The sequence below is a fragment of the Emys orbicularis genome, chromosome 1 (genome assembly GCF_028017835.1).
Source record: "Emys orbicularis isolate rEmyOrb1 chromosome 1, rEmyOrb1.hap1, whole genome shotgun sequence".
In the NCBI taxonomy this organism is placed as follows: Eukaryota; Metazoa; Chordata; order Testudines; family Emydidae; genus Emys; species Emys orbicularis.
Window position 1 is genome coordinate 173820076 of NC_088683.1, and position 72089 is coordinate 173892164.

General features: G+C 45.5%; 1 protein-coding gene across 1 annotated transcript; it reads left to right on the forward strand.

Annotated features, from left to right (window-relative positions):
- The first annotated feature begins 9595 nt into the window (after positions 1-9595).
- LOC135891652 (OX-2 membrane glycoprotein-like) lies at positions 9596-42122 on the forward strand. Its single transcript, XM_065419271.1, has 8 exons — positions 9596-9734; positions 11426-11484; positions 24730-24747; positions 28407-28488; positions 30514-30840; positions 31553-31825; positions 39202-39312; positions 41950-42122. The coding sequence occupies exons 1-8, from the start codon at positions 9596-9598 to the stop codon at positions 42120-42122; spliced, it is 1182 nt and encodes a 393-aa protein (XP_065275343.1).
- Positions 42123-72089: the final 29967 nt, after the last annotated feature.

The window sequence follows — 72089 nt, forward strand, 5'->3', positions numbered from 1 at the left end:
AGTCGATGGCAATGTTGAAGAGGATTGCAGACATGACACACCCCTGACGTACTCCTGTTTTGACTTCAAAACTGAGCTCACTGTGATCAACACTGCATGTAAAGTTGAAATGGAATCTTTTGATGATGTTGATTATACGGAAAGGAATTCCATATTCCTGCAGAATGCGCCATATGCTGGTCCTCTGAATGCTATCAAAAGCCTTCTCAAAGTCTATGAAATTTATGTAGCGTTTCCGTTGCCACTCTAAGTACTGTTCTATTATGTTTCGTAGAGTGAAGATCTCGTCTGGGCATCCATGCCCTTTCCGAAAACCAGCTTGCTCTTTTATGAGAACGCTATATATGCCTCTGACTATGATCTTACACCATACTTTGCTTGGCACAGATAAAAGTGTGATACCACATCAGTTATTACAATCACTGAGAGTTCCTTTCTTTGGTATCCTGTCTATAACCCCATTGGTCCACTCGTCTGGCACTTTTTCCCTTTCCCAGACTGACGTAAATAGAGGGGCCAGGATAGATGCTGCTAATTTAGGATTTACCTTGAACAATTCTGCATTCAAGTTATCCTTGCCAGGAGCTTTCCCATTTTTTAAGGATTTGATGGTTTGAATGATCTCTTCCTTAGTTGGGGTGTCTGTGTTGATATCAAGATCTTCTGCCTCCTGGATGTTTGCTTCCTCTTTAGGTGGCTCCCTGTTCAACAATTCTTTGAAATGCTCTGTCCAGCACATTTCTTGTTCTTTTTCGGTTGTTAGTAGGTGGCCTTGTTTGTTCCTGATGACAGTGTTTGTTGGTGTCTGCCATTTACCACTGATAAGCCGTGTCATTTTGTAGACGGTTCCTTGTTCACCACAATCAGCTGCATCCTCTGCTTGTGTTGCTAGATTATCAATATAATGCTGTTTGTCCACTCTCACAAGGCATTTGACCTCCTGGTGTGACTTGCTACACTGCTTGTGGTATTTGTCTTTTAGCTTCTGGGATTTTGTGTCTAAAACTTTTTTCTTCTGGGCTCATCTGGTTTCTATGGTGTTCCATGTGCTGGGTGTAATCCACTTCTTCCTTCCTTTTCTGCCTGTAGCCTAGACAGGCTTCACTGCTCTGTTTATAAATTGCTGTTACGTTGTCCCACTTCTTGTAGATCTCCTCATCTGCATTCCGCTCCTCTTCTTCAAGGTCTGCAAGTGCTTGAAACCTGTTCTTTAACTGCAAAACAAAGGCTTTCTGTATTTCAAGGGACTTTAGCTTATCAATATCATAACATCTATGTCCCTTGTTTGGTGAACTCACACTTCTGTTTTAGCTTGATGGAGGCTGTCACAAGGTGGTAGTCACTTCCAACGTCTGCACCCCTTCTCACTTTCACATCTGTCAGTGAGCATCGCCATTTGCCATTGATCATGATATGGTAAATCTGGTTCTTATCTCTGCCATTTAGAGAACACCATGTCAGCTTGTGAATTTCATGATGTTCCAATAGGGTTCCGTCAATGACTAGGTCATTCATATTACAGAAATCAACAAGCCTCTCTCTGTTTTCATTCATGGTGCCACACCCATGTCTTCCTATTGCTCTGTCGTTGTTTGTGTTGCCCTTAACGTCCTTGGCATTCAGGTCACCCATGACGATAGTTAGGTTGTGGCATGGTACTCTCTCTAACTCTACCTGTAGTGTAAGGTAGAATTTGTCCTTTACTACTTCATCACTGTCATTTGTCAGAGCATAGCACTGAATCAGGGTGATATGTTGTTTCCCTTTCAGTCGGGCTCTCATAAGTCTGCTGCTGATGGATTTCCATTCAAGCAGGGAATGCTCCACTCCCTTCTTCAAAAGGATGGCAACATCCTCATGGTGTTGTCCATTATCACGTCCAGAAAACAACAACGTTTCTCCAGAGGCTGTTGTTAATCTTCCTGATCCCGTCCATCTGCTCTCGCTGACACCCAGGACGTGTAAGCTGTAGCGTCTCATCTCTGCTGTGACCTGAGCTAGCTTTCCTGTTTTGTACATTGTCCGTAAGTTCCAAAAACCAAGTTTGGTTTTTGTCTTGGTGTTGAGCACTTTAGTCTTCATGCCAGTGGCTTCCTTTCGGCTTTCACCACTGGCAGTCATACGGGTCATTGACTCCTGATGGCCATCACACACAGTAATGGTCGATTTCTCCGTTGCTGTTTCCGTAAAATATGTTGTTTTTTACGGGACAGGGTTGTTAGCCCCATGCCTAACCCCCAACCTGGAGGACCAGGTTGCAAGGCGTCCCCAGCTATTCTGGGGCCCTACGCAGGCCTCCATGGGGAGGGCAGAGGCTGGCCCCAGGCCTCTGCGGTGGGGTGGGATGGGGCTGGCTTGGGGGGACAGGGGGAAACCGACCCCCAGCACTCACCAACGGCGTGGCTGGGGCTGGGTCGCTGCACTTCCCACCGCCGGTGAGTGCAGGCCTGGCCCTGCTACAGTCCTCAGGGGAGTGGGGGTGGGGCTGGAGCAGAGCAGGGGTGGGAAGAGGCGGGGGTGGGGCGGTGAAGGGAGCGGAGCAGGGCGGGGGCTTTGGGGAAGGGGTAGAGTGGTGGTGGGGCTGGGGCAGAGCAGGGGTGGGAAGAGGAGGGGCCGGGGCAGAGCAGGGGTGGGGGCCATGGGGAAGAGGCGGGGCAGGGGCTGGAGCAATATGCAGCTGCGCTGGGCACCAGGAAATTTTTGTGCCTCAAATTTCCTGGTGCCCTATGCAGCTGCGTACTTTGCATATGGGTAGGGACGGCCCTGCCAGGGTGTCTGCTTTGTCTGGTCCCTCCCCCACAGACCAATCTGACACGGTTGAACCTACCAGGAGCAAAAAGCTCCCGCCGACACAAACTCCGGGGATCATTAGAACACGCAAGCTGTCCCGCCACGACAAGGCACTGACACCAGAGGACAGAGAAATGTAAGTACAATATTTATATTCCCATAGATTTATTTTATAATTATATGGTAAAAATGAGAAAGTAAACATTTTTTTTAGAAATAGTTTGCAGTGACACTTCTGTATTTTTACGTCTGATTTTATAAGCAAGTAGTTTTGAAGTGAGGTGAAACTTGGAGTATGCAAGACAAATCAGACTCCTGAAAGGGGTACAGTAGTCTGGACAGGTTGAGAGCCACTGATCTAGTACAGTCCTCGGCACTGAGGCAGGACTAAGTATTATCTAGATCAGGGGTAGGCAACCTATGGCATACGTGCCAAAGGTGGCACGCGAGCTGATTTTCAGTGGCACTTACACTGCCTGGGTCCTGGCCACCAGTCCTGGGGGCTTCGCTGCTGACCTGGGGTACCGGCCACCGGCCCCCTACCAGCAGGGGTTCTGTACACCGGCCCCGCTCAGCCCGCTACCGGCCCTGGGTCCTGGCCACCGGTCTGGGGGCTCTGCTGCCGGCCTGGGGTCCCGGCTGCTGGCCTGGGGCTCTGCAGCTGCCCCCAGCTGTGGCCCACTGGCCCCAGCGTGGGCAGTGAGGGGTGCAGACAGGGGCAAGAGGGGGTGCTGAGCTTAAAAATTGTTCCAGCACCACTGTACTGGGATATTTTAAGTCCTGATTTGCTGCTTACATCACTATCACGCCACGTGGAACAGCACACTGCGTTTGACGTTGAGATTAGAATGTACATGCAAGAACTGGAATCAGAATTTTCTGACAGATTTCAAGATTTCCAGTCATTTGGCCCAATGCTTTCTTTTCTAATTAAACCTGAAAAGTTCAACAAAAGCGACTTGGATTTGTCTGTATTTCAGTGGATGGGTGTTGAAGATTTTGAAATGCAGCTCATTCAGTTAAAAAGCTCAGAATTATGGGCATCAAAGTTTGGAGCTCTGCGGAGTGCACTTGAAGCTACCGAGAGAGATCATGGGGCCTCTATTCTGACCTGCTGGACGTCCCTGCCAGTGAAATTTAAGTGTTCGAAGAAAATTGTGTTTGCAATGGTTTCAGCATTTGGATCCACATACCTGTGTGAACAGGTATCTTCACACATGAAATCTGTCCTCTGTCCCTCTCAGAGCCGGTTAACAACTGATCATTCAGAAGCCTGTGTGCAGCTTAAAATATCCGAATATGTGCCAGATATTGCAAAACTCAGCAAGGAAAATCAAGGGAAAGGATCACACTAAACTGATGAGATCTGCATTTTAATTTAATTTTAAATCAAGCTTCTTAAACATATTAAAAACCTTATTTACTTTACATACAACAATAGTTTAGTTATATCAGGGGTCGGCAACGTTCGGCACGCGGCTCGCCAGGGTAAGCACCCTAGCGGGTCGGGCCAGTTTATTTACCTGCTGATGCGGCTGGTTCGGCCGATCGCGACCCCCACTGGCCGCGGTTCGCCGTCCCGGGCCAATGGGGGCGGCGAGAAGCCGCGGCCAGCACATCCCTCGGCCCACGCCGCTTCCCGCTGCCCCCATTAGACCGGGACGGCGAACTGCGGTGGGTGGGGGCCGCGATCAGCCGAACCTGCCGCGTCAGCAGGTAAATAAACTGGCCCGGCCCGCTAGGGTGCTTACCCTGGCGAGCCGCGTGCCGAACGTTGCCGACCCCTGAGTTATATATTATAGACTCATAGAAAGAGACCTTCTAAAAACATATTACTGGCATGCAAAACCTTAAATTAGAATGAATAAATGAAGACTCGGCACACAACTTCTGAAAGGTTGCTGACCCCTGATCTAGACCATCCCTGACAGGCATTTGTCTAACCTCTTCCTAAAAATCTCAAATGACAGAGATTCCACAACCTCAATGGGTAATATGTTCCAGTGCTTAACTATCCTTACAGTTAGGAAGTTTTTCCTAATGTCCATCCTGAATCTTCCTAGCTCAAATTTAACCCCATTACTTCTTTTCCTGTCCTTGATGGATAAGGTGAACAATTTATTATCCTCCTCTTTATGACAACCTTTTACGTACTTGAAGACGGCTATCATGTCCCCCCTCAGTCTTCTCTTCTCCAGACTAAACAAATCAATTTTTCTTTCAATTTTTGCTAGTCATAGCAGTAGCACAAGTGGCACCTTGTCAATTTCTTGGTGCCTTTTTAATTTTTACTCATCCAGAGGGAACAGGGGGAGCGATCAAAAAAAGGTGCCACCCGCTGTGGCACTTTTACTCACCCGGCAGCGCTCCGGGTCTTCGGCAGCACTTCGGCAGCAGGACCTTCACTCGCTCCGCGGGTATTCGGCGGCATTTCGGCGGCGGGTCCTTCAGTGCTGCCGAAGACACCTGGAGCGAGTGGCTGCCGAAGACCCGGAGCGCCGCCGGGTGAGTAAAAGTGCCACCAGGTGAGTAAAAGCGCCGCAACGGGTGGCGCCTTTTTTTGATCGCTCCCCCTGTTCCCTCCACCTGGCTACGCCACTGACTCACAGGTCATGTTTTCTAGACCTTTAATCATTTTTTTGTTGCTCTCCTCTGGACTTTCTTCAGTTTGTCCACATCTTTTGTAAAGAGCAATGCCGAGAACAGGACAGCGCTTGAAAAGAAATGCTTTACCTTTGTCAGCCACAGTCAATCGCTCCTTTTAGCTAGCAGCATTTCAGTTATTTGGTTTATAGTTGATTTGCTCTCCTCACTTTCTGTGGTCCGACAGGAAATCTGTGTAGGCTGCATTCAAAGTATTGATGGGTTTTGAGATGAGCATATAAAATATTAATTTCCCATGGATTTCTGTTGGCTCTGTAGGCCACTATCTTTTCCCCATAAGCCCAGCTGAGTCACTTCAGGATCTGTAAATCTTCACCTCTCTGATCATCTGCCTTTGTTCTCTCTCTGAGACCAAATTCCAATTTAAAGCGGTTAGCTTAATAGCAAAATGTAAATTCAAGAGCTGGCCAGCAGAATTTCCCTCCTGTGGAAAAATTTCACCATTTTGAAAAAAATGGTTTGCCCCAAATTGGACAAAAGGTTTAAAAATATATATATATATTCAAGGGAGAACTGGAATGGGCCTTTTCATGTTGTTCCCTGGGCTTTCCAGGCAGCTGCTTCCCCTGGCTTGCTCACAACTTCCCATGATCCCTGGCAAGTGGCTCCCCAACCTGTCAGCTCCCAACTTCCTGGGCAACTGCCCTTCCAGACTGCCTGAGTCTTCCCTGTCATCTTCACAACAGATCACGTTCTGCACTGATACAGCCCAGAGATCATTTCTCTAATGCTCCAGGACCTCAGGGGACATTTCAGATTTTTTGGGAGGGAGGGGGGCAACTTTAACTGTGATTCCAGAAGCTACTTAGGCACCTGAAAACTCTAGTTTTTTTGGCATATAACTTAGAAATTAGCTGACAGAAGCACTGTATCTAATTCTTATATAAAGAAAGAAAAAAATATATATACAAACACCAGTTAAAGCCATATTTTAATTTTATATGTAAATTTTAGAACAACCAGGAGATAATACAGCAGGATATTCCCAATTCCAAGTCTTGAAAGAACATAAGAACAGCCATACTGGTTCAGATCAAAGGTCCATCTAACCCAGTATCCTGTCTTCTGACCGTAGCCAATGCCAAGTGCTTCAGAGAGATTGAACAGAACGGGTAATCATCAAGTGATCCACCTCCCTGTTGTCCACTCCCAGCTTCTGGCAAACAGAGGCTAGTAGGGACACTGTCACACTCAGTCCTGGCTAATAGCCATTGATGAACCTATCCTTCGTGAACTTATCTAGTTCTTTTTTAATGCTATTATAGTTTTGTCCTTCACAACATCCCCTGGCAATGAGTTCCACTGTGAAGAAGTACTTCCTTTTGTTTGTTTTAGACCTGCTACCTATTCATTTCTTCCCCTAGTTATTGTGTTATGTGAAGAAGTAAATAACATTTCCTTATTCACTTTCTGCATGCCAGCCAATATTTTATAGACCTCGATCAAATCCCCCCTTAGTCGCCTCTTTTCCAAGCTGAACAGTCTGTCTTTTTAATCTCTCCTCATATGGAAGCTGTTCCATACCCTTAATCATTCTTGTTGCCCATCTCTGTACCTTTTCCAATTCCAATATTTTTATTTTTTTAGTTGGGGTGGCCAGATCTACACACAGTATTCAAGATGTGGGTGTACCATGGATTTATATAGCGGCATTATGATTTTCTGTCTTATCTATCCCTTTCCTAATGGTTCCTAACGTTCTGTCAGCTTTTTGACTGCTGCTTCACATTAAGCAGATGTTTTCAGAGAACTATCCACAGTGACTCCAAGATCTCTTTCTTAAGTGGTAACAGTTAATTTAGACCCCATCATTTTGTATGTATAGCTGGGATTATATTTTCCAATATACATTACTTTGCATTTAATTTCCTATATCAGTTTGAGCCTTAACGCAAGAACTAATAACTTTTACCGGTAAATAAAATTCATGCAGAATATTTGCTCACTATCATTGTCCTTTCCAAATCACACCAATCACTTTCAAACACCCACATATAAATTAAAATAAAAAAGTATTACTGTGACCGGGGTCCCAATGGAGAGCCAGCGTGGTCACTCAATTAGGGTGAACTGCAAAGACTGGGGCAGACAATCCCCATAAAGCTGGTGGATATTCCAGTGCTTAGATTTACCAAGCCAGCATAAAACAGCTTCTTTATTACCTTACTGGTTACTCAGAAGTCCAAACAACACTGTTCCCTTAAAGTGATCCAGTCTTGGGCCTCCATCTAGGTACCCACGTCAAATATGATGAAAATTTCTGTAAATCTTATTTCATCACATAAAAGAATAGGTTCTACCAATCCCAAAGGATCGGACACATTACCTCCCAGGTTTATGAATGTTTCAGATCTTACCCAAATACATGCTACAGCCAATTCTTATTTAATAAATTTTAGTTTAGTTAAAAACAAAAGAGAGACTATGGGTAAAAGATCATTATACACACAGACATGAGTTCAATTCATTGAGGTTCAGATTCATAGCAGAGATGCTGAGCTTTGTAGTTGCAAAAAGTTCCTTTAGAATTCAATTCATAGGTCACAGTCCAATGTCCAAATCTCATATTCAGGGTGCACCAGCATAACTGGGACCTCAGGCTTGCAACTCAAACTTCCCCTGATGAAGTCTAAGCAGATCTGAGATGACAGAATCAGGACCCAAGGATTTTTTTATACAATTTCATGTCCTCTTTGACAAGTTGGGATTTCCTCGGGGAACAAAAGGTAATTAGGATGACTTTGAAGGAGGTCCATCACTGGTACTTAGCTATACGAATTAACAGACGGCCATTTGCTTGTTCCACTACCATTCACAGTACATTTCAAAGAGAGATGAATACCGAGATGTCCCGTGTTTACAATTCATTTAAACGATAGGATCTTCTTTGGACCTCTGAATGATCAGAATACAGCATAGACAGGGACTGTTGATTACATTGTTGACCCTACTCATACATATGTAAATACACAAAAACACAAACATTATCTCCCCACATGTCTTTTGAGGTTATTTATTTTGCAGGATGTGTAACCCTTTCTAGCCATGCGTCACAATTATGTTTTGGAAAATATAAGCAAGCAAATATAGGCCGTCTTAATTTGTATAACCCATTAAAAAGTTACGAAGTCTTAAAGTAGTTGAGTTCCCCCTCAGACGTTCTTCTAAAACATGGACTAACTAACAAATTAGAGAAGGAATTTGTTTTCGCACTAGCTTTAAAAAAAGGAAAGACCAAAAGCTTTTAAAGTGATAATTGGAAAGAAAATATTACAATAAATTGGCCAACATGGGTTTCCTATCAGCTCTAAGACACCTGAAGGTGTATTTCCAGTAGATAAAAATGTTATTTTTTTTCCTATGGCAATGTGTTTTCTTTTCCTATTAAGTTATTTGGTAATTAGAAATGAAGTCTTAAACATTATAATCTATTTATACAGTGCATTTGATATTTCTTCAGCACAAATGAAAACACGCTCCAGTTCAAGGTACTAAAGGTGTAAAGATTCAAAAGATAAAAATGAATTTAAAAATTGAACTTGTATTTACAAATGACTAATCTAAAAGCCTGTTTTAGCCTCTGGAAACTGGAAGGGCGGAAAAGTGTGTTGGGTCACTACAAAAACTAATTTCCCCCTACTGTTACTCACACCTTCTTGTCAGCTGTTTGAAATGGGCCACCCTGATCACATTGGCCTCATTACCAGTACAAAAGCGATTTCTCCTCGCTTGGTATTCTACTGTTGAGAATAGCCCACTTCCACTTTAATTGAATTGTCTTGTTAGCACTGATCCCCCACTTGGTAAGGCAACTCCCATCTTTTCATGTACTGTGTGTATATACCTGCCTACTGTATTTTCCACTCCATGCAGCTGATGAAGTGGGTTTTAGTCCACGAAAGCTTATGCCCAAATACATTTGTTAGTCTCAAATATTAAGGAAGTTAGTAAAGAGACCTGTTCTAAGGCTGTAACAACCTGGTAGGATGAAGAGCACTCCAGGAATTATGTGTTTGTTTTTTAAAAAGGCCCAGGCCAAGGGTACATTGACTAGATCAAGAAAGAAAACATGTTTATTTTTTGATTGAAAAGCAGAGATATGTACAATAGCTTCCTCTGATTTCCATCAGGAGCAACTGAAATGTATAAGGGAAGCACTGTCTGTTACACTGAAAATAAAACTGATCAGCTTTGTGAGAGAGACTTAAGGAGATCAGCAGTCCTCAGGTTTCTTCTCTCCACAAAGGCGAGCCACAAACTGCTCTCATCCTGTCAGCTGGGTAAGGAGGAGTTATTTACTCACATGGAGTGCTTTGAGTGCACCTCTGTTCCCCACAGAGGCGGATTTAAAGTAAAACACAGGGTGCCCTGGCATGGGGCCCCTCAACGACGGGGGGCCCAGGGCCAGGCAGCTGCGGGGGCAGAAGCTTGGTCCTGCCGGCTCCTGCTGCAGGCTCTGCCCCCACCGGCATCCAAGCTCCCCACTTCCCCGCCTCATCCCCCGAGTGTTACAAGTTCCTGCCCCTCCTGCTCCCTCCCAGTGCTGCCCCCACCACCGAACAGCTGTTTGCCGGCACTTAACTTGCTCCAGGAGGGAAGGGGAGGAGCAGGGCCCCAGGGCACTCAGGGGAGGAGGTGGAGAAGAGGCGGGGGTGGAGCCTTGAGAAAGAGGGTGGAATCGGGGTAGGACGGAGCAAAGGCGGGGCCCCTGCACTCCCCCTACACATACCCCCCTGATGTGAGCCTCTCAGGGCAGGGGGCTGGGGTGGAGCAGGGATCACCCCCACGATCCCAGTCCACACCCCCCTGCCCTGACTCCTGCACCCCCCTCACACACCCTCAGCCCCCTGCCCTCCCTGACTCCTGCACCCCCCCACACATAACCAGCCCCCCTACACCCCATGCCCTGACTCCTGCATGCACACACATCCCCACCCCTCACACCAAATGGGAGCTCCTGCACCCCCCTCCCACATTCCCACCTGCACCCCTCACACCAAACGGGAGCTGCCCCAGGTAAGCACTCCACACCCCAACCTCCTGCCCCAACCCTGAGCTCCTCCTGCATCCTAACTCCTGGCCAGACCCTGCACCCCAACCCCTCAGCCCCCTCCTGCACCCTAACTCCCTCCCAGACCCTGCACCCCCAGCCCTGAGCCCCCTCGTGTACCCTAAACCTCGGCCAGACCCTGCACCCTAACTTCCTCCCAGACCCTGCACCCTCAGCCCTGAGCCCCCTCCTGCACCCTAAGTCCTGGCCAGACCCTGCACCCCAACATTTTTTTACATTTTTTTTTATAAAGCGCTCTTATCCAATAGTTAGCTAATGGTACAAACAATATTTGGAAAGATCATTAAGTGGTCCGCCGAGACCCTCAGCAATTTTCAAGTGGTCTGTGGAAAAATAAGTTAGACTACAAAAACAATCAAGGTACCTCACTTTATTTTCATTTACTTCCTATTACATATAGGAGGAGGATGAAGGGAAAAAAGAAAGAAAAACAGGGGTGGGGGGGGATAAGGGAGAATGTTCTTTTTCTTGGCTGGGTCCCAAGGAGGGGCCCCAAAAATGAAGCTGAGCACAGGGCCCCACTAACTCTAAATCCGCCACTGGTTCCCCGGGCTGCTAGCACTGCTTCTGGCTGGGAGGGCTGGCAGGGGGGCTTCTAATGGGGCACAGGCTCTCAGCTGCCCAGCTGGTGGGGGCATTGGGACCCTCACTAGACTCACTCTGCAGACAGCAATGCAGACAGCTCTCCCTCTCCTTCTCCCAGCCACAGAGCAGCAGCCCACACAGCTGGAAAACTTACATTTCCCACACCCTGGAGGCCAGAGGAAGGCGCGGGGGGAGGGCGGAGAGCGGGAGATCTGTTGTTCCAGCTCCGTAGGGACAGTCCTGTCGGCCTTCGGGGTCCTCCTGCGAGACCGTGGAGCAACAGTTCATTTTCCTGTGTGCACTCTCGGCTGGCAGAGACTCACGCTGTGGACCTGGAAGTTCCGTTTCCAAAGCCCTGTTCTTCCCAAAGAGAAGTCGAGGAGGAGGAAAACCAAGGAGCAGTAATCCGATCTCACTGAGGGTAAGGAGGCTGAAATAACAGGTATAGATTCTCCTCAAAGAAGGGCTAATCTGCGCCTGGAATCTCCTCAAAGAGCACTAATAATATTATAGTCTGCACATGTCCTTTTGCATCTGTGGCTTGGGTGGAGAGGGGAGGGGAAGCCGGTGACTGATGTGTATGAAAAACATAAGGTTAAAAAGGTGTTTGACAACTGTTTAAAAACAGCCTAAGGTGGTCTAAGCACCCTGGATGAAAACCAGTCTAGCTAGCAGGATATAGATATGAAACGGAGCAACTCATACAGTTTTTAGAGGTAGACAATATAAAGTATCTGTGTAACTTTATTTGTATCAGAGATTAAATGGAAGCATCTGATTTTTGCAGGGTAAGGTCTGGTGAGTTGTTAGCACCCTTCAGAGTATTAATTTGAGCAACCTATCTGGCACTCTTAGAACAGCTACCTAGATAGTCCTTTAAAACGGCTCTCTTTGCTCTTGATTTGTTGTAAATGTAACACAGTGTATAAAACAATTTTGCACATACAATTTATGAGAACTGCGTGGTAATACTAGTATAGATTTTTTTCTTAATTAACAGAAGGCCAGCTCCTCAGCTGATATATTTTGACATTTACTCTACTGAAGTCAAGGGTGTTACACCCACTTATACCCGCTGTGGGTCTGTCCCATTTTTTCCCCCCGGGGGTTGATTAGAGGTGGTCGATTTGATTGCATCTTATTTAGCTCACAAAGAGAAAATACCAGGGGTACTTAGCCTAAGGGAGAAAGCAATAACAAGAACCAAAGGCTGGATGCTGAAGCCAGACACATTCAAATAAAGCACAGGTTTTAAACCAGGTTTTTAACCACTGGAACAAACTACCAAGGGCAGTGGTAGATGCTTTGTCTTCAAATCAAGACCAGATACTTTACTATAAGATAAGTTTGAGCCAAACACAAGTTATTGGGTTCAATACAGGGGTAACTGGCAGAAATTTAATAGCCTGTGATATACAGGCGGTCAGACTAGAACAGGGGTAGGCAACCTATGGCATGCTTGCCGAAGGCAGCACATGAGCTGATTTTCAGTGGCACTCACGCTGCCTGGGTCCTGGCCACTGGTCAAGGGGCCTCTGCATTTTAATTTAATTTTAAATTAAGCTTCTTAAACATTTTAAAAACCTTATTTACTTTACATACAACAATAGTTTAGTTATATATTATAGACTTCTAGAAAGAGACCTTCTAAAAACATTAAAATATATTACTGGCACGCGAAACCTTAAATTAGAGTGAATAAATGAAGACTCGGCACACCACTTCTGAAAGGTTGCTGATCCCTGGACTAGAATGATGTGATGGTCCCTTCTGGCCTTAAACTCTTTAAATCTATAATTGAGTAATAAAATAAATAAATATAAAAAAATCCCACAAATAACACAACTTGCTGTGCATTTTTTTTAATAGTGATCTTTCAAAGAACAATAGATTTTATTTTAACTTCAGTTAATGACACACCAATTTGCATGCTTCTGAAAATTGGTGGGATTGAAATCAGTTACAATTGTAATTTGTACATGTTGTGATAATTCCATCTGTCCATCAGAATTTGTTACTAGAAGAGGTAGGGGGATGGGGAGAAGCTGTTGTAAGCCAATATATGTATCCATATCTAGCAAGTATATATTTGTATAATGATCTTTTATTTAATGGTGACCTAAATGGGGAAAGGAAAAGCATTTGCTGCTTTTTGATGTAAAGAAGACATGGAGAATGAGAGAGTGGATGCGGGATAGGGAAAGCTGAGCTTCTGTTTGCTTTATTTTTTAACTTTGGAAGTATCGGGAATAGAAAGTCTGGCTTTGCTGCAAGACTTGTCAGAGGTCTCAGAATCATTTCAGTGGGAGGTAATCAGTCTAGAACAAATAAGTCTTTTCAGAGAAGTGTTTCTCAGTTCTTCAAGTTAAATGGATGTTTTCAAGAAAAAACAACAAACAAGAATTTTAAACCTACTGAATGATTTAATAGAAATGTTTATGATCAGATTTCTTCCTCTCTGTATTTGTGAAGTCATAATTATGCCAATTTCTCAGTTGCCATAGTGTCTTCTAGGACACAAGACCAGAAGTTTCTAATATAGAAAGCTATACAGCAGGGAAAAAAGCCACCCAAACTTGTTTTTGAGAAGAATAGGAAATCACCAACGTCAATTTTATATATCAAACAAGGTTAAATCAATTTTTTTACACTTTTCATGTCCTCTATTAAACAAGGACCCAAACTATGCAGAGCAGTGGTTTGCAACTTTTTTTCATTTGCAGATCCCAAAAAATTTTTGAATGGAGGTGCAGACTCCTTTGGAAATCTTAGGCCTTGTCTACACTACGAGAGTACTTCGATTTTAGTTAATTCGACTATGTGGAATCGATATTACAAAGTCGAACGTGTGTGTCCACACTAAGGACAGTAATTCGACTTTGTGAGACTTGGTGAGTCCACACTAACGGGGCAAGCGTCGACATTGGAAGCGGTGCACTGTGGGCAGCTATCCCACAGTTCCCGCAGTCCCCGCTGCCCATTGGAATTCTGGGTCGAGCCCCAAATGCCTTCTGGGTAAAAAAATGTGTCGAGGGTGCTTTTGGGCACCTGTCGTCATCCGTCCGTCACTCCCGCCCTCCCTCCCTCCCTCCCTGAAAGCGCCGGCGGGAAATCAGTTCGCGCGCTTTTCTGATTACTGACAGCGTGGACGCCACAGCAGTGCGAGCATGGATCCCGCTGCGACCATCGCTGCAGTTGTGGCAGTTCTCAACGCCTCGCAGCTTCTCATCCACCTGTACCAGAGGCAGCTGCAGATAAATCATGAGAGGAGGCTACGGCACCACCGTGACGGCATGAAGTCGGACACTAGCTCCGACCTCTCAGAGATCATGAGACCCAGCGCCCAGGACATCTCGCTGTCACTGGGTCTTGTGGATACTGTTGAACGGCGATTCTGGGCCCGTGAAACAAGCACGGAATGGTGGGACCGCATAGTGCTGCAGGTCTGGGATGAATCCCAGTGGCTGCGCAACTTTCGCATGCGGAAGGGGACTTTCCTCGAACTGTGTGAGTTGCTGTCCCCTGCCCTGAAGCGAAAGGACACCCGGATGCGGGCAGCCCTGACTGTCCAGAAGCGAGTTGCCATAGCCCTCTGGAAGCTCGCAACGCCAGACAGCTACCGGTCCGTCGCTAACCACTTTGGTGTGGGCAAGTCTACCGTGGGGGTTGCTGTCATGCAAGTAGCCAAGGCAATCGTCAAGCTACTGCTATCTAAGGTAGTGACCCTGGGAAACGTGGAGCTCATCATAGATGGCTTTGCCGAGATGGGATTCCCAAACTGCGGTGGGGCTATAGATGGGACTCACATCCCTATCCTGGGACCGGACCACCAGGCCAGCCAGTACATCAACCGAAAGGGATACTTTTCCATGGTGCTGCAAGCACTGGTGGACCATCGGGGACGTTTTACTAATATCAACGTTGGATGGCCTGGCAAGGTTCATGACGCTAGGGTTTTCAGGAACTCTGGTCTGTTTAGACGGCTGCAGGAAGGTCTTTACTTCCCGGACCACAAAGTAACTGTTGGGGATGTGGAGATGCCTACAGTCATCCTCGGGGACCCTGCATACCCGCTAATGCCCTGGCTCATGAAGCCCTACACTGGCGCACTGGACTCAGGGAAAGAACTATTCAACTACCGGCTCAGCAAGTGCAGAATGGTGGTGGAGTGTGCTTTTGGCCGTCTCAAGGGGAGATGGAGAAGCCTACTCATTCGCTGTGATCTCAGCGAGACCAATATCCCCATTGTGATAGCTGCTTGCTGTGTGCTCCACAATTTGTGTGAGAGCAAGGGGGAGACCTTTATGGCGGGGTGGGAGGTTGAGGCAAATAGCCTGGCTTCTGATTACGCCCAGCCAGACAGCCGGGCGATTAGAAGATCCCAGCGGGACGCGCTGTGCATCAGGGAGGCTTTGAAAGCCAGGTTCCTGACTGAGCAGGGTCTCCAGTGACTGTTTACTTTGTGGACACAGATGCTGAACCTGCCCCCGTTTCTTTACCCAGTTACTGTTGACTATCCTTCCAAGTTACATACCCCCTTCCCCACCTTCCCAACAAATAAAATCTGTTCTGTTTTGTTAATGAACAAGGTTCTCTTTCTTACTGTTTTCGCGGGAATGTTTTAAACCGGGGACGCAGACTGTGGCGGGGGGCGGGTTTAGTGTTCTGATGCAAATGATGCTTCTAAACTCCGGGAATGACAGGCTCCGCAGTGCTGGATTGGTTGTTTCAACGCAGCCTGCCAGCAGTCCTGGGCGGGAATGCGTGTATGTGTCGGCCAAGTGACTTTCTGGCAGGGGGCGGAGGGTAACAGACCCCCTGCTGCGTGGCTCTGTGATCCAGGATAAGGACCGCGGCAAAAGATCTCTAACTGCCCTCCCCCGCCACAAAGTCACAGATCAACCCCCTCGCACCCCAGAACATGAAAACTGCCTCCCAGACTGACCAGGGTAACTGGTGACTGCACTGTGTATGTGTCCTGATGCTGGACCTGCCCCCGCCTCTGTAGCCTGCTACAGGTGACTGTCCTGTCCAAGTAACAAACCCCTTCCCCCCCTTCAGACAGAATCCCCTCTAAAAGACACTCTCGGAAACAGTACTTAACAGAAACAGATGTTTTATTATGAACCGCAGATGAAAAGGGGGGGGAGGAAACTTGGACGTGGGCTAGTGTGAGATGGGTAGGAAAGGACTTTTCAAACTTTGTGGAACGAGAGCCTTCCAGTGCTGCAGCAGTGTGCAGGGGCCGACTGAAAGTTTTAACGGCCCTTGCCGCCCCTCCTTCTTTGTACTTTTGGTGAGGGGGGTGTGGGACTTGGTGGCGGGGGAGGGCGGTTAGAGATAGACAGCAGCAGGGCTCTGTCCTCCTGCCTCCGGTCTTGCAGAACATCCACTAGGCGCCGGAGCGTCTCCGTTTGCTCCCTCATTAGTCCAAGCAGGGTTTGAGTAGCCTGCTGGTCCTCCTGGCGCCACCTCTCCTCCCGTTCCATGACTGCTCTGTGCATTTGTGACAAGTTCTCCCTCCACTGTGTCGTCTGGGCTGCCTGCTCTCGTGAGCAGTCCATAAGTTCATAAAACATGTCTTCACGCGTCCTTCTCTTCCTTCTCCTAATCTGCGCTAGCCTCTGGGAGTGTGATGCCAGGCTGGGTTGGGAGACAGTCGCAGATGTGTCTGTGGGAATGGGAGAAAGGGAGTGAATTCCTGAGACAGATAAATGAAGTTGCTAACAAAGAACATAGTCTTTCTCTGTGAACAACACCATGCACTGGACCTTTCACATGCGCACTCAGGACAAGGTCGAATTTTCGGCCCTCGCCTTCAGTGCCTGGGGTCTTGCAGTTGCGATCAGAGAAGCATTGCAGGACACCTCTACTTCTGTTGCAGGAAAGCATGGTAAGCCGTAGACTTGTGGCAGCTTAAAAATGTAATAGTAGCACTGGGCTCCTTTCGCACTGAATGCAAGGCCACTCTCTGCTGGCAGCAATCAGGGAAGCATGAGCTCTGCCCCTGTCCCACCACCTCGCGGCTGTCCCCGGGAAAGCTCCCTGTATGCTGCCCCTCTGCCGCCTCCACCGCGTGGCTGCAAAGCAGTCCCAATACTAACATTCCCCTCCCTAATTTAAAGCAGGGCGTCATGTGTGATATTACTCTGCTGAGGATCTCGGAGACCGAGAGGGGAAGGATGCTTCGGGAGACCATGCAGAGGCCAGGGCCGTATGCCGCCATGCTGTGCCGTGCCATGATCCCGGACTACCTAATGGACTCATGGCGTGGGAACGTGTGTTACCATGGTGGACCGAACAAGATCGCCCTGCCGCGGAACCTGATGCGCATGCTTGAGCGGTACCTCCAGGAGAGCTATGCCGAGCTATCCCAGGAGGACTCTCTGTCCATTCCCGGGCACATTGACCGTCTTTTCCTTTAAGTGCAGCATAAGGGACTACAGAGTGGAGCGTCCTGTGGTGGCCTAATCATGAATACCCGGACATTATTTGATTTTCTATACATAGTTAGGACTAAATAGTTGACTAAGCCAAATAAATCATGAACACCAAATTGCTAATATAGTTAATATTCCTGTTTTGTTATAAATAAAAGTTTCTATGTTTAAATGAGTGAATGAAAAGCCCATTCTTAACAATATAAATATTCCAGTTATGTTAAAATTAAATGTTTAGATGTTTAAAGCACTCACTGCTTGATCCTTCCCCTGATTCGGTGTCCGGGGTAAGGGCTGTGGACGGTTGGTAGGGGATCTCGGTAAGGGTGATGAAGAGCTCCTGGCTGTCGGGGAAATCAGCGGTGCAAGCGCTGTCGACTGCCTCGTCCTCCTCATCTCCTTCCTCATCTTCCCCGTCAGCTAACATTTCCGACGAGGAACCGGCCGTGGACAATATCCCATTCTCGGAGTCCACGGTCACTGGTGGGGTAGTGGTGGCGGCCGCACCTAGGATGGAATGCAGTGCCTCGTAGAAACGTGATGTGTGGGGCTGGGATCCGGAGCGTCGGTTTGCCTCTTTGGTTTTTTGGTAGCCTTGTCTCAGCTCCTTGATTTTCACGCGGCACTGCGTTGCATCCCGGCTGTATCCTCTCTCTGCCATGGCTTTAGAGATCTTCTCGTAGATCTTTGCATTCCTTCTTTTGGAGCGCAGCTCTGAAAGCACGGACTCATCGCCCCACACAGCGATGAGATCCAAGACTTCCCGATCAGTCCATGCTGGGGCCCTCTTTCTATTAGATTGCACGGCCATCTCTGCTGGAGAGCTCTGCATCGTTGCCAGTGCTGCTGAGCTCTCCACGCTGTCCAAACAGAAAATGAGATTCAAACTGCCCAGACAGGAAAAGGAATTCAAATTTTCCCGGGGCTTTTCCTGTGTGGCTGGTCAGAGCATCCGAGCTCGAAGTGCTGTCCAGAGCGTCAACAGAGTGGTGCACTGTGGGATAGCTCCCGGAGCTATTACCGTCGATTTCCATCCACACCTAGCCTAATTCGATATTGCCATTTCGAATTTAGTGCTACTCCTCTCGTTTTCGAGGAGTACAGAAGTCAAATTTAAAAGAGCTCTATGTCGAACTAAATAGCTTCGTGGTGTGGACGGGTGCAGGGTTAATTCGATGTAACGGCGCTAAATTTGATATAAACTCCTAGTGTAGACCAGGCCTTAGACATAGTCTACGGAGCTCCAGGGGTCCACGGACCACCAGGTTGAAAACCACTGTTCTATGGTAAGGACATTCTTTCACAGACCCATTACAAACAGTCTGTGGACCCCCCAGGGTCCCTGGACCACAGGTTGAAAACCACTGAAGTAGAGAGATCATAAACTACTAGCAGGAGTCCTAGGGTGGGCCAAAGACAGGACGTACCAGGCACTGGGACACAGTGGGGAGCAGCAGTAAGATTTAGAGATTGGAGTACTAGGACCAGAGCACTATCCCCCAGCTGCATGGAGCAAGAGCTCTAGGGATGACTTCCTCCCAGAGTAACGTCCAAAAGTACCCCCACTTCCAATCTGTTGGGAGGAACAGGAATTGTGCTTCACTCATCTCAGCTGCCTGCTGACATCAGCAGAACCTTTATTCCTGAGTGAACTGTAGTAACCATCACTAACCCTGTGCATTTCCTCTCTGTATCAAATGGCACATAGTGCCTAATTCCTGTGCAAATACATAAGCAGGAGACAGCGCTAGAAATTTCTTTACCCCACACTACCCCCATTCCTCTTGCAGAGGAGCAGAGGCCAGTCACAACCGCAACCCCTACAATCCCCATGATTAACACCATTAGTAACATTACCAGCCACAGAAAAGACAGGGCATGACATTAAAACACAATCACTAGTACTTTATTCTGACCACAACTTTATTGGCATGCTTACATGCCTATGTGACATCATATATCTAAGGCACTTATCTCTGTCGTACAGAAATACTCACACAATATGCAATTCTTCTTCTAGCCATTACCCTCAACACGGTTGGGTGTGCACTCTTTCAAATATCCATCAGTTGATTATGGCTGAATTATGGTTGGATTATGATCCACCAGTTGAATGTGGATGGTATTTGCTGTTTGGCAAATTCCTTATTCAGTTGTGTCATTGCTGGTAGATTCTAGTTTTATGGTTTTATTCCATGTGATGGAAAACCTTGGTCTAAGTTCAACCCTGGTATAACTGTTCTTCTCCATAGAGTTACATCAGGGATGAATTTAGCTCATTTGAAGCATAAAGACAGATTGTTCAAATCTGTATCCATCTGACTTAGCTGTGTTTATTTTAAAACTTGTATTTATTTTATATTGTGAGCTACGGCCTATGGCTAAAAGGCTATATTAATTAACCAGTAACTGATAGATTGTTCATTACTGTGTGTGTCTGTGCGCTACCATTTCCTCTAAAGATTTATTTGGGAAATGGAAAGAAGTTCTGTTTTTAAATTGCAGTCGCCCCCCCAAGAACAGAAGTGATAACAGGACACAGGAAATAACTTGCAATTAACTCTGTTTTCCAGTGCTTTCCTTGAATCTTGCTGAAAGCTCATAACTCTGAGTATTTACTTTCTTCACAGAAATTGTTCTCAGAAACAGTCAGTCGGTTTGGCTGATGTTGGTAATCCTTGCTGCACACTAGGAATATTGAAAAAGCAGTTTGGTTACTCTTGATTTCAGTTTAAATAACTAAAAGACACCTAACCAGGGCTCTAGGCACCATAACATACCACTTCATACAATTAAATCTCAGCAGCACTTGTTCAGGAAGCCAGCCAGCCTACTAGCCACACACACAAAAACTTCTTTTCTGCCCCTTCATCATTCTAGGAAGCGTACCTTCAGCCCTCTTCATGTCTGGTGAAAGAAATATCTTTTGTAGCATGCTTGGAAGGTTACCAAATTTCAGTCTATTTTAGGCAGAGGAATGAAGCAAGTTCCAGAATCCTAGCACCCTCATAGAGAATGTCCTGCTAGCTGGCACCTCCATTTTTTAGTGAAGGGAATCCAGTTGGAGTGCCGCTGTGGCATAGGAGCTGACTTTTTTATTTTTCTCCACTGCCCTGAGGCCCCATCCCCACTCTGCCCCCTCCCATGAAACCCCACCCTCACTCCGCCTTTTCCCACCCCCCTTCTGCCCTCCACTTGCTGCTCTCTGCGCTCCCCCAAGCCCCTCCAGGCACCAAACAGCTGATTGGCAGCCCCACCAAACAACTGATCTGTGGTGCTGGTGCAGTGCTGCTGAACATTTGTGGTTGGTGGGTGCTGAGTACCCACTATTTTTTTTTCTGTGGGTGCTTCAGCCCCGGAGCACCCATGGTGTTGGCACCTATGCCCTGCGAGACAACGGATGTGGCAGTATGATTCAGGGTGCAAGAGGTGATCCTTCAGCTAGTCCAGGTCCAGGCCATTTAGGTCTTTAGTAGTCATAACCAACACCTTAAATTCCACCCAGAAACCAACAGGCAGCCAGTGCAGATCCCAGAGACCTGGTGACATGTTCTCAGTGAAATAACTGCCTTAATAAAAAAGCAGCGACATTCTGCACCAGCTTCAGCATCTGAATGGTTTTAAGGTGTAGCCCCACAGAGTGCGTAGCACCAGTCTAATCTTGAGGTAACAAAAGCATGGGTAACAGTGGTACGGCCCACATCCATTGGGAAAGGTTGCAACTGTCTAGCCAGACGCAGATGATAAAAATCTGACTGAATTATTACTGTAATATAATCATAACACAGGAGTTGGAAGTGTCTAAAATCGCCCCCAAGTTGTGAATCCGACTAGCTAGGGCTGGTCAAAAATTTTATATCAACAGTGATTTTCATTGGAAAATTGCAATTTTGACAAAATAAAATTGTTTCACAAAAAGTGGTTGTTTCCTGTGGAAAACTTCCATTTTTTAATGAAATATTGAACACATGAAAACAAAAATGTTCCAATTTAAAGTGGCACCACCATGCTTTATGGGAGTGCTGATTTGGGTGCTTTATGCTTCTCTCTTTTCTATTGCCAGGGCTATCATGATGCACCTTGATCAACTATGTTGTACCCTCTCCCTTCACCAAGAGGTAGCAAGTGGTGCATCATGGAAAATGTAGTCCAACCACAGAGGCCAGTCCCTAGAAGAGAACAGGAGCATAAGTCACCCAAACTACAATTCCTATAAGGAACTGCAATGCCATTTTTTCAATAGAAATGTTTGTTTCAGCTGAAATACTTCATTTTTTAGTATTTTGCCAAAATGTTGAAATTTTTCCCAAGGGGTGAGGGGGGGAAGCTATTTTCTCACCAGCTCTTCTGGTAACTACTACTAGTTATTCCTAGCAGCTAACTGGACTGCTATTACCCCCACCATTTCCTCTGATTCCCCTAACTGACCAGCCTCACTTCAGTCTTGTTTGGGTTGAGCTTCAGCCAGCTCACTCTCATATATACCCCAGTCTCATTTAGACACTGGCTGAAGTCCTGAGTTGCATCATCTGGGTCTGACGAGGTGGAGTCATAGAGCTGGGTGCTTTCAGTGTACTGAAAACACTGTACTCCATGCCTTCTTGATGACCTCCTTAACACCCCCCTATACATTTTGAACAGGGGGGATGATGGAATGGCACCATGCGACACCCCATCTCTGACTCTCTGAGAAGAGGAATGATTGCCCACATCTATCCATTGTGAACTCTGAGAGAAAAAAACAAAGACACTGAAGAGCAACCCCTTCCACTCCTGTTGGGGTCACTAGGTGAGTTGTCAACCCTTGTGATCAACCAGGCAGCTGATGTATCTAATAATACTAGTGTGGACACCTGATCTTCATCCATTGCTAGGAAGAGATCATCCACCAGCACAGTCTCTGTGCCAAAGCAAGGTCCACACCAGATTGACAAGAGTCAAAGAGATCTAGGGCATCTAGTTACTGAGAGTTGTTTTTCCACAACCTTCTCCACAATCTACCCAAAAAGAGGTGATATGATCCTGATAGATGATTGGCAAGATAGTCAACATCAAATTATGACTTCTTGAGCAAAGGTTGCACTTATGTTTCCTTCAAAGCAATCAACTCCCTGCCCCCTCTCTCTGAGAGGCATTAACAATCTCCACAAGCAACAGATCCAGCGTTTCTCCACTGGTCTTCACCAGCCAGGAAGCACATGGATCTAAAACACAGGTTGTGGGATAAAGCTCTTTCAACATTTCAGTCCGTACCTCAGTGTTACGTTCCCCTGGTGTTAGCTGGACCAGTGATCTGCTAGGTCACTCCAATCCTTGACTCTGGGAGCCAGCCTTACCCTGCTCTGCTGTGAGAACCCCCACTCCTGGGCTGTTCACGCACAGCCTCTAGCATGTAAGCTGCTTGGATTGTGCAACTGAATGACACTAGCCAATATCTCCGGTGCCAGACACAACCCGGGGGAGGGGAGGGATAGCTCAGTGGTTTGAGCATTGTCCTGCTAAACCCAGGGTTGTGAGTTCAATCCTTGAGGGGGCCACTTGGGGATCTGGGGCAAAATCAGTACTTGGTCCTGCTAGTGAAGGCAGGGGGCTGGACTTGATGACCTTTCAAGGTCCCTTCCAGTTCTAGGAGATGGGATATCTCCATTAATTAACCCTAGGAACCTCCATCTTGCAGTGTCCAGTTATGCCCGCTGGACGCTGCAAGCTTATATGAGTTTGTCAATTTAACAAAGAAATTGATATGTACCAGGCTTGTTATCCCAAGGGGAGTCTCTGACACGCTTCAAACCAAGCAAACTGCTTTGGGTGGAATAAACAAATAAATGTATTAACCTACAAAAGATAGATTTTAAGTGATTATAAGTCAAAGCACCACAAGTCAGATTTGGTCAAATGAAATAAAAGCAAAACACATTCTAAGCTGATCTTAACACTTTTAGTGCCCTTACAAACTTAGGTGCTTCTCACCACAGACTGGCTGGTTGCCCTTCAGCCAGGCTCTCCCCTTTGATCAGCGCTTAAGTCCCTTGGTGGTGGTGTCTGTAGATGGAGGTGGAAGAGAGAGGAAGAGCATCACAAACATCTTTCCCTTTTATCATGTCCTTTTTTCCCTCTTGGCTTTGCCCCCACACTTCCAGGCCAGGTGAGCATTACCTCATCGTAGTCCCTGACTGACCAAGGGAAGGGGGGTGACTCACTCAAGAGTCCAACAGATCCTTTGTTGCTGCCTAGGCCAGTGTTCTTTGTTCCTGTGAGGTGGGGAGGGGTTTGTCCCATACGTGCCCTGATGAGGTGTGAACTGCCCCTCTGTTCCTGGAGAGTTTTGCTTGGGCTTGTTTTAAGCCATGAGGACACATTTTCAGCCTCATAACTATATGCATGAAATTACAATCTATAACATTACTATAACAACAATGCTCAGTGCATCATGAGCCTTCCGAAGACACCCGACATGACAAACTTTGCATTGGACACAACACAATCAGATTATAAGGATAAACATGGGGGTGCAGGGTGTTCCCCCGAGATACAGAGTGTCACACTCAGTGAGCATTACCAGCTGAAGATCTAGCAAACAAGACTAGGACCTTGTTCCCTCAAGACCTTGCTTGGTCACCATGGAAACAGAGAGCCCATCTCTAAGTTGACCAATCTTGTCCATACAATAACAAATAGTTTTCTCACAGTAAGAGGAACCCAGCTAGCTACTAAGATGAGACTATTAGAATTTATCAGACACTCTGTCGTCCAAAACAAATGTGCTGTCTGAGATTTTGAAGATGCTATGTTGGAGGAAAATACAAAGGATTTTGTTTTCTTTCTCTTCTGAATGTGGCAGATTATCTGTCAACCAAAGTGATCTGTGAGAAACAAGACAGTGAAGAGTGTGCCTAGGGATGGAGGATAAAAAGTATTATAGGATATGTCAATACTCTAATAAGGGGTCCCAGAGCCCGAACTCCAGCCCAAGCCCAGATCTCTACACTGCAATCTTATAGCCCCACAACCCTAGCCCTGTGAGTCTGAGTCAGCTGACACAAGCCAGCCACAGGTGTTTTATTGCAGTGTAGACATACCCTTAATGTTCTACTAAACCACCCAGGCAGTGGTCTGTCTGTGGAATACAATTCTCACTCAGAGTGTTCTGGAATATTTCTGGCTACATTAATTTCTGAGGGCAGACCATCAAAACAGGTCCTTTGCCCCAAAAGGAAAGATGAGCCCCAACCTCAAAGTGCAGGGGGTAATGGTTGATCTGTGACATGGGTTTAAGTGAAGTTACCTAGCCTCCAATCCCGATCCAAAAACCAGGTCCAAACTGTGATCAGCTGTCTCAGTTGAACCAATAAATGCCTGATCCATCAAAGGCCATGGTCCTCTTGGCACCCAGGAAATCCTAAACTGCCTTAGAAGATTTAAAATCTGCATGCAGATTGAAGTCACTGAGAACAACTGGATCAAATGCCACCATAGTGAGGAATGTTATTACTAAGTGACTTGGCAGTGCAGCAAGGCAAGCTGAATTTAACCAGGAACTAGATGTTTTACATCATCTCCTTACAAATGCATCATTGACTATATGCATTAAATGATTTATTAAATAGAATGCATGTGTTTGGAGAGTACCCTGATGGGCAGGTATTATTATTAACGATAATAATAAATAGTGGCTTATGGGTTTTTTTGTTGTTAAGCCCTAAGGGCTGATTGCGTGGCAGCAGGACTCTGGGTTCAAGGAGAGATTTTTTTTCAGTGATCAGGTGTCCTGGGAAACTGCTACTTTCTTAGGTACCTTTCCTCTCATTCTCTGTCTGTCTGTCGGTCTTTATCTTTTTCCTACTATCTCACTGGAGGGCACTTCTTATTTTTACTATGTCTCTTGTGTTTCCATTGACAATGCAAGAATTTTGTTTTTCTCCTGAGTAATGCTCAACTTCTTATTTTTCTTCTCACATCTGTTTCCTTCTCTGTTCCTGAAACGCAAACCCTTGCCTTGGGTGGGGTCACTCTCCAGAAAAGTGTATTTCTTTATCGTTGGAAAGTGTTCCCCACCCTACATTAATTTAATGTCCCTTTGTGAGCCAAGGAGGCTGAGAGGAGGTAGCTGTCACAGTGACAGTAAATGAATTAGAAGCTGTGTGCACAAGATGAAAGGCCCAGGACACAGTAGTATTTTGTTGGGATTCAGAGATGGAATGTTACTAATGAGGATGTCGTAATTATGTTGAATGCCTTTTCTTGGTGGTGGCATAGCAGGTCCACATATCAAGAAGAAGGTGAAAAACTTTCACACTACATATGCCGTCTGGAGAAACTACTACGTAAGGTACTGGTAAAGAAGGGAATGATCAGGTGAGGATGGAGCAAGTACTGAAGGGTGCTTTGTCCTGGCAACCTGATAGCCCTGAAGCTGCAGCTTTCTGATTCACTTTGGAATCCCCCCCTCCTTCTCCAGACTGGTACGGAATATCAGGGAAGAGGAGTATCAACTGGCTGCTCGGGAAGCTGGCCGCATACCTGCAGCTTCTGTATGCACTCTTACCGCTGTGGCTCCTCATGATGAAATAGCTGACCTAAAGAAGGGCCTGCTGTGTCTAACTGAGCAAGTTACTCAGCTACTTCAGCTGAATACTCTTGTGGAAAACCTGACAGATTCTGTCAGTTACAAAGGAGGGATGCCCTTCTGAGAACCAATGATGCAGTGGCTGATATTACCACCCGTCGTTCAAGAGGCTCTGTGGAAACTACTTGTCGAAGTGACTTCTTCTGATACAAGTGTGGGGAGAATGGTCATACAAAACAAGACTGTGAAGCGGAAGAAGTTTTACAGAAAGTCGCCCGCAAGCTTATCCAAGCCAGAAAGAATTCGGAAAACTTCAGAGAAGCCCAGTGAAGGAGTGAACTGGGGCATCAAGGAAGGTACGCTCCACTAGGTGCCACCAACAGGTTGCTAGTAGCTGGAGGGATTTGCTCCCAGGACTGCTCAGTCCAGCTCCCATTGTCCCTGTTCAAGTAGAAGGCATTTATGCTCACGCCCTTCTGGACACTGGTTCGCAGGTCACCATTCTATATAAAATATTTTACAACACCCACCTTCGTCACTTGCCTATCCAACCCTTAGATAATTTGGAAATCTGGTGGTTGAGTAATCAAAAATACCCATATGAGGGATACTTGTCCATTCAAATTGAGTTCCCACTGTCCATTCTGGGAGTTCCCGAGAAGCTGGACACTTTAGTCCTAGTGTGCCCAGACCCCTGTGTCAAGAGTAATGTCTCAATCTTGGTTGGAACCAACACCAGTCTGCTCCGGTGATTTTTCAAAGTATGCAAGGAAACCATGGGGGAACAATACATCAATACCTTCCCTATCACCCTAACATACGTGAAGCCTATAAATGCTTCCAAGGAGAATCTCTTTGTTTCTGATGAGGATGCCAATAGGTATGGCAGTGTGTGGTACTCACAGAAAAGAACTGTCCACATACCACCCGGTGGCACCCATCAAGTGACTAGGATCCCTAAGTTTCCTGTTCAGCCTACAGGTCAGTTGTTGTTATTGGAAACACCAGAGGTAATGTCTCTACCTGGAGGATTTGTGGTCAGGCCTGAGGTGCAAGCGGCTACGGTAGTGTCTACTAGAAGGATCACAGTTACTGTTAGAAATGTATCTGTTCACAAAGTGATCATTCGGCGTGGGACAGTGATTGCCCAGTTGTTCCCAGTTGATGTACTACCTCAGATGCATATTGCAGCAGTCAAGAGCAACACTTATGACTTGACACCCGATTGTTTTGATTTTGGAGATTCCCCTATCCGTCTAACTGACTCTCAACCTTTTCGAGAATGATCCCGTTGCCTGGCCCCAGCCGACATGGAAGATGTTCAGAGACACTTACGTGACTTGATGGCCACTGGAATAATTTCTGAGTCACGAAGCCCGTATGCCTCCCCAATTGTTGTAGTGAGGAAGAAGAATGGATCTGACAGAATGTGTGTAGCTTATAGAACTCTAAATAAGCGCACTGTACCAGACCAATTTTCAATGCCGAGGATGTCCTTAACTGCTTAGATGGAAGTAAATGGTTTACTGTATTAGATCTTCTCAGTGGATATTATCAAATACCTGTGAATAAGGTGGATAAAGAGAGAACTGCTTTTATGTGTCCACTTGGATGTTACCAATTTGAGAGGATGCCCCCACGGCATTTGTGGGGCTCCTGCTACCTTTCAAAGATTAATGGAGTGAACAGTTGGAGACATGAATCTCCTGGAGGTCCCTGTCTACCTGGATGACCTAATTGTTTTCCATGCATATAGGTGCTGGGTGCACAAACATGATTTACATAAGAAAATGCCTATTTTACATACAGTGCATGTGCAAAGGTTTTTGTGGTGCAACTGGCGGGTAGTATCGAACCAGGGATCTCTGGAGCTTAGTGCATGAGCCTCTACCACATGAGCTGTTAGCTAAGGCTATAGAGCAGACTTATTAATTGCTCTCTCTTTAAGTGGTCTCAGTGCCACTAGATGGGACAGAACATCACACCCAGAAGGTGTGTGAGTTACACATCCTTAGAGGTTGTTTGAAATTCTAGCTCTAAATGTGGAACTTTGGGGGTGGGCGGGAGGAAAGAGATTTAACTTCAGGTAACTTTCCAGCTCCTACACCGCAATCACATTTGGTAGTGTAATGGAGCCTTTAGAATGGACTTTCTCTGCAGTTTGCAAATGTGTTCCTGTCACATCCAAGAGCGGTCTTGTCATGGCTCCATAAATGGGAGCATTATCATTGGAAATAGATCTACTGTTAAGCCCATAACTTCATGTATCAAATTTCTCTTGCATCTCCAGATGAAAGAACAGATCAGTTCTCAGATGACTTACCAAGGTCTGATTTTGAGTGTGGTCTTTATCATGCTCTGCAGGACAGAAGGTAAGGCCAATGGAATTTCCTCTCAGATTTCTACAAGGAGTGTGGGGGCTGGTCTCTGATTCCTGAGGCTCCATCAGTGAAGTGAAGTGACACCTCGCTGGGTCCTCTAAGACAGAGATTCTTAAACTGGGGGACACGGAATGTATTCTGGGAGCTGGCTGCCTTCAGAGCTGGGTTGCCGGAGAGCAGTGGCTGCTGGTCGGGCACCCAGCTCTGAAGGCAGCAACGCCAACGCTAGCAGCACAGAAGTAAGCATGCCATGGCATGGTATTACCAACCCAAGATGGAATTGCTCTTCTCCAAAAAAAAAAAAAAAAAACAGGTACAGCCATCACACCAGTAACAACAGTGTGATGCCAGTAAGCAGTATCTCACTTAAAATTTACATTACTATATACTTAAATGGCTCTGTTTGAATCAATGCCTTAATGTTTTTACTATTTAGTGAGAGTTGCATGTTGATTTTTTTTTATCAGTATGTGTACATGTGTGGCAGGGGTGAGGCGTAAACTACTACAGACAGAAGGAAGGGGGACGCAAGCAAATAACTTTGTGAACCACTGGTCTCAGAAACCAGTTAATCTAAGTCTCCCTCTTTTTCTGTGTGCATAGATAATTTAATGGATTCTTTCTCCATCTGATTCTGTGGGAATGGCTTTGGGTCTCTCTTGCTATCCAGTCTTCCTCTAACTATTTATTAGAAAAAAAAATCTGTTGGGAGAACCGGAAGCCATATGTGGATTTAATCAAGTGGAGGTAGGTGTTTAGAGGGGTCGGTAAGGAGGTGCAGTAAGTGGCTTTCCCTTTTTGATGGTCTAATAAAGATGGAGGCCAAGGACCTCAGCTGGTGTAAATCAACAATGCTCCATTGAGGTCAATAGAATAGCCCCATTTTACACCTGCCAGTTATCTGGCCCAGAAAGTCAGCAAGAGATTTCTAAGCATGAGCGAAGGTGATATTTGTCTATTTCATATATTGTTTTATATCACTATAGCGGACACAGTGACACAGAAAAACGTGGTGAAGGTGGGTGGCAACTGGACCTTGAGCTGCCTCCTGATGGGATCACATGATATTCTGCAAGTTACATGGCAGAAGAAAAATACTGGAGTGAATGAAAATTTGGCCACATACAGTGTATCTAAAGGAGTAAATATTGTTGAAACATATCGAGGTCGATTAAATTTCACACGCCTGTCACTAAATGATACGGCCATTACCCTCTGGAGAGTTACAATCCAGGATGACGGATGTTACACATGCCTCTTTAATACCTTTCCCTCTGGAGCCATCGTACAAGACACCTGCTTGACTGTCTATGGTGAGGTTCTCTGTGGGGCAAAATCTCTAAAGGGAAGGGAAGGTGTTTTCTATTGGCAGCATTTGCTCGCAGTATTCACTGGTCAGTTGCATGAAGAACTCCAACACTGGGAACTTCCCAACAGCAGTACCATGTCTGTATTAGCTGGAACTGCGTTAGAAGAATACCTTTCTTTTTTATCAATATGTGTACGTGTGTGGCGGGGGTTGGGCGTAAACTACTACAGACACAAAGAAGGGGGGCACGATCAAATAACTTTGTGAACCACTGCTCTCAGAAACCATTTAATCTCAGTCTCCCTCTTTCTCTGTGTGCATAGATAATTTAATGGATTCTTTCTCCATCTGACTCTGTGGGAATGGCTTTGGGTCTCTCTTGCTATCCAGTCTTCCTCTAACTTCTTATTAGAAAAAAAAATCTGTTGGGAGAACTGGAAGCCGTATGTGGGTTTAATCAAGTGGAGGTAGGTGATTAGAGGGGTTGGTAAGGAGGTGCAGTAAGTGGCTTTCCCTTTTTTGATGGTCTAATAAAGATGGAGGCCAAGGACCTCAGCTGGTGTAAATCAACAATGCTCCATTGAGGTCAACAGAATAGCCCCATTTTACACCTGCCAGTTATCTGGCCCAGAAAGTCAGCAAGAGATTTCTAAGCATGAGCGAAGGTGATATTTGTCTATTTCATATATTGTTTTATACCACTACAGCGGACACAGTGACACAGAAAAACGTGGTGAAGGTGGGTGGCAACGGGACCTTGAGCTGCCTCCTGATGGAATCACATGATATTCTGCAAGTTACATGGCAGAAGAAAAATACTGGAGTGAATGAAAATTTGGCCACATACAGTGTATCTAAAGGAGTAAATATTGTTGAAACATATCGAGGTCGATTAAATTTCACACGCCTGTCACTAAATGATACGGCCATTACCCTCTGGAGAGTTACAATCCAGGATGACGGATGTTACACATGCCTCTTTAATACCTTTCCCTCTGGAGCCATCGTACAAGACACCTGCTTGACTGTCTATGGTGAGGTTCTCTGTGGGGCAGAATCTCTAATGGGAAGGGAAGGTTGCAGGAAGCATATATATATATATATATATATATATATATATTTATAATTTTACATAAATTTTATATAAATAAATATACGCAGCATTTGTTCGCAGCATTCACTGGTCAGTTGCATCAAGGACTCCAACACTGGGAGCTTCCCCACAGCAGTACCATGTCTGTATTAGCTGGAACTGCATTAGAAGAATACCCTATCTATTGCTGCTAGAGGGACTCCAGCAATGTGAGCTGCCTCTCTGCAGGCCCATGTTACTGCATGTGGAGACTCTCACTGTGAGCGTTCTTACTTTAATGTCCTCTGAGTGCCGGCTAAAACTCATGGAGGGGGAACTTCCTCCCTGCAGGGTCTTCCCAGACATGGCTAGGACTCGGGCTGCGTGAGCCTCCTCACTGCACAGCACTATTGGTAGCAGCTAGAAGAACATTGTCAAGCGGCCACATGATTTATCTCTTGGTAGAAACCCTCAATTCTGGGGTCTCAAAAGAAGTTAACGCCTCCATGATAGTTCCCTTCAATATAGGGGAACAGGGAATGAATCATAGCAAGGGTCTGAGGTGGGGGACTTGTTTGTATTCCTTCCCTCAGGTTGCCTCAGAATGCAATGAGGTACATTGGTTTCGATGCTATTCCATTTGGTCAAAAGCTCCTTGTGTTTATGTGTTTCAGAGCAGCTGAGAGGATCTCTCCATTATGTCGTCTCTGAAGGTAACTTGACAGCCACTTGTTCTGCTAATGCCTGGCCTCGTCCTGTGATCTCCTGGATTGTGCCAAAAGCTGAGAGTGAAAAGACAGAAGAGGTGGTCACGCACCCCAATGGAACAGTGTCCGTCATCAGCAAACTCTATTTCAACAGTTCTACAAGCCTGGCAGGCCAATTGCTGATCTGCAGAGTACGGCACATGGAGGAAGACAGAGATTACAGTGTGAAAGTGAAAGAGGGTCAGTGAGTGATATATACGACCAGTGTTAATGTCCTCTTGGCTGCAAGATTTTGTACTAGCATATCTTCAGCCCCATTTTTGGATGGGGGAGATAACGAGAAACAGACTTCCAAGAAAGAGGAGAGGAAAGTGTTTGTGTTGTGGGGAGGGAGAAAGAGAGAGGATCCTATTCTGAGTTCAGTACTGCATTGGGGTTTGGTGCAGGGGACAGCAGTCTATCATTATGTGCTCTGGGGGTTGGGGGGGAAATTAGAGACATCTGTATGCTTTCTGGAACAAGGCCCCATGGTTCCTGTGGCAAACCCATGCCTTGGGCTGAAAATTCTATGTAGGGTTTTTATTGACTTAAATATGAGAATGAATAATTCAGTCAGTATGGTATCACTTGTTGTTTATTTTAATAATGAATTCAGTTAAGTGCTCTCTGCCCCAAAATTTTCAGTGTAACACCAACTTTTTTTTTTTACTATCAACACAACAATGTAAAAGTTGTCAGTGGAGACTGGTGTTTTGGGTAGCCGGGAGGGGGACACTTGAGGCTCAATTTTTATAGTATTTTTAGATTTATCACTTTAGTATTTGAGCACATCACAATGCTAATTAATTTGTCCTGCCACCATCCTGATGACGTAGAGAAATATTATTAGCCCAGTTGTTAGAGAAGCATTAAAAAATTAAGGGCTGAATACTCAAAAGGAGCGAGGCTCCTTCCATTGATTAATTTCCACTGATTTAAATAGAAATTAGGAGCCTGATTCCTTTTGAGCACTCGTCTTCAGTTACTTGTCCAAGATCACACAAGAATCCTGTGACAGAAATGGTAATGCAACCCACATGGCCCGAATTACAGTATATTTGGTGCCTTGACTGTTAGACAATCATTCCGGTTTTATAGCACCTGGGAAGGCATGCAAGGCAGTTTGGGACTGTGGATCGAATCCATTAGGCTGTATGATTTTTAATGATCTTTTTAGCACAAATGGTTAACAAACAGGACTGGTCAAAATTTTCCACCAAAAATTGGATTTTTAATATTTTTATTGAAAAAATTCAAAATGAAAATTTTAATTTCATCTGGAATTGAACCATTGGTTTCTGTTTTTGAAAAGTGGTGAAAATTTCAGTTTTGAAAAGAAAACAATGTTAGTTTGGTTTTTTAATTGTTTTTGTTGAAAAATCAAAAAGGTTCTTGAAATTGAACTGTTTTTGCAAAATGTGTCAATTTGGACAAACCTGCAATTTTTCAAAGAAAAACAATTTCCGATGAAAAAATTCAACCAGCTCTTATTGACACTATGGACATTTTTGGCTTGATCCAATTCTCATTTAAGTCAGTGAGAGTCTTTCCATTAACTTAGATGAGAATTGGATCAAGCCCTTAAATTGTCATCATTGGGGTTCTGGTGCTAATTCCACCTTGAGATGGAAAGCAGTTTACATGTCTTTGAACTATTTGTTTAAGCCTGCTTGCAAGCATCATTACATGCACTCAATTCATATTTTGAAGGTTAATTTAATCTTTGCAACTACAATAGAAATTTTAAATAAGAAATGCATGTTTCTTTTATAAATGAAAACTTGGAATCTGGAATACAGTTTGCAGTAAGGGGGACTTGTTGGGTAAGATTCTTCAAAAAATATTGTGGCTTCTGAATACACAAGGCCCTGCTTATTTATCTACCAATCATCATGACAGAGATGGAGAGACAGTAAGTTTTCTTTGCTGGGAATGATTCTGGTTACACCTTGTTAGCTTGACGAAATGTTTTCTGATTTCCCAGAGGATGTGGAAACAGAATAGGGGGAAAATAAGTGGTGAAGATGGGCACCGCAGGTATTTTGACAAGAGTGTTGTCAAAGATAAATTTACTCAGCCAATTTCTGCTCTGAAGAACTCTAGTGATGACCTAAATAGAAATTGGAAAGAGCCCACCATCGCCCAGTTCCCCATTACGCCCTCTACACTCTCTCAGGGTATGTCTACACTACAAAATTAGGTCGAATTTATAGAAGCCGGTTTTATAGAAATCGTTTTTATACAGTCGATTGTGTGTGTCCCCACATAAAATGCTCTAAGTGCATTAAGTCGGCAGACCGCGTCCACAGTACCGAGGCTAGCGTCGACTTCCGGAGCGTTGCACTGTGGGTAGCTATCCCACAGTTCCCGCAGTCTCCGCCGCCCGCTGGAATTCTGGGTTGAGATCCCAATGCCTGATGATGCAAAAACAGTGTTGTGGGGGGTTCTGAGTACATGTCGTCAGGCCCCTCCCCCTCCATCAAAGCAACAGCAGACAATCAATTTGTGCCTTTTTACCTGGGTTACCTGTGCAGACAACGTACCACGGCAAGCATGGAGCCCGCTCAGCTCAGCTCACCATCACCATATGTCATCTGGGTGCCGGCAGACGTGGTACTGCATTGCTACACAGCAGCAGCTAATTGCCTTTTGGCAGTAGACAGTGCAGTATGACTGGTAGCCGTCATCGGCTATCTGGGTGCTGGCAAATGTGGGACTGCATTGCTATACAGCAGCAGCTCCTTGCCTTTTGGCAGCAGATACTGTATTACGACTGGTATCCATCATCGTCGTACTCCTCAGTGAGTTCGGTCAGAGGCGCCTGGGCAGACATGTTTTGTTTCCTGGAGACTCAGTCCTGCCGGCAGTCCTATTGCACCATCTTGATGATGATGGCTAGCAGTCGTAATGCACCATTTTCTGCCAAGCACCCAGAAGATGCCGATGGCTATCAGTCATGCTGCACCGTCTGCTGCCAGCCTAAGATGTAAAAGATAGATGGACCAGATTTGTTCTGTATTCATTTGCTTCCCCCTCCCTCCGTGAAATCAACAGCCTGCTAAACCCAGGGTTTTGAGTTCAATCTTTGGGGGGGCCATTCTGTGTGACAGTTGTTTGTGTTTCTCCCTGATGCACAGCCACCTTTGTTGATTTTAAATCCCTGTAAGCCATGTCATCACTCGCCCTTCCCTCCCTCCGTCAGACAATAGTTTCGCGCCTTTTTTCAGCCCAGACGCCATAGCACTGGGATCATGGAGCCCGCTCAGATCACCGCGGCAGTTATGAGCACTATGAACACCACGCGCATTGTCCTGGAGTATATGCAGAGCCAGAACATGCCAAAGCAAAAACAGGCGAGGAGGCGATTGCAGCACGGCGACGAGAGTGATGAAGAAATTGACATGGACATAGACCTCTCCCAAAGTATGGGCCCCAGCAATGTGCAAATCATGGTGTTACTGGGGCAGGTTCATGCCGTGGAACGCTGATTCTAGGCCTGGGAAACAAGCACAGACTGGTGGGACCGCATCGTGTTGCAGGTGTGGGACGATTCCCAGTGGCTGCGAAACTTTAGCATGCGTAAGGGCACTTTCATGGAACTTTATGACTTGCTTTCCCCTGCCCTGAAGTACCAGAATACCAGGATGAGAGCAGCCCTCACAGTTGAGACGCGAGTGGCGATAGTCCTGTGGAAGCTTGCAACGCCAGACAGCTACCGGTCAGTCGGGAATCAATTTGGAGTGGGCAAATCTACTGTGGGGGCTGCTGTGATCCAAGTAGCCAACGCAATCAAAGACCTGCTGATATCAAGGGTAGTGACTCAGGGAAACGTGCAGGTCATAGTGGATGGCTTTGCTGCAATGGGATTCCCAAACTGTGGTGGGGCGATAGACAGAACCCATATCCCTATCTTGTCACTGGAGCACCAAGCCACCGAGTACATAAACCGAAAAGGGTACTTTTCAATGCTGCTGCAAGCCCTGGTGGATCACAAGGGACGTTTCACTAACATCAACGTGGGATGGCCGGGAAAGGTACATGATGCTCGCGTCTTCAGGAACTCTGGTCTGTTTCAAAAGCTGGAGGAAGGGACTTTCTTCCCGGATCAGAAAATAACCGTTGGGGATGTTGAAATGCCTATAGTTATCTTTGGGGACCCAGCCTACCCATTAATGCCATGGCTCATGAAGCCATACACAGGCTGCCTGGACAGTAGTCAGGACATGTTCAACTATAGACTGAGCAAGTGCAGAATGGTGGTAGAATGTGCATTTGGACGTTTAAAAGTGCGCTGGCGCAGTTTACTGACTCGGATAGACCTCAGCGAAACCAATATCCCCATTGTTATTGCTGCTTGCTGTGCGCTCCACAATATCTGTGAGAGTAAGGGGGAGACATTTATGGCGGGGTGGGAGGTTGAGGCAAATCGCCTGGCTGCTGATTACGCGCAGCCAGAGACCAGGGCGGTTAGAAGAGTGCAGCAGGGCGTGGTGCGCATCAGAGAAGCTTTGAAAACCAGTTTTGTGACTGGCCAGGCTACGGTGTGAAACTTCTGTTTGTTTCTCCTTGATGAACACGTCTCCCCCCCCCCCCCCCGGTTCACTCTACTTCCCTGTAAGCTAACCACCCTCCCCACCCCCCTTCGAGCACCGCTTGCAGAGGCAATAAAGTCATTGTTACTTCACATTCATGCATTCATCACACAACTAGGGGGATAACTGCCAAGGTAGCCCGGGAGGGGTGTGGGAGGAGGGAAGTACAAGGACACACTGCAGTTTAAAACTTTAAAACTTTAACTCTTATTGAAGGCCAGCCTTCTGATGCTTGGGCAATCATCTGGGATGGAGTGGCTGGGTGGCCGGAGGCCCCCCCACCGCGTTCTTGGGCGTCTGGGTGAGGAGGCTATGGAACTTGGGGAGGAGGGCTGTTGGTTACACAGGGGCTGTACCGGTGATCTCTGCTCCTGCTGCCTTTCCTGCAGCTCAGCCATACGCTGGAGCATATCAGTTTGATGCTCCAGCAGCCGGAGCATCGACTCTTGCCTTCTGTCAGCAAGCTGATGCCACCTATCCTCTTCAGCCCGCCACTTGCTCTGTTCAGCCCGCGATTCAGCCCGCCGCCTCTCCTCTTTCATATTGTGCTTTTCTGTAGTCTGACATTGACTGCCTCCATGCATTCTGCTGTGCTCTGTCAGCGTGGGAGGACATCTGGAGCTCCGAGAACATATCATCCCGAGTCCGCCGTTTTCTCCTTCTAATCTTCACTAGCCTCTGTGAAGGAGAAACATTTGCAGCTGGTGGAGGAGAAGGGAGAGGTGGTTAAAAAAGACACATTTTAGAGAACAATGGGTACACTCTTTCACGTTAAATTTTGCTGTTCACATTACACAGCACATGTGCTTTCGTTACAAGGTCGCATTTTTCCTCTTATATTGAGGGCCTGCCGGTTTGGTGTGAGAGATCACTCACGCAGTGCCAGGCCACAGATTTCAGCTTGCAGGCAGCCATGGTAAGACACAGTCTTTTGGCTTTTTTAACCTTCTTAACATGTGGGAATGGTTTCAAACTGCAGCGCCCTCATTTCCCATACCAAACACCCATTGGGTTGGCCATTTAAAATGTGTTTGCAATGTAAAAGGAGGGGCTGCGGTTTCCGGGTTAACATGCAGCACAAACCCAACTAAGCCCCCTCCCCCCCCCCCCACACCCAGTTCTCTGGGATGATCACTTCACCCCTCCCCCCCACCGTGTGGCTAACAGCGGGGAATATTTCTGTTCAGCCGAGCAGGAACGGGCACCTCTGTATGTCCCCTTAATAAAATCACCCCATTTCAACCAGGTGACCGTGAATGATATCACTCTCCTGAGGATAACAAAGAGAGATAAGGAATTGATGTTGTCTGCATGCCAGCAAACACCGGGACCATACGCTGCCATGCTTTGTTATGCAATGATTCCAGACTACGTCTTACTGGCCTGGCGTGGTAAAGTGTCCTACCATGGCGGATGGGATAAGGCAGCCCTCCCCAGAAACCTTTTGCAAAGGCTTTGGGAGTACATCCAGGAGAGCTTTCTGGAGATGTCCCTGGAGGATTTCCGCTCCATCTCCATACACGTTAACAGACTTTTCCAGTAGCTGTACTGGCCGCGATTGCCAGGGCAAATTAATCATTAATCATTAAACACGCTTGCTTTTAAACCATGTGTAATATTTACAAAGGTACACTCACCAGAGGTCCCTTGTGTGCCCTCAGGGTCTGGGAGCACGCCTTTGGTGAGTTCGGGGGTTACTGGTTCCAGGTCCAGGGTGATAAACATATCCTGGCTGTTGGGGAAACCGGTTTCTCCGCTTCCTTGCTGTGAGCTATCTTCATTGTCGTCTTCATCATCTTCCTTCTACCCCGAACCCACTTCCCTGTTGCGTGATTCTCCATTGATGGAGTCAAAGCACAGGGTTGGGGTAGTGGTGGCTGCACCCCCTAGCAGGGTCGGCTTTAGGCCAATTCCACCAATTCCCCTGAATCAGGCCCCGCGCCTAATAGGGCCCCGTGCCCAGTGGCAGGGCCGCCCAGAGTGGGGGGCAAGTGGCAGAGAATCCCTTCCCTGTCTAGAGGTGCCTTTTTAATTTTTACTCACCTGGCGGCACTCCGGGTCTTTGGCGGCATTTTGGCGGCGGGTCCTTCAGTGCCGCCGAAGACCCGGAGCGAGTGAAGGACCCGCCACCAAAGACTAGGAGCGCAGCCCGGTGAGTACAAGCCCCACGTGTTTTTTTTACGTGGTTTTTTTTTTAGTCATCCCTGTCGGGGCCCCGTCGAAACTGTTCGAATCGGGCCCCGCACTTCCTAAAGCCCTAGCATGGCATGCAGCTCCACGTAGAAGTGGCATGTCTGCGGCTCTGCCCCGGACCTTCCGTTTGCCTCTCTGGCTTTGTGGTAGGCTTGCCTTAGCTCCTTAATTTTCACGCGGCACTGCTGTGCGTCCCTGTTATGGCCTCTGTCCTTCATGGCCTTTGAGTCTTTTTCTAATATTTTGCCATTTCGTTTACTGCTACGGAGTTCAGCTAGCACTGATTCATCTCCCCATATGGCGAGCAGATCCCGTACCTCCCGTTCGGTCCATGCTGGAGCTCTTTTGCGATCCTGGGACTCCATCATGGTTACCTGTGCTGATGAGCTCTGCGTGGTCACCTGTGCTCTCCACGCTGGGCAAACAGGAAATTAAATTCAAACGTTCGCGGGGCTTTTCCTGTCTACCTGGTCAGTGCATCTGAGTTGAGAGTGCTGTCCAGAGCGGTCACAATGAAGCACTCTGGGATAGCTCCCGGAGGCCAATACCGTCGAATTCCATCCACACTACCCCAAATCCGACCCGGAAAGGCCAGTTTCAGCGCTAATCCCCTCGTCGGAGGTGGAGTAAAGAAACCGGTTTAAAGGGCCCTTTAAGTAGAAAAAAAGGGCTTTGTCGTGTGGACGTGTCCAGGCTTAATTTGATTTAACGCTGCTAAATTCGACCTAAACTTGTAGTGTAGACCAGGTCTCATGTATCTGAAGTTCCTTTGTTTGATTTTATTTCCCACAGGCAGGTGGTTTTCAGTTCCTTGGTTGCTGACCTCAGTGGCCCTACTGGTAGTGTTCGTTGTGTTGGTTCTGACTGTGGTGTGCTGGAGAAGACGCAGGAAAAAGCAAAGCGGTGAGTCACTCTTTCAAGTGGAAACCAATAGCTGATTGATTGTGTGGATTCCATACAGGTGGTATTAAGCACTTGTAAAATGGCAGTTGCACAGGAGAAATTTTGCCTGCTGAGGTGTATGTGGTAGTACCATATGAGACAGGTACATTTGCTAGTGTTATTTCCAAGTTTATTAGAGGTTGCTTCAGTTTCTTATAATTTTGGAAGCTATTTGTCTGAGATTCTTTTGGAGAGGATAATACACTACTGCATATCATTTCAGTTAACTCCAGATTAGCAGTTAGGTTAAAGTCACAGCAAAGCATAATGTCTGAATCTCACTTTCAGAGTTATGACTGCGCAGATCAGGTACCCTTCCCATCTCTATGGGCTTTACAGGGTTTCACACAGGAGTCCAATCAAAGTCTCCTCAGAGAGGATTTTCAGGAAGGAAACAGCTGACTTCTTCACCCATTTGTAAACAGTGACCCCACTCACAGACCCCATCAGAAGAAGGGATCTCACCTGATCACAGTGCTTTTTTGCATTTTAAAGAGACAGCAGTAGGATAGGATGGAAGAGTTACTGAGGGTCTTTGTAGGTGGATTAAGGAGGAGCTGGCCTACAAGGCTGCTCCCTAAAGCTGATACAGAGAGAAATGGACCATCCCAGTCACCTCATGCATATGATAACCTGACAAGGGATTGGTAGCAGGTCAACAGGCCTTAATTAACTCTAGTCCAGGTAAGCAAATAGCACAGAAGAGGCAGGGAGGGTGGGGAAGGGAGAGGTAGAACCTCTTAAGGGAGAGAGCTGTGCATGGAGGGAGCATCACACTGAGCTCTAGGAATCATGGGGAGAAATTCTTAGGACTTTGTTGTAGAAGAGGTCAGACTAGTTGATGATAATTATGTTTCTGGCCTTAAAACCCATTAATCTGTTAATGCACTTCCAAACTTTTCCATGCTTTCAAACCAAACATGCATGCTGAATATTCAGAGGCTTGTTTTGCACTGATATTTTGACTTATCATCATGAAGAACTTTCCTGGAACCAAGACTCCATAATATTTACTTTGAGTGATTCTATAATTGCTGCTGGTACATTGGCTGCATAAATCACAACCATCTGGATGAGTACTTCACTGTGGAGAAAGTTTTCAAAAATGAAACCCGTTGGATTTTAACTACTGATCAGATTCCCTAATATAGTCCGTGGCATCTTTTCACTGATGCAGAACACACACAATCTTGTTATAGTCCTATAAAGAATGAAAAACAAAGAAACCCCCCTACCCAATTTAAACTGTATCATTCTCTAAATCCCAGCCCTTTGCAACAAGATGGACAAGAGGGAGTCTTGGTGAGAGCTGATTCTGGCATCCATTGTTCTGTTCAGGTTTTGTACATTATCTCTCGTGCAAAGAATTCACAGGCAAAACCTATTTCTGTTTGATAAGTGCAGGCAAGTGCTATGTTGTGGTGGCTATGGGCATTCCCTCCTAAGGTTAAATTCCCTCTGCTTCACACTCTAATCAATTAATTTAATCTCCCAAATAAACACAATAATACTTCAAAGGAAAATTCAATTTTCCTTCTCCCCCTCCGCCAGTAAAACATGGACAGACTTGGCCAGGGGAAACATTTTTAAATGCTGCTTTTGTAAAACTTTTGTTGAAAATCTCACTTTCTTGGAATCTCTCTGGCTAAAGACCCGTAGTCACCACAAACTTCTCATGCCCTGGTGTTATCATAACATGTCACAAATAGGACATTTTTCAGATTAAACACAGGAGTTATTCCACTGTTAGTAATAATCTAATTTAAATCTGCAAAGAAAAGCCAGGAGAACTGCCAAGTTTCTGGCTGCTCTGCTCACGTTACACTCCCACTCCAGACCAGGGCGAGACAGAACATTCCCTTCTTCCTTGGGTAACACAGAAGCTTTACCACTTCTGGGTGTTACAGGGAATGGAGGGGGGAAGTGATGCTGTGTGTGGCAGACAAGAGGTTAGGGAGATTGTGATGTGGAGAAGGAGGGCCAGAGAGGAGCTGTGCTCTGATGAATCCCATGGCTCATCAGAGAGGACTTAAACTACTTTCGACATCTCCGACTCAAAGAATATTTCCAACACCCCTCTGAACAACATACTAACCCACAGAATCCTTCCTACCAGCACTACAAAAAGAAGGATTCTGCTTGGACTCCTCCTGAAGGTCGAAACAACAGACTGGACTTCTACATAGATTGCTTCCATCGACGTGCATGGGCTGAAATTGTGGAAAAGCAGCGTCACTTGCCCCATGACCTCAGCCGTGCTGAACACAACGCCATCAACAGCCTCAGGAACAACTCTGACATAATCAAAATGGCTGACAAAGGAGGTGCTGTCGTCATCATGAATAAATTGGAATATGAACAAGAGGCTGCTAGGCAGCTCTCTAACTCCACATTCTACAGGCCATTATCCTCTGATCCCACTGAGGATTACCAAAAGAAACCACCATCTGCTCCAGAAACTCTCTGAAAAAGCACAGGAACAGATCTGTACAGACACATGCCTAGAACCCCAACCAGGGGTATTCTCTTTGCTACCCAAGATCCATAAACCTGGAAATCCTGGATGCCCCATCATCTCGGGCATTGGCACCCTAACAGGAGGATTGTCTGGCTATGTGGACTCTCTCCTCACCAGCACTCTCAGCTATCTTCGAGACACCACTGACTTCCTGAGGAAACTACAGTCCATCAGTGAACTTCCAGAAAACACCATCCTGGCCACTATGGATGTAGAAGCCCTGTACACCAACATTCCACACAAAGATTCATAGATTCATAGATTCTAGGACTGGAAGGGACCTCGAGAGGTCATCGAGTCCAGTCCCCTGCCCGCATGGCAGGACCAAATTCTGTCTAGACCATCCCTGATAGACATTTATCTAACCTACTCTTAAATATCTCCAGAGACGGAGATTCCACAACCTCCCTAGGCAATTTATTCCAGTGTTTAACCACCCTGACAGTTAGGAACTTTTTCCTAATGTCCAACCTAGACCTCCCTTGCTGCAGTTTAAACCCATTGCTTCTTGTTCTATCCTTAGAGGCTAAGGTGAACAAGTTTTCTCCCTCCTCCTTATGACACCCTTTTAAATACCTGAAAACTGCTATCATGTCCCCTCTCAGTCTTCTCTTTTCCAAACTAAACAAACCCAATTCTTTCAGCCTTCCTTCATAGGTCATGTTCTCAAGACCTTTAATCATTCTTGTTGCTCTTCTCTGGACCCTTTCCAATTTCTCCACATCTTTCTTGAAATGCGGTGCCCAGAACTGGACACAGTACTCCAGCTGAGGCCTAACCAGAGCAGAGTAGAGCGGAAGAATGACTTCTCGTGTCTTGCTCACAACACACCTGTTAATACATCCCAGAATCATGTTTGCTTTTTTTGCAACAGCATCACACTGTTGACTCATATTTAGCTTGTGGTCCACTATAACCCCTAGATCCCTTTCTGCCGTACTCCTTCCTAGACAGTCTCTTCCCATTGTGTATGTGTGAAACTGATTTTTTCTTCCTAAGTGGAGCACTTTGCATTTGTCTTTGTTAAACTTCATCCTGTTTAACTCAGACCATTTCTCTAATTTGTCCAGATCATTTTGAATTATGACCCTGTCCTCCAAAGCAGTTGCAATCCCTCCCAGTTTGGTATCATCCGCAAACTTAATAAGCGTACTTTCTATGCCAATATCTAAGTCGTTGATGAAGATATTGAACAGAGCCGGTCCCAAAACAGACCCCTGCGGTACCCCACTCGTTATGCCTTTCCAGCAGGATTGGGAACCATTAATAACAACTCTCTGAGTACGGTTATCCAGCCAGTTATGCACCCACCTTATAGTAGCCCCATCTAAATTGTATTTGCCTAGTTTATCGATAAGAATATCATGCGAGACCGTATCAAATGCCTTACTAAAGTCTAGGTATACCACATCCACAGCTTCACCCTTATCCACAAGGCTCGTTATCCTATCAAAGAAAGCTATCAGATTGGTTTGACATGATTTGTTCTTTACAAATCCATGCTGGCTGTTCCCTATCACCTTACCCCCTTCCAAGTGTTTGCAGATGATTCCTTAATTACTTGCTCCATTATCTTCCCTGGCACAGAAGTTAAACTAACTGGTCTGTAGTTTCCTGGGTTGTTTTTATTTCCCTTCTTATAGATGGGCACTATATTTGCCCTTTTCCAGTCTTCTGGAATCTCTCCCGTCTCCCATGATTTTCCAAAGATAATAGCTAGAGGCTCAGATACCTCCTCTATTACCTCCTTGAGTATTCTAGGATGCATTTCATCAGGCCCTGGTGACTTGCAGGCATCTAACTTTTCTAAGTGATTTTTAACTTGTTCTTTTTTTATTTTATCTGCTAAACCTACCCCCTTCCCATTAGCATTCATTATGTTAGGCATTCCTTCAGACTTCTCGGTGAAGACCGAAACAAAGAAGTCATTAAGCATCTCTGCCATTTCCAAGTTTCCTGTTACTGTTTCTCCCTCTTCACTAAGCAGTGGGCCTACCCTGTCTTTGGTCTTCCTCTTGCTTCTAATGTATTGATAAAAAGTCTTCTGGTTTCCCTTTATTCCTGTAGCTAGTTTGAGCTCATTTTGTGCCTTTGCCTTTCTAATCTTGCCCCTGCATTCCTGTGTTGTTTGCCTATATTCATCCTTTGTAATCTGTCCTAGTTTCCATTTTTTATATGACTCCTTTTTATTTTTTAGATCATGCAAGATCTCGTGGTTAAGCCAAGGTGGTCTTTTGCCACATTTTCTATCTTTCCTAACCAGTGGAATAGCTTGCTTTTGGGCCCTTAATAGTGTCCCTTTGAAAAACTGCCAACTCTCCTCAGTTGTTTTTCCCCTCAGTCTTGATTCCCCTGGGACCTTACCTATCAGCTCTCTGAGCTTACCAAAATCTGCCTTCCTAAAATCCATTGTCTCTATTTTGCTGTTCTCCCTTCTACCCTTCCTTAGAATTGCAAACTCTATGATTTCATGATCACTTTCACCCAGGCTTCTACTTTCAAATTCTCAATGAGTTCCTCTCTGTTTGTTAAAATCAAGTCTAGAACAGCTTCCCCCCTAGTAGCTTTTTCAACCTTCTGAAATAAAAAGTTGTCTGCAATGCAGTCCAAGAATTTGTTGGATAGTCTGTGCCCCGCTGTGTTATTTTCCCAACATATATCCGGATAGTTGAAGTCCCCCATCACCACCAAATCTTGGGCTTTGGATGATTTTGTTAGTTGCTTAAAAAAAGCCTCATCCACCTCTTCCACCTGGTTAGGTGGCCTGTAGTAGACTCCTAGCATGACATCTCCCTTGTTTTTTACCCCTTTTAGCCTAACCCAGAGACTCTCAACACTTCCATCTCCTATGTCCATCTCTACCTCAGTCCAAGTGTGTACATTTTTAATATATAAGGCAACACCTCCTCCCTTTTTCCCCTGTCTATACTTCCTGAGCAAGCTGTACCCATCCATACCAACATTCTAATCATGTGTATTATCCCACCAAGTTTCAGTGATGCCAACAATGTCATAGTTGTATTTATTTATTAGCACTTCCAGATGGTCTACAAGCTATCAGGAACAGTATCCCCAATAATGTCACGGCAAACCTGGTGGCTGAACTTTGTGACTTTGTCCTCACCCACAACTATTTCACATTTGGGGACAATATATACGTTCAAGTCAGCAGCACTGCTATGGGTACCCGCATGGCCCCACAGAATGCCAACATTTTTATGGCTGACTTAGAACAACGCTTCCTTAGCTCTCGCCCCCTAACATTCCTACTCTGCTTGCGCTACATTGATGACATCTTCATCATCTGGACCCATGGAAAAGAAGCCCTTGAGGAATTCCACCATGATTTCAGCAATTTCCATCCAACCATCAACCTCAACCTGGACCAGTCCACACAAGCGGTCCATTTCCTGGACACTACTGTGCTAATAAGTGATGGTCACATAAACACCACCCTATACTGGAAACCTACTGACCGCTTGTCAAGGTTCCTTCCCCACTCTGAACTTTAGGGTACAGAGGTGGGGACCTGCATGAAAACCTCTAAACTGAATTACCAGCTTAGATCTGGTTTTGCTGCCACCACTCCCAAATACTAACTCCCTTCCCTGGGTAGCCTTGAGACGCTTCTCCACCAATTTCCTGGTGAACACCGATCCAAACCCTTGGATCTTAAAACAAGGAGAAATTAACCATTCCCTGTCCTTTCCCCCCCACCAATTCCTAGTGAGTCCAGATCCAATCCCCTTGGATCTTAAAACAAGGGGAAATCAATCAGGTTCTTAAAAAGAGGGCTTTTAATTAAAGAAAGAAAGGTTAAAAAATCATCTCTGTAAAATCAGGATGGAAAATAACTTTACAGGGTAATCAGATTCAAAGAGCCCAGAGGAACCCCCTCTAGCCTAAGTTCAAAGTTACAGCAAACAGAGGTAAACCCTCTAGCAAAAAGGAACAACAAGTTGAGAAAACAAAGATAAACCTAACACGCCTTGCCTGGCTGTTACTTACAAGTTTGAAATATGAAAGACTTGTTCAGAAAGATTTGGAGAGCATGGATTGATGTCCGGTCCCTCTTAGTTCCAAGAGTGAACAACCCCCAAAACAAAGAGCACAAACAAAAGCCTTCCCCCCACCAAGATTTAAAAGTATCTTGTCCCCTTATTGGTCCTTTGGGTCAGGTGTCAGCCAGGTTACCTGAGTTTCTTAACCCTTTACAGGTAAAAGGATTTTGGTGTCTCTGGCCAGGAGGGATTTTATAGTATTGTACACAGGAGGGCTGTTACCCTTCCCTTTATAGTTATGACACCGCTATACTTACCTACGTGCCTCCAGCTTCCATCCAGGACACACCACACGATCCATTGTCTACAGCCAAGCTCTAAGATACAACCGCATTTGCTCCAATCCCTCAGACACAGACAAACACCTACAAGATCTCTATCAAGTATTCTTAAAACTACAATACCCACCCGCTGAAGTGAAAAAACAGATTGACAGAGCCAGAAGAGGTCCCAGAAGTCACCTACTACAGGACAGGCCCAACAAAGAAAATAACAGAACGCCACTAGCCATTACCTTCAGCCCCCAACTAAAACCTCTCCAGCGCATCATCAGAGATCTACAACCTATCCTGAAAGACAATCCCTCACTCTCACAGATCTTGGGAGACAGACCAGTCCTCGCTTACAGACAGCCCCCCAACCTGAAGCAAATACTCACCAGCAACCACACACCACAAAACAAAAACACTAACCCAGGAACCTATCCTTGCAACAAAGCCCGATGCCAACTCTGTCCACATATCTATTCAAGTGACATCATCATAGGATCTAATCACATCAGCCACGCCATCAGGGGCTCATTCACCTGCACATCTACCAATGTGATATGTGCCAGCAATGCCCCTCTGCCATGTACATTGGCCAAACCGGACAGTCTCTACGCAAAAGAATAAATGGACACAAATCTGACATCAGGAATTTTGATTCAAAAACCAGTAGGAGAACACTTCAGCCTCTCTGGTCACTCAGTAACAGACTTAAAGGTGGCAATTTTGCAACAGAAAAGCTTCAAAAACAGACTCCAGTGAGAAACTGCTGAACTGGAATTCATTTGCAAACTAGATACCATTAACTTGGGCTTGAATAGAGACTGGGAGTGGTTGGGTCATTACACATATTTAATCTATTTCCCCATGTTAAGTATCCTCACACCTTCTTGTCAACTGTCCGAAATGGGCCATCTTGGTTATCACTACAAAAGTTTTTTTTTCTCCTGCTGATAATAGCTCATCTTAATTAATTAGCCTCTTAGGGTATGTCTACACTACAAAATTAGGTCAATTTAAGAGAAGTCGATTTTTTAGAAATCGATTTGATAGTTGATTGTGTGTGTCCCCACTAAGCGCATTAAGTTGGTGGTGTGCGTCCACAGTACCGAGGCTAGCGTCGACTTTCGGAGCGTTGCACTGTGGTAGCTATCCCACAGTTCCCGCAGTCTCCGCCGCCCATTGGAATTCTGGATTGAGCTCCCAATGCCTGATGGGGCAAAAACATTGTCACGGGTGGTTTTGGGTACATGTCGTCAGGCCCCCCTCCCTCTCCCTCTCCCCCCTCCCTCTCCCTCTCCCTCCGTGAAAGCAACGGCAAAAAATCGTTTCTTGCCTTTTTTCCTGGGTTACCCATGCAGACGACATACCACGGCAAGCATGGAGCCCACTCAGCTCACTGTCACCGTATGTCTCCTGGGTGCTGCTGGCAGACACGGTACTGCAGTGCTACACAGCAGCATCCCCTTGCCTTGCCTTGTGGACGGCAGACGGTACAATACAACTGCTAGCCGTCATCGTCGTCCCGTGGGTGCTCCTGGCCAACCTCGGTTAGGTTGGTCGGGGGCGCCTGGGCAGACATGGGTGCTCCTGGCCGGCCTCGGTGAGGTCGGTCGGGGGTGCCTGGACAAAAATGGGAATCACTGCAGATCATTCTCTTCTTTAAGTTTTGTCTAATGCAGATTCAGTCCTGCCTGGAATATCATGCCAGCTGGAGGCTTCTGCCTCGGGCTGCTCTCCCAGTCGGCAGCACCGCGCGGTCACACCTACCCCAGCCTACCCCTTGCTCCCATGGCTCATGAAGCCTGGACAGTAGTAAGGAGCAGTTCAACTATAGGCTGAGCAAGTGCATAATGGTGGTAGAATGTGCCTTTGGACGTATAAAAGCGCGCTGGCGCAGTTTACTGACTCGGTTAGACCTCAGCGAAACCAATATTCCCATCATTATTACTGCTTGCTGTGTGCTCCAGAATATCTGTGAGAGTAAGGGGGAGACGTTTATGGCGGGGTGGGAGGTTGAGGCAAATCGCCTGGCCGCTGATTACGCACAGCCAGACACCAGGGCGGTTAGAAGAGCACAGCAGGGCATGCTGTGCATCAGAGAAGCTTTGAAAACCAGTTTCATGACTGGCCAGGCTACGGTGTGAAAGTTCTACTTGTTTCTCTTTGATGAAAACCCGCCCCCTTGGTTCACTCTACTTCCCTGTAAGCCAACCGCCCTCCCCTCCCCCCTTTGATCTCCACTTGCAGAGGCAATAAAGTAATTGTTGTTTCAAATTCATGCTTCTTTATTAATTCGTCACACAAATGAGGGGATAACTGCCAAGGTAGCCCGGGAGGGGTGGGGGAGGAGGGAAGCACAGGGGTGGGGTAGTTGTAGGGGCACCCCCTAGAATGGCATGCAGCTCATCATAGATGCAGCATGTCTGGGGCTCTGACCCGGAGCGGCCGTTTGCCTCTCTGGTTCTTTGGTAGGCTTCATGCGGCACTGCTGCGGGTCCCTGTTATAACCTCTGTCCTTCATGCCCTTGAGATTTTTTCAAATATTCCGGCACTTCTTCTTTTGGAACGGAGTTTGGATAGCACGGATTCATTTCCCCATACAGCGATCAGATGCAGTACCTCCAAGTCGGTCCACGCTGGAGCCCTTTTGCAATTCTGGGACTCCATGGTCATCTGTGCTGATCAGCTCGCCACGCTGGCCAAACAGGAAATTAAATTCAAAAGTTCGCGGGGCTTTTCCTGTCTACCTGGCCAGTGCATCTGAGTTGAGAGTGCTGTCCAGAGGGGTCACAATGGAGCACTTTGGGATAGCTCCCAGAGGCCAATACCGAGCGCCGCGCCGCCGGAGCCCGCTCCCCCCCCCCCGCGGAATGCCGCGCCGCGCTGCCCCCGCCACCCCAAGATTGGCCGCCCCTTACCCGGTGCCGCCCCAAGCATGTGCTTGGTTGCCTGGTGCCTGGAGCCGGCCCTGTGTATATATATCTTCTTACTATATGTTCCATTCTATGCATCTAATGAAGTGGGCTGTAGCCCATGAAAGCTTATGCTCAAATAAATGTGTTAGTCTCTAAGGTGCCACACGTACTCCTGTTCTTTTTGCGGATACAGACTAACACGGCTGCTACTCTGAAACCTTAAACTAAGGCAGAGCACAGAGTTTGTCAGAGCACAGATCCTATTTAACCTTGCATTTCTCCCCTTTTCAAGTGTGCAGGAGGGGCAGTGGTTGGCAGGAGAAGAGGTAGGCTCCAGCACTGGGAGACCAGGCCTCCCCACTGAACAGCTGTGCGCAATCCCACTGCCTCGCCTAATTTCCTAATTTCCCAGGCCTAATACTTGGTCAAGCTGCCTGGTTTCAAGGTCTCATTGTTTCCATCCCCCCCCCACACACACACACACTTGCTCCTCTCAACCCATACCTTATATGTAGGCATTTTTATTAGCTCCTGAATATTTAAAATTACAGAAAGGTATGCATTCCTTATGTTGCTATAAAATGTAAGAGCCCAGCCCCAGTTTGTAATGTAGCTAATTCTAACAACATCTGAATCAATGCAAAAGTGTATAGTTAATTAATATAAATGAATTTATAAACAAATAGAAGAGAAGATGTAGTTTCTGAAAAGATTTGATGGGCAAGCTGTAGAATTGGGAAGTTAACTTTTTCCCAGGAAAAAAAAATCTGCCTGGCAAGGAAAGAGAAATATCCTCCTCCACGCAAACAACACTAAGCAGCCAAAATATTTTTCCTTCTTGAAAAAAAGATTTGATGAAACAAACATAAGATTATATCCAATAAAAATATATCAGAATGAATCTTTAGGTCAAAATATCCCAATTGCATAAATTAGTGCAACTCCACTGAAACTAGCAGAGTTGTGTCCTCTTACAACAGTGGTGAAGTGGATGGTGAAAAACGCACCCAGAGAGAGGCTGAGAGCAGAATGCAATTGCTTTTGAATAGTCTGAGATTTGGGTATATGGACAACTTGCACTTGTCTCTGGAGACACTGCTTGAAATGCAAAGGCCTGCAATTGAGCTTTGCAAATATGGCTTCTGAAATAGTTATCATCAGCTGGAGCTTAGTGCTCTCCTGAGGTGAATATCACTCTCTTCACCCAAATGTTTGCTCAACTCTGTGAAAATTTGGTTTGACAGACCTCCCTTTACACACTCACCATGTTTGCACTACTGTGTTGTCATGTTGTGTCCTGACAGAAATAATACAGAATACTTTTTATGCTGCTAGCCCAGAAGAGGCTTGTGTGTGCCAGAAGCTCACTGTTGGAGTTTGGGGTAAAAGAGTGGAAGACAGAGAAGCATAGAGTCACATACTCGAGTGTTTGTCGGCAACTTCATCCCAATAACATTAACCAATCAAAGTGCATTTTGATGGTTTCACATGTACACATTTCCTCCCATTTCTAAAATCTGTCAGCTCATTGTTATGCCAGTATGTGACGTTACCAGAAGGCTGGAAGGACCCTTTACCTCAGTTCTTTTAACTTACTCAGTCCAGTCTAGGCCAGTCTATTAATTTCTCACTTTTCTTTACATACAAACAATTTTATATAACACGTTGAGTTGTACTTTTGTTAGTTCGGAAAAGTTAGAGTAAAGTCCTCTGCACAACAGTACTTTGTCTAAAGTCATTGTAAATCATCCTGTAGTATTCGTTGCTGTGAGGGACAAAGTGAGGAAACATGTGTTTCCCATCCTTTTAATAAACATCAGATTCGTTGAAGGCCTCACTGTTTAGTTTATGCTGCAAAATAATCTCCAAAACTCGCTCACTCTAATCACTCTTTTTCACTTTCCAGCATCTGGTTTTCTACTTGTTTTTATCTATTTACCGATAACAGCTGAGAGACTCTTTGTCTTGTGTATGATTTTTTCCCCCCAAGAGTTATTTGGTAGACAATTTTCTTAAATTAATTCCCATTTGAGTTGGAGGGTCAGTCATACAAGATGAACAGGAGTACTTGTGGCACCTTAGAGACTAACAAATTTATTAGAGCATAAGCTTTCGTGGGCTACAGCCCACTTCTTCGGATGCATATAGAGTGAAACATATATTGAGGAGATATATATACACACATACAGAGAGCATGAACAGGTGGGAGTTGTCTTACCAACTCTGAGAGGCCAATTAAGTAAGAGAAAAAAACTTTTGAAGTGATAATCAAGGTAGCTCAGTACAGACAGTTTGATAAGAAGTGTGAGAATACTTACATGGGGAGATAGATTCAATGTTTGTAATGGCTCAGCCATTCCCAGTCCTTATTCAATCCTGAGTTGATTGTATCTAGTTTGCATATCAATTCCAGCTCAGCAGTCTCTCGTTGGAGTCTGTTTTTGAAGTTTTTCTGTTGTAAGATAGCCACCCGCAGGTCTGTCATTGAATGGCCAGACAGGTTAAAGTGTTCTCCCACTGGTTTTTGAGTATTATGATTCCTGATGTCAGATTTGTGTCCATTAATTCTTTTGCGTAGAGACTGTCCGGTTTGGCCAATGTACATGGCAGAGAGGCATTGCTGGCACATGATGGCATATATCACATTGGTAGATGTTCAGGTGAACGAGCCCCTGATGGTATGGCTGATGTGATTAGGCCCTATGATGATGTCACTTGAATAGATATGTGGACAGAGTTGGCATCGGGCTTTGTTACAAGGATAGGTTCCTGGGTCAGTGTTTTTGTTCAGTGATGTGTGGTTGCTGGTGAGTATTTGCTTTAGGTTGGGGGGTTGTCTATAAGCGAGGACAGTTCTGTCTCCCAAGATCTGTGAGAGTAAAGGATCATCTTTCAGGATAGGTTGTAGATCTCTGATGATGCGCTGGAGAGGTTTTAGTTGGGGGCTGAAGGTGACAGCTAGTGGTGTTCTGTTATTTTCTTTGTTGGGCCTGTCTTGTAGGAGGTGACTTCTGGGTACTCGTCTGGCTCTGTCAATCTGTTTTTTCACTTCAGCAGGTGGGTACTGTAGTTTTAAGAATGCTTGATAGAGATCTTGTAGGTGCTTGTCTCTATCTGAGGGATTGGAGCAAATGCGGTTATATCTTAGAGCTTGGCTGTAGACAATGGATCGTGTGGTGTGTCCTGGATGGAAGCTGGAGGCATGTAGGTAAGTGTAGCGGTCAGTAGGTTTCCGGTATAGGGTGGTATTTATGTGACCATCACTTATTAGCACAGTAGTGTCCAGGAAATGGACCGCTTGTGTGGATTGATCTAGGCTGAGGTTGATGGTGGGATGGAAATTATTGAAATCATGGTGGAATTCCTCAAGGGCTTCTTTTCCATGGGTCCAGATGATGAAGATGTCATCAATGTAGCGCAAGTAGAGTAGGGGCGTTAGGGGACGAGAGCTAAGGAAGCGTTGTTCTAAGTCAGCCATAAAAATGTTGGCATATTGTGGGGCCATGCGGGTACCCATAGCAGTGCCGCTGACTTGAAGGTATATATTGTCCCCAAATGTGAAATAGTTGTGGGTGAGGACAAAGTCACAAAGTTCAGCCACCAGGTTAGCTGTGACATCATTGGGGATACTGTTCCTGATAGCTTGTAGTCCATCTTTGTGTGGAATATTGGTGTAGAGGGCTTCTACGTCCATAGTGGCCAGGATGGTGTTTTCTGGAAGATCACCGATGGATTGTAGTTTCCTCAGGAAGTCAGTGGTGTCTCGAAGATAGCTGGGAGTGCTGGTAGCGTAGGGTCTGAGGAGAGAGTCCACATAACCAGACAAGCCTGATGTTAGGGTGCCAATGCCTGAGATGATGGGGCGTCCAGGATTTCCAGGTTTATGGATCTTGGGTAGCAAATAGAATACCCCTGGTCGGGGTTCTAGGCATGTGTCTGTACAGATTTGTTCCTGTGCTTTGTCAGGGAGTTTTTTTAGCAGATGGTGTAGTTTCTTTAGGTAATCCTCAGTGGGATCAGAGGATAATGGCCTGTAGAATGTGGTGTTAGACAGCTGTCTAGCAACCTCTTGGTCATATTCCAATTTATTCATGATGACGACAGCACCTCCTTTGTCAGCCTTTTTGATTATGATGTCAGGGTTGTTTCTGAGGCTGTAGATGGCGTTGTGTTCAGCATGGCTGAGGTTATGGGGCAAGTGATGTTGCTTTTCCACAATTTCAGCCTTTGAACGTTGACGGAAGCAATCTATGTAGAAATCCAGTCTGTTGTTTCGACCGTCCGGAGGAGTCCACGCAGAATCCTTTTTTTTTTGTAGTGCTGGTAGGGGGGATTCTGTGGGTTAGTATGCTGTTCAGAGGTATGTTGGAAATATTCTTTGAGTCGGAGACGTCGAAAGTAGGATTCTAGGTCACCTCAGAACTGTATCATGTTCGTGGGTCTGGAGGGACAAAAGGAGAGGCCCCGAGATAGACCCTACGCTACCAGCACTCCCAGCTATCTTCGAGACACCACTGACTTCCTGAGGAAACTACAGAGCCAATACTGCAGAGGGCGCATGAGCAGGATTCTGTTTAGCCTCTTCTATCATCAAGAGATGTGTCAGCTAAGTCCTGATTGCAGAATCTGTATTGCTACTGATGGTGGGACAGGCAGAAATGACACTGGGAGATTTTTTTGAAATATCAGGCTGTTTGCAGCACAGGCCATTTGGGAGGGTGGGTGGTGGGGGAATCATTGCTCTGTTTAGTTAAGAGAGCAAGTTTGAGCTCATATAATGTCAAGAAGAACTATGGAACCACCCACAGTAATCTTTTATGTTCAGACTATAATCATATTTCAAAGTGAACGCAGTTTTGTAAGGAGCCCTCCCCTTTAGATTTCACTCCAGCCTTTCCCTTCATTTCTTCTTCGTTTACTCCCACCAAAAACTGTTACCTCTGGACTTGGTGTTGCAGACACTGATGTTCTCTTGGCTGCCTTTGCAATCTGTTAATGCTACTACAAGTGCTGGCCAGAGCAAGTTAGTAAGGAGAGACACAACATCCTGCGTGGGCAGTTTATATTGCCAGACCCTGCTGAAACAGAGAACAAATTGTACATATGTCACTTTGATCCCACTTGCATGGAAGAGAAACAAGGAGCTAAGAGACCACAGGTTAGGCCAGAAAAAGCTAGTGTCTCATCAGTACCCTCAGGTAGAGCTGACTGGAGGACAATTCTGTTTCACAGCAACTTGCAAGGATTTAAAATTTGTTTTTGTTTCACATGGACAAAGCATTTCAAATGTTTTTTGTGAAAACAGAAGTGTGTGTGTGTGTGTGTGTGTCTCTCTCTCTCTCTCTACCTACCTACCTATTTACCTGTCTAGGATTGAAACCTGAGCTCCCCAAGTGTCTTTCCATTTGTCCTGGAGGACAGGGCACTGACCTGGGATGCAGGAGAACCAAGTTCAAGTTACTCTGTCTCATTCAGATGAGAATTTTCCATTGCAGTTCACTCTGAACCAGGCAGAGCCGGGACTTAAAGCGGGGTCTACCACATCCCAGGCCAGTGCCCTAGCTTCCAGGCTGCAGAGTGCCAAAGAGGTTGTGTGCATGTCTCTCAAAATATCTTCCCAACAAAACTTCATTGAACCAGATGTGTCTCTGCAAAATGTTTCAGCTTCAATGAAACAGCATTGTCATGAGGCACACTCTCCACCAGAGCTCCCCCTTGGGTTAGGATGCAGGCAGCATTGTAGGAACTCTTGCCGTTCTAGTGCTCCGTTTGTCAGCCAACCTGGTTCCGCAGACCATCTGCACAGGCCACACTTAAAGTTCAGTCCCCTTCCAGGGTATCTAAGTCCTGCTGTAAGCTGGCTGACCTCTTCAAAGTTCCTTTACCCAGCTCCCCTTGGGTCTGCAGCGAAGTCCTTCTAAAATCAAACAGAACTTAACAGAATCACACTCTTCTTCTGCAGAACAGCAGATCCCAGAACTTATCCCTGGGCCTTTCAGTAGAGCTCGGAACTACAAACAAAATTAAACACTACAGTAGTATCTTTCATCCCTCTCCAGGCTTTCCATCCCTCTTGGGCTCCTCTTCAGCTCCCAGTTTCTGTTATAGAGCACCAGCCCCAGGACTGCCTCCCTCATTCCAGAGGCTCCACCCAGGAGTTAGTGCCACTCCTGGGGCTCAGCTCTCCAGCCACAACTCAGCTCAACTACTCTCCTCCACAGCCAGCCCCTAACTTTGTCTTTGTCTTGTGTTTTGATGCGGCAGCCTCATCATGTGAGGCTATGACTGCCACTTTTCTTTATTCATTTTTAGCCATTTTAAAAAATATATCCTTTCACTCAGTCTAATATCCTTAAGGAAACACAGCAAGGCTGCTTTTCTGTTTGTTGTTCCATTTACCTGACATTTTCCCTAGTCTCTGTAGAGAAAAAGATTTGATTCCTAGCCAGCTCTTTTTTTTATAAAGAACCTTTCTTTCCGTAGACTATTGTCCACAGTGCCATAGAGGATTATCAACCGTTTCACTGGTTTTGCATGCTTTACCTAACCCATCTTTATGTCTTTTTAATAAGTTTAATGTATCATTTAAGGCACAAAGACCTGCTAACACTCTCAAAATAACTACTTCACTTTTTTTCTATGATGAATGTGGAGTATAGTATTATCTTTGATTTTTGAGCATACATCAGTCTTCATCCTTTTGTTTTCTTAGTCCATACCTCTTGCCATTCCTTTGCAAGCTCCTTCATGACTGTTCTTGTACATTCTTGTCTACTTAATGGTATCTTAATATCTACCTCCTCATTTTTCAAGCTTGTTTTGCTGCTCTGTCAGCCCTCTCAAATCCAGATATTCCAATATGTGCCATGCAACTGTTACACAGATACCTCTTTGCATCATTTCTGATGTTAGGAACATTATTTCACTTATTATGTCATGTCTGCTTTCCAAAGTCCCTGTTCTGATTGTCATAATGCCTGACAAGGAATAAGATAAAATTAAACATGCAGCTGGTTGCACATCTCTTATGCAGATTAGTGCCAACATTATTCCCATTAGTTCAGCCGTCAAAACGGTCACATAATTTGATAACCTTTTAGATTTCTGGATTCCAAGACTGGGAACATAGAAGGCTGTTCCCACTCTCTGTTCTATTATCTTTTGATCCATCTGTATGGACTTGGCAAAGCTGACCACATGTTTCATAAATTCAGAAATTTCATTGCCCATAATGTGTGAGGGTTTTTCTTCCCGCAGTTTTTTCATACAATTCCAAAACCACTAATGGGGGGATAACTTTCCAGCTGTAATTTGATTTCCCATGACTAAAAATTTTTAGTTCTCTCAATTTTTCTTTTTTACATATCTCCTGATAGTCTGAGGAAATCGGTGGCAATCCATATAATTTTGTCTATGAAGCTCCCAGCAATTCTCATAAATCTGTTGTGCACTTCTGTTTTCATGGTTCCCTTTTACCTTTGCCCAAAAGCTTAGAGCTAATAGTTCCATCCTTAGATTTATAGGTGCGTCTCCAGTGGGTATCTGCAGTGGTGGGTCTCATTGCACAACATGCCAATCACAGAGCTTGGGCCCGGAGCAGTTTCAAGTTTCTGAGCCCAGGTCTACACTAGCGGGGGGGGGGGGGGTTTCGAACTAAGATACGCAACTTCAGCTACGCGAATAGCGTAGCTGAAGTCGGCGTATCTTAGGTCAACTTACCTGGCCGTGAGGACGGCAGCGAGTCAACCGCTGCCGCTCCCCTGTCGACTCCGTTTCTGCCTCTCACAAGCTGGAGTTCCCTGATCGCGCTCCCCGTTGACTCCAGATAGATTTTATTGCGTCTACACTAGACACGATAAATCGACCCCCGATAAATCAATCACTACCCGCCGATCCTCATTTGCTTTTTCCTTGGCTACTTTGTGTTATAGGATCTAAGCATAAAACATAGACATGTGCAAAAAGGGAAACACCTATTTCCATCTGCACACTTTTTGGGAGGTCATTTATCATAATGGAATACAAAGCAGAGCTAATAATAGTCTCTTGTAGAGTTCCATTTGGAAGCTTGTAGATTTTTTATAAAGCTGTCCCCACTTTGACTTGTATAGTTCTGTCACTTAAAAAGGCCTGTATCCACCATTTTTTCCCTCTTTTTATTTCAATTTTGGCTAATTTATAGGAGGCCTTTTAGCCATAGCATGTCATATGCTTTTTCAGTGTCCAAGAAGACTGTTATCCTAAAGTTCTTAGTCCTTATGCTTATTTTCGTCCTTCATTTCTAATCTTACTATATGGTCAACTGCACATCTTCCTTTACTGAAACCTCTTTGTACCTCAGTTATAATATCATTTTTCTCCAAGTATACCACTCGTCTTACATGTATATTTTTTTTCCATGATTTTCCCCACACATGATGTGAGGGCAATAGGCTATAGGCCTCAGGTGTTGTATGTCCTCACCTGGTTTCCTAATTGGTATTACCAATGCTTGTTTCCATTCTATTGGCAGCAATTCTTTTTCCATATATTATTATAGAATGCAATAGAATCTTTAGACTCCCTTCTGACAAGTGTAGGAGCATTTCATTACTTTATCTTATCTCTACTGGGAGCTGTATTTTTTCCTTTTTCTAATTGCTGCAATACTGCATACTAAAATTTTTGTTTAACGCATCATCAGTATATTCTCTCCAGCCATTTAATTGTTCACAGTTTTCCTCCTTTTTTTCTTATGAAACTTATTGCTTTGATTCATATCACTACTGACCTTTTGGAATTCTTTTGCTAAAATGTCTGCCTTTCCTAGGCTGGAGACCTCAGTTTCGTTGTTTACAATAAGACCAAGTATACATTTACTTTTACTTCAAATCCCATTCATTCATAGAATTTCTGAAAGCTTTAAATCTTTATTCCATTTTCCACAGAAATTTCTCCAACTTTCTTTTTTTGTCTTTTTGATAATCCTTTGTGCCACCACCTTACATCTTTTGTATTCATTACGTCTTCACTATTCATTGTGTGTTTTGCTTGCTTGCATGTAGGGTGACCAGATGTCCCGATTTTATAGGGACAGTCTTGATTTTTGGGTCTTTTTCTTATATAGGCTCCTATTACCCCCCACCCCCTGTCCCGATTTTTCACATTTGCTGTCTGGTCACTCTACTTGCATGCCTTATGTCTTTACTTGACTGATAATTTGCAATCCTCATTCCACCAGGGAACCAGATTTCTAAGTCTAGGGCAGGGGTAATCAATTATTTTTTGTCAACATCCAAATTTCTTGGTCCAAACTCCAGAGAAAATAATATAGAAATAACAACACTGATAAAAAGGAAATAAAAAGATTTCGTGGTCCATTCAAAAGTGTCTGGTGGTCCGGATTTGGCCCCCAGTCTGACTATTGACTACCCCAGGTCTAGGGCAATTTGATGTTTTGTAGATGGATGGATCAGCTGCTGCTGTAATTCCTTTTATTACATTGTTATAGAATTATCCTAGGTTGTCACCTGTACAATTACTACATAAATATTTAAAAAAGCAACAGAGGGTCCTGAGGCACCTTTAAGACTAACAGAAGCATTGGGAGCATAAGCTTTCGTGGGTAAGATTCAGACTAACACGGCTACCCCTCTGATACATAAATATTTATCACATTTACTCTAGGAAAGGTCCTGGTCAGTTTTTAGAAAATTCCAGATAGGACTCTTTGGTAATTTCAATATTTTCTCAGCCTTGGCACTCAGTAAGCGTAGGGAAGTGATCACTTCCCATTATCTTCTCTCTAAATTTCTGAGCTGCATTTACTAGCTATATGATTTGACCTTTTCCGTCAGAAAACTGTTCCATTGACAATTTTTCAGCCATCTTTTGTACTATCCTATCACTGAGAGTGGTCAGTGCTGGATTCTCCAGAGAGAGGTGTTAAAAATCCATAGTGTAACATTGGGGAGGGGGGGAGAAATCCTCTTGACTCCAGCTGCTGATCAGTTTATGTCCTGAAATGACATGAGACTTTATAGCCCTTGTAATTTTTATCCTATCTGTGCTACTCACAGAGAGAGAAATTGAGCAAGATGTTTCAAATTGTCATAAGTAACATAGCCTGAGGTTTTCCAGCTCTCTCATTCTGCAGATCATTCCTCTTCTAATACTACAGATGTGTATTTATCAAAAAGTTGAATGATGTGGTCCACCAGCCAAGGCTCCACAATTTGAGAACTGCAGCTTTTGAACGATATTCAGTGCTCATACATATTCTCTCTCATGTACAGACAAAAATCCAAGAGCAAGTTACTGAGACATACAGATGGTCAGAAAATGGAGGGTTCTTTCAATGGAAAATTTAGAGTTTTCAGTGAAAACTGAAAACTGAAATGTTCTGGCCAAAAAACAAAATATTTAATTTGCCAACCTCAAGTCTCATTGAAATTGTAGTTCAGGTGTTTCATGCTCCCGTTCTCTCTACAGGCTTGGTTCCCTGACTGGACTACATTTCCCATTAGGCACCACAGTCTCTCCTCTTAGTCAAGGGAGGCAGTGCTTCATGCAGTTGCGTGGCTCCAATGCATCATGGGAAATGAAGGCCAGTTGGGGAGCCTGGCCCATCCAAGAGAACAGAAGCAGGAGGGAGCCAAACTGCAACTCACATAATGCATCACACTGGCATTTCAGAACTGATTTTTTTCAGATTTTGGACATCCAATTTTTCTACTAAAAAAATCCCCAAAATTTTCATCAGAAAGCAGACACTTTTTTGCAAAAAAATTCATTTAATTGAAAACCCAATTTTCCATCACAGAACAGTTTTGCTGGAAAATTTTCCACCAACCCTATTGAGATTATTGTATAGCCACGCTTGGTTCTAAAGTAGCAGGTAGTGATGTGATTACTTTTATTTTGCATGTCTAGTTAACCATTTAAACCTCACTGAATGGAACACACTGTCTTGATTAACTTCTTACTCATGTAAATGTCTAGTACTTATTTTCAGAATTACTCCTCTGTTGTCTCAAAGCTGTTTTGCAGCACTGTGATTAAAAGTGGTGAGGATTTAGTGTTTTAGGCTAGGGTTACCACATTTCAATCCTGTAAAAAGAGGACACTCCACGGGGCCGGGGCCCTGCCCCCGCCCCAACTCTGCCCCTTCTCCGCCCCGGCCCCACCCCAACTCCGCCCCCAGGGTGACCAAAGCCAAAAAAAAAAAAAAAAAAAGCAGAGGGAGGCCCAGGAGACGCAGGGGGAGCACGGGGCAGGGGTGAGTGAGTCCGGCCTGGCCCCGAGCAGGCAGGACTCAGGCGGTACCTGGAGGGAGAGTAGGGGGGCGGCCCGCGGGGCCAGGCAGCGGCTGTTCCTTCTCCCCACCTGGGCAGCGGGACTTGGGAGCAGCCGCTGCTGCAGCTCCCACTGCCGCGGGGGGAGGAAGCGGCCAAGCACATGGCGCGCTGGGCGGCTCTGGCTCTGGCGCCCGAGCCCGAACCCCCCGAGCCTGGGCCTGCTGTGGGGACCTAGCAGCGCACACACTGCGTCCAGCCCCTGGCCAGTCACGTCTGGGCTGGCTGCCCAGCTGGTGCAATCCCGTGGGCGGCCCCGGGGCGGAGGCATCGGCAGCCCCGTTTGTTCCCCTGCGGGACCCGAGCGGGACGGGGGGGCTAGGGCCTGCTGCCCCCACTCCGGGGCCGCCCGCAGGATTGCACCAGCTGGGTCCCCGCAGCAGGCCCAGGCTCACGGGGTTCACGCCCTGGGAGCCAGAGCCGCAGCCGCCGAGCGCCACGTGCTTGGCTGCTTCCCCCCACGGCAGTGGGAGCTGCAGCAGCGGCTGCTCCCGAGTCCGGCTGCCCAGGTGGGGAGAACAAACAGCCGCCGCCTGGCCCCGGAAAGTTGGAGCCCGGGGAGGAGGCGGTCCCCTTACCATGCCTCCCTATTTTCCCGGACATGTCCTGCTTTTTGTAAATTCCTCACGGACAGGGATTTGAGCACCAGAAAGCTGGACATGTCCGGGAAAATCCGGACATATGGTAACTCTATTTTAGGCAGAAATGGATTGTGAAATCTGTGCAGAACTGTCTGATGTGACACTACTGCTGGTACATAGTAATTGCCCTGACTGGAAGGTTTAGCCTGGGTTTCTAGTTTGAGAATGACCCAGCACGTCTGATCTGACACTGAAAATTCACCTGAAAGGCGAACCCACTGTATTAAGTCAATGTTCAGTTGTAAACTTTTGAAATACAATGATAATGTTTTGTTCGGAGTTATGAATATTTCAGAGTTACAAACAACATCCATTCCTGAGGTGTTCATAACTTTGAAGTTCTACTGTATTTTCCAAGGTGGCAGAATATCCCAGTCAGAATGTCTCATTGCCACTAGAGTCCTGACCCTGGAGTCTTGTTTTAGAATTGCCGTTGTTTAGTCTGGTGTGGCTTTCTTGTAAAGGGGAGAGTATTTTGGTTGTGGACAGATGAATATTCTGCAATTCCAGAAATACATTTTGCCACAGTCAGTTGTTCTGGCTCCATGTGGAAAATAATCTTACAAACAACAAAGAAAGCCATGACAACAATCCTCACAGTGACGTATGGTGTAATTGTTAGTCAAATCCGCCCCACCCTGTCCAAAGATAAACATTGCACAACACAAAAGTAAGAGTATTTGTGGACTGTTCTTGGTTTAATAATACACTATACCCATACTGCTCTCTACTTGTACTTAAGAGTTATTTTTAAAAGAAGAATTACGAATGCAGGATTACTCATGCATCTGCCAGTATCAGGTAGTAGCCCTCTGTTTGTCTGTCTGCATCATACAAGGAAAGGTTTGCAGCCATTCTTTCAGTGCATTCATTCATAATTTTATATGGCTTCTCTCCCATGGAATTGTTCCCTCTGTTCACTCAGTTTTTCATGGTATAACATCTCTGTCCTGCATAGCACTAGCTCTTCATTCCTATTTACTTTTTCCTTTCAGCACTGATAGGTACTCCAGAGAACTAGTAGCTGTTGAGGTTATACCTTAAAGGGGAGAGCATGTGAGTAGTGTTAGCTGTGCTGTGGGGCTTCTGGAAAGTGGGGGTGGGAAGGAAAGTAGCAGAAGCAGTGTGGGAGGCAGGAGACAGGACTGTGTGAAGAACTGAATATTCAGTTTGGGTGCAGGTCCAAAAGCTACAAAAAAATAGTTTCAGGTGTATCTGAAACAAAATGTTTCAATTTTTCAAGGGTTTTAAAAAAAACTTTTAAATGCTTTAAAAGTAAGAGAAATTCTGAAATGGAGAAATTGAAAGGTTGAAATTGAAAGGTTTGCCAAAATCAACCCAAATTGATGAATTGTTTCAGTCCATCTAAAAAAAAAAGCTTTTGCATGGGAAAAAAAACCACCATCCAGCTCTAGCCAGGAGAGCAACAGCAATGTGGAAAATCCAGGTTTGTTGGGGTATCCCAGAGGGTCAGGTGACCAAGGCACATTTTCAGATGCTGCCATTGTGCCGCTAGGTGAAGCAACTGGCCTAGGAAAGTAACGATCTGGCTCTATCTCTTTTCCACAATGTGCTGAGAAGCCCAGGAAGACCTGCTCTAGATATGGAAATGAGCTAATAAACTGTTAATTAAAGCAAACTGGGTTTCCAGCATATATTATAAGCAGGCATTTAGGGACATAAGGTCCAATTCTTCGGTGAGTTGCACCTCTCTAAATGTAGCGTTCCTCAGTTTCATTCCATTGTGGTTCTCCAGATTTATACTTGTGTGACCAAAAACATGTGCAAATGCATTTATTTCCAGGAGCACCAAGTACAACTAAACCTATTTCTATTGGCTGCATATGAAGTTGTGTGTATCTAAGTGTGGACACATGAAACCTTTCAGATTTGATCTGTTACAGAAGAGAGTCTCTGTTGCGCTCCCAGCTATGTGGTAACTCAGTAACCAAGGGAGAAATTCTCCTGTGTGCAAAGGGTCAGTACACAGCCTTCAAAACGAGCCTTGTGTTGGCCCTCTGCACAGGGGGAAATTTCACTGTAAGCGATTTAACGTAATTGCCCCCCACACCTCATTTGTGTCATTTCACGGTGTAAAATGATTTCTAATCACTCCTTTCTGCTGTTCATTCAAATCATGTAACCATGTTCAAAATCGCTGGCCATTGAAAACTTTATTTTACTGATATGGAGGCAAAAATTAACATGACCTTAACATATGAACAGTTGTTTCACTGTTACAAATCCCCATTTAATTCCTCACAGAAATTATTTGCATGTGATCTTTGAAATGCTAACGCTGGCTCTGTCATGTAAGGAGGGTAACCATGCCAGTTGGGTCTCTTTTATCTACATAAATTGTGAAAACTCATGAGACAAATGGATTTCTAGATCAGCTTACTTGGCAGCCTTGGACCGTCAGATTTTATGTAGTTTCTTATCTAAAGGTGGGTCTACCTCTGAATAAATTGTGGATGACACATCAGATGTAGTTGTAAGCTGTTCCTACTATAGTTACTTTTGTCAAGTGTCTTTTCATAGATTCATAGATTCTAGGACTGGAAGGGACCTCGAGAGGTCATCGAGTCCAGTCCCCTGCCCGCATGGCAGGACCAAATACTGTCTAGACCATCCCTGATAGACATTTATCTAACCTACTCTTAAATATCTCCAGAGATGGAGATTCCACAACCTCCCTAGGCAATTTATTCCAGTGTTTAACCACCCTGACAGTTAGGAACTTTTTCCTAATGTCCAACCTAGACCTCCCTTGCTGCAGTTTAAGCCCATTGCTTCTTGTTCTATCCTTAGAGGCTAAGGTGAACAAGTTTTCTCCCTCCTCCTTATGACACCCTTTTAGATACCTGAAAACTGCTATCATCTCCCCTCTCAGTCTTCTCTTTTCCAAACTAAACAAACCCAATGCTTTCAGCCTTCCTTCATAGGTCATGTTCTCAAGACCTTTAATCATTCTTGTTGCTCTTCTCTGGACCCTTTCCAATTTCTCCACATCTTTCTTGAAATGCGGTGCCCAGAACTGGACACAATACTCCAGCTGAGGCCTAACCAGAGCAGAGTAGAGCGGAAGAATGACTTCTCGTGTCTTGCTCACAACACACCTGTTAATACATCCCAGAATCATGTTTGCTTTTTTTGCAACAGCATCACACTGTTGACTCATATTTAGCTTGTGGTCCACTATAACCCCTAGATCCCTTTCTGCCGTACTCCTTCCTAGACAGTCTCTTCCCATTGTGTATGTGTGAAACTGATTTTTTCTTCCTAAGTGGAGCACTTTGCATTTGTCTTTGTTAAACTTCATCCTGTTTAACTCAGACCATTTCTCCAATTTGTCCAGATCATTTTGAATTATGACCCTGTCCTCCAAAGCAGTTGCAATCCCTCCCAGTTTGGTATCATCTGCAAACTTAATAAGCGTACTTTCTATGCCAATATCTAAGTCGTTAATGAAGATATTGAACAGAGCTGGTCCCAAAACCGGCTCTGTTGTGTGTATTTCACTGTTGCTAACCTTGAGATCAAAACCCACGACTTAGACCCGCCCAAAACTAATGAGATTTTAAAACATTATTTTTTCCGTCTTTTGATTTTGAACTCCTCCTGCCCATCTCCAGTGTGTGTGTGTGACAATTACCGTTGCCCACTCTCCCGAATGTATTGGGTGATTTTGGCCCCTGCTGCAGGAGCTCTCACCCCCACATTGGCCTGTCCCTTGCTGAAGGAACATAAATCCACACAGTGTAGAAGTCAAGCATAGGAGTTTATTATGTACAGCGCTGATGGGGTGTCACCTTGCTTATTAGGCTCAGAGACACCGTCAATCAATGGATTATATGGATTTTCCATGGGCAGGGGAAAGTGACGGGGTAGGTAGTCCCAAAACCCCGGATAGGTCTAGCAGCAAGACAAGATAGCACAGTAGCCAATAGTCAAAGGTTACATAATGTCTCCGCCCATGGTTTCAGGTTAACATTTAATTAGTACTTTAATAAAATGTATTAGTATAAAATATATATATGTTGAATTCTGATTTGGGGTTCATAGGAATGAAGTGGCTCCTCTGATTGTCCAACTGGTACATACCTAGGGGTTAAAGCAAAGAAACAGTGAAAGTATATGGCAATAAAGATTGTCTTTCAAGTTGCTAATTTTAAGGCAGGCATTGGTCCCTGGGAAAGGGAGGTGGGAGGAGGCCATATCTTATGCTGACATGCTTGAACCTTTCATAAACTCAAGGTTGGCATGTGGGAAGAACATTTCCCTACAGAAGAAACAAACACAACAGAAACAGGGCTTCTTTGTTCTGTTTTTGCAACTTTGAATAAGACACAATTATTGCTCCAACATCTGGCAATTTTGCTGACCAGGCTTATCTTAGCAAAAGCAAGGTTATCTTTTGTTTATTCTGCTTTCTCTTAGCTAATCACTATTTGCTAGACCTCTGGTCTCTTGACCAAACTCTGGACTTTTGGGGCCTGTAAAAGAGCTGACACAATCCATATACCAGTATGTTATATAAGCAGCACATGGATTTTGACCCTTCACCTGCCCAGCAATTAATACTGTGCTCCAGCCCCCTCCAAAAGTTCAGTCCGCACCCAGCCCACATTCCCCATCAGTTCATCCCAGCCTCACTTCAGTCCCACCTAGGGTTCTTGACCCTAATTCTTCCAGATGTAGGCCAACAGCAAAGGGGTTCCCTCTCCCCTTTCCAGGGTGAGGGGTGCAGCTCCAGTGGCTCTTCACTCCCCTCTATCTCTTCCCAGGCTGGAGGCGGCAGGGGGAGGGCAAGGAGCAGAGGCACAGTTCTGTCTGTGTTGCTCACAGGAGGGGAGGAGGGAGTGGAGCCTCGCTGAGCTGATGGGCTCTTTGCATCCTCTCCCCTCCTGTGAGAATGGTGAGTGGAGTGGAGAGACTTTGCCGGATTCTGACAGGGCAAAAATTTGTAAGGTGCCTGCACGTTGATTTAACCATCTATGTAAGCCATCCTTCAGAAATTAAGAATCTGAATATTCTTTCTATATTTTGATTCTTAATTACTCCATTTTTTTCATTGTTAGAAAATGTGTTTCTTATTTATCAGGTAACTTTTTACCCATGATTTCTATCAAGCTGCTTTTGGATGGAAATTGGAATTGAATTAAAAAATGCACAAATCAGTCAGCATTTAAAAATTGTTTTAATTAGTTAAATAAAACTTCTTTAAGTGTGTAGATTACATAAGAAAAAAAGTGAAACTAAAAGTGTTTCTGCAGATCTTTTGTGCACAACAGGTTGAAACTACTAACAACTGGAAATAAGTAAATTACCAGAGTTCACTCCGTTCTAAAGACTGAAAATAATATAAAAACTTAATGCAGTACATGGCATGTTGTGCCATATTTATACAGCTGGCGTTCAAAAGTTTGTTAAAGATGTCTTGCCCCCTAAATTGATTCTGTATATAAAACAAAATCTTGGACTCGGTCCTCACGGTATATAAGGAGGGCTCATTGGTTCAGCATATATTTTTTTTAAATTATTTTAGTAGATTCTAGTATGTTTCAGCCTTGTAAGGTGTGGCTTGCCTGTTATGGGCTGGAGGGTCTGGGGTGAGCACACTCTGATTACTGAATGAGCCACAGCTGAGAAATCATGTGATTTCCCCATAAAAAGCTGTTGGGGGTGGGGGGATCAGGAAACTGCAGGAAGTAAAAGGGTCTGCAGGAAATGCTTGACATCAGGGGAGTTGGGAGCCTTCTGTGGGAAACCCTGATTGGGTCTGGGCTTGGAGGCCAGAACCGGAAGGCTGAGCAGGGAGGGGAGAACAGATTGGGACAGAAGAAGAGCTCTGGTGGTGATAGAACATGCCACAGCTAAGTATAAACTTTTCTGTTCGGTTGATGAATGTCATTTTGGGACTCTGATTGTTGTGAACTGTTTCAATTAAAGCGGGCATGGTTGGTGGTAACTCAGAGAAACCCATGTGCTGTTCTTAAGGGGCCTCAAAGAGAGGAGAAACAGTGGTGGGGTGTTGCAGAATGACCTCCAGCCATGAGGGGGCACTCAGGAGGCAGCTGGCCTTGTTACAGGCCTTAACATAGCCTATCATAAATTCAAATTTAATTTTAAACATGTTTGTTTTCAAAAAGAAAACTCTCTGATTTAAATTTTAAAAATGTTTTTTGTTTTGTTTTATTTTATTTTTATTCTAATTTTTATTCATGCTCCTGGAGAGCCATCAGTTGGTAACTACCACTGGTAACTACTCACTACTGACCTGAGGTGGATTTGATTCACTGATCTATTGTACAGGTGAAATGCTCCATCAAGTTAAACCAGCAACCCTACCATCACCACCGTTATGAATCTCCAGGAACAGGGCCGGTGCAACCACTAGGCGAACTAGGCAGCCGCCTAGGGCACCAAGTGGTTGGGGATGCCTAAAAGCGCGCTCAGGGGAGGCGGTGGAGTGGAGGTGAGCTGGGGCAGAGGAACGCGGGGAGGGCTGCCCCGCCCGCAGCAAGTAACGGGGGGTGGGGGATGTGCAGGGGAACCGCTCCTCTCCCCAGGTCACCTCCGCTCCACCTTCTCCCCTAAGCATGCCGCCCCTGCTCTAATTCTCCTCCCCTCCCAGGCTTGCCATGCCAAACAGCTGATTGGCGCCGCAAGCCTGGAAGGCGGGAGAAGTGGAGTGGCGCCGGCGTGCTCAGGGGAGAAGGCGGAGCGGAGGTGAGCTGGGGCGGGGAGCTGCCGCAGGGGGGGCTGCCCGGGCAGAGGGGGCACCGTAGGGCGGAGCAGGGAGCTGCCGTGGGGGGGCTCCCCAGGCGGAGAGGGGGTGGGGAGCTGCCGCGGGGGGGCACCGCAGGGCTGGGAGCTGCCGCAGGGGGGGCTCCCCGCCCCCACTCCCCTGAAGATTGCAGCCAGGCCGGACCCTGCACTCACCACATGGTAAGTGGAGTGATCCGGCCCCAGCCTGCTTCGCTCCCCTGGCTCCCAGCCGTGCTGCCGGTGAGTGCTGGGGGGGCGGTTTCCCCCAAGCCTGGGAGCCAGGGGAGCAGAGCAGGCTGGGGCCCCAGGCCTCAGCGGGGGGCTGGCGCAGGCCTCCGTGGGGGATGGGGATCTGCCTACTTCCTGCGGGAAGTGGAGTGACCCGGCCCCAGCCTGCTCCGCTCCCCTGGCTCCCAGGCTTGGGGGGAGGGGGAAACCCCCCTCCCCCCTGCACTTGCTGGTGGCGCGGCGGGGAGCGGAGCAGGCTGGGGCCGGGTCACTCCACTTCCCGCAGGAAGTGGCCATCCCCCCCATCCCCCACGGAGGCCTGGAGCCCCCCCCCCGGTGGATGCCTGGGTGGCCCCCCAGTCCTCCCGCGAAGGTCTGGGGCCCCACACAGCCCCCCCACGGAGGCCTGGGGACTGCGTAGGGCTCCAAAATAGCTAGGGCAGCCCTGGCTCCCCAGGCCAGAGGGGGGGCGCAAGCTGGAAGTTTCGCCTAGGGTGAGAAATATCCTTGCACCGGCCCTGTCCAGGAAAGGACTGTGTTCCATCGGGACAGCTTGTGCCAAAAGAGAAATAACTGGCACAAAGTATGCTGTAGTCATTAACTTTTGAATAATCTCTGTTGAACTTCTTTCAGAAACAGATTCTCAAGGCACATTCTCTAGTTAGAAAACAAAAAAACAAAACAAAGCCTCCAAAAGGCTTTCACTTTAAGAATCCTCTTCCTTGGGGGAAAATAGTAAACCTGGCATTGAGGAGACTGATATCAGAAGTATACTGAAGCCCCAACAGGGGAACCTGGTAACAGATAAGCAATTGCTGCATAGGGACCTACCTGCCGAGCATGAGTAGATGTAGTTGTAACTCCTTAAGGTGCTCTGTCTGCCTTTAGTGGCTGGACCTCATAGAGGTTTGAGTCTATACAGTCTTTGAGCTAACAGACCGGAGCTCCTGTTGTTAGGTCAATAGGTCCTGGGTTAAAACCCTAAAGATCACATGTTACATAATTATATATTTACTGGCAGTTGTGAAATTCATTCACAAGATGTCTCTCTGTGCTACAGAGATTTCCAGACGACGTATGCTTCCTGGTAAGCAAGGGAAACAAAGGTGGAACTCAAGCTACATGGTAGCCTGTCTGTGTTTAAGAAATCCATCACTCAATATAATGTGACTAGGGGAACCTTTAGTTACAGCTGCTGCTGTATTTTAAGCAGTCGGTCAGTCCCCTTTTCTTGTTTTCAACAATCAACAAGATTTTCTTCCATTTTTTTTTCTAGAATCTAAAGCATCTTAACCCATCTACTGGATCATTCCTTGGCAAACCTGATTCAGCATTAGGAGCAGTGACCTGGCGTGGCCTGAAAGTAACATCAATAAAAGGGAAGTGTGATCCAACCTAGACTCTGTAGCTGGAAGATAGGAAGTAAAACACTGACACCAGATTCAGACATATAAGGGACAGACCTAATGTCATCTGTCTCAGTCCCACTGGACAGCAACTATCCATCTGCTTCTTTCCTCCTATCTAGCTGATCAGGTTCTTCTTCAGCAGTGAATGACTGATGGATCTGGATCATCTGTCCAGGGAATTCATTCACAAGACTTGTTGTTGCTTCCCTTCCTTACATTCCTCCTCTTGCTGTTGATCTTCAACATGGCTCCAGCCACACTGCATTTACCTGGCACTACTGGTGAAAGAGCTATAGGATTTCAAGACAGGCCGTTAACCAGACAGAGCAGTAGTGGCAAAGCTAATGAATAAAAGCTAATAGCTTAAGGATTAAAAAAGCCAGAATAAGTTATTTTTAAAGGTCGAAAATGAGGAGAGGAAAGAAGGAGTTAAAATAAAATCCAAAAATAGGAATACTGACATTCCTCATTGCTCCTTTTCCATTCCATTTTCACCCATCATACCTCTTGTGTTTTCTGAAGTAACAAATTCCAGCTAGTGCCCCAGCTTACTCCCTGCTCGATTGCCAGAATGTTTGGACTAGTCCTCACAATGCCCTCCCTGGACTTTTACGTGACATTGGACTAGCTCTCTCTACTCTGCATTTGATAACTTATTTATACAGAATAACCAAATGCTTTTGCACAGGGCAGCATTATCCTCCACCTAGAGATAACATCCTACTTCTCAATGTTACATCAGATGGCACACTCTGACCTGCCTAATGGGTGTGCTTGTGTGACTTCAACAGCATTTATGTAAAAGTTTGCATAAAATAGATTTACCATGTGTGATAAATGCAGGGGAGAGCCACCCCACCCAGCCAGCCAGTAGCTATAAAATCCCTCTTAGTAGCTGTTCTCTAATTGCTTTACCTGTAAAGGGTTAAAAAGTCTCACTGCTATGCATAGGTAAAAAGAAGTGAGTGAGCACCTGGCCAAAAGAGCCAATGAGAAGGCTAGAACTTTTTAAAATTGAAAAAATGACTCTTCTTTTGTCTGTCTGTTGTTGTTCTCCCGGGGAGAGGCAGACAGGACAGAGCTATGATGTAAGAAGCTTGGGCCAGGTATGAAAAAATCATCAGTATCATACCTAGAAACTACTCATTTAAAACCCCAGATATGTAAGTAGATTAAGAAATGTCTAGGAAGATGCAATTAGGTTTATCCATTTTATTTCTTTATGGCTTGTGGATTCCTCTGTGCTAACCCCAAGTGCTTTTGTTTTGCCTGTAACTCTTAAGCTGGACCTCAAGAAAACTATTCTTGGTGCTTAATCCTTGTAGTTGCTCTTTTAAATTCTAGCAATAGTCTGAGTTCCCAGATGTATTTTCTTCCCTTTTTTTAAAATAAAATTTACCTTTTATAAGAATAGAATTGGATTTTTGTGTCTTAAGAGGTTAGTGCACTGGTTGTTTAATTAGCTGGTGGCAACAGCTGATTTTCCTTTTTTTTTTTTTTCTTTCTCACCTCTTCCCCGGAGTGGGGGGATGGGGGGTGAAAGGACTTGAGGAAGGAATTTCCAAGTGCACCTGGGCTCTCAAAGGGATTCTGCACTTGGGTGGTGGCAGTATCTACCAATCCAAGGTCAGAGAAAAGCTGTGACCTTGGGAGTTTAATACAAGCCTGGAGTGGCCAGTATTAGTTTTTAGAATCCTTGTGGGCCCCCACCTTCTGCACTCGAAGTGCCAGAGTGGGGAATCAGCCTTGACACCATGTCATGTTCTTATATAAGGGCAGCACAAACCATCACTACAAGCTGAGATCAAGCATTCATTCCAATACCCTTTTTTTTCCAATTGTCTTAACTTTTTCACACATTCCATATGATATTAAAGTTTCTAGTGTTGGTCTCAGCCCAATCTTTGTTTCTTCTTAGTTCAAACAATCACTTTGGTCATTTTTGAGTTGTACAAATGAGAAAAATACACTTCTGCTCATAATTTATTATCAGAAATTTTGTGCTGGGGCTAACTCAGACAGCTGAAGCTAGAAACCATGAATGTGGCTTGTTTTGTAAGCCTAGCTGAGTATTAAAAATCTAAGCAACACTGGAAGAAAAATTGACTTCATCTAAAGTTATGGCTATTTAAAGTTGACCACCTCATGCATCATCAGCATTAGGATTTTTCTGACTTTAATGCATTTTTGGATTTTTTTTTAAGGTTATCCTGGTTCGGCATGTTCCAGACTGGTCACTTTAATTTGGTTAAGGATGGGTGGGTTTAGCAGGGGCTTGGTTAAAGAAAACAAGCATATCCTAAGCTTTTCTCTCTAAAGAGGTCAAGTTAAAGAAAAGGTCAAGCTCTGGAGAAATTGAACAGCTCAAAATGTTTTATCTGAAGATATCTGTGGTGCTTTTTTGTTGTTCTTGCTTTGGGTTTTGTGCATGTGCGTGCACATGGTGGCCCTAATCCATCAAAATTCTTAAGCATGTACTTAATTTTAAGCGTGCAAATAATCCCACTGAACCTATAGCAATAATCACAGGCCAACGGCAGCTGTCACCCATGACAGGCATGGCTTCCTGTTCCTATAGAAACAGTAGCCCTTT

Coding starts and splice junctions, on each gene's coding strand:
- LOC135891652 (XM_065419271.1), top strand. CDS start 9,596: ATGTATAAGGGAAGCACTGTCTGTTACACTGAAAATAAAACTGATCAG. Junction 31,826..39,201: donor CAGTGTGAAAGTGAAAGAGG/GTCAGTGAGTGA, acceptor TATTTCCCACAG/GCAGGTGGTTTTCAGTTCCT. Junction 39,313..41,949: donor ACGCAGGAAAAAGCAAAGCG/GTGAGTCACTCT, acceptor GCACCCTAACAG/GAGGATTGTCTGGCTATGTG.